We start from the raw sequence: 70313 nt of genomic DNA, 5'->3' as shown, positions 1-70313 counted from the left end.
ATGCTGAGGGTGCAAAGCCCTGGAGAAACTAATGGAGTGTATCAGAAGAAAAACAACCGTATGCATACAAGCGATATGGAGGGCAAAGTGGAAATAATTAACAGAGGTTAAGAATCACACTGCATTTGTGCCAGACTCTGCCTGCCTCCTTAGCAAGAACTCTCTGGTTCCCAGCTTGAAGGTACTGGCTTTTCCAAGCTCATGCTTTCTTGCAGCAAGGAGCTCCTCAGGGTGCGTCTAGGAGCCCAGGGTCTCCAGGAGGCTGGTATTCAGGGCCCTGAGCTCTTATAATCTAGTAGTTGTGTTCACAGCCTGCCTCTGTGTGGCCCTGGACAAGTCATGGTGAGCTCCCTGCCCTGATGAAATCCCTCATCTGGATCAAAAATTTTAAAAAGGAGGAAATGAGATTAGTAGGGAATGAGTTATTCTTGAGGGAGCCAGGCTGGCCTTTTGCAGTCACTACATCCTTTGCCAGAAGTTCACTAATAACCTCTTTAATAGTCTATTCTAGAAGCCCACCTACTCCCCCCCCCCCAACTCAGCTGCTAGAAATGTAGGCCAACTCCTCCCCGTCAAACTGTGTGTGTGGACAAAAAAGAAAATGACAAATGCTGGTGGGGTTGTGGGAAAGCAGGCAGGCTAATGCACTGTTAGTGGAGCTGCGAACTGGTGCAGCCAATATGGGAAAGTCATTTTAACGATGCTCCAAATACAGTGCTTGTCTTTTGTCCCAACAATTCCACTACAAGGCTCACACCCCCAAGGAGAGCAAAGGGAGAAGACAGTGACCTGTATGTATAATGATATTTAGAGGGGCTCTTATCATAGTACCCTCAAACTAGAAATTAAGGGGGTGCTCACCTTTGAGGAATGGCCAAACAAATGGTGGTATATGGATATAATGGAATACTGTTGTGCCATGAGAAATGACAAAACAGATGGTTTCGGGGGAGACTGGGAAGATCTCTGTGAACTGATGCAAAGTTATGTGACCGGCCCTGGGAGAACAATTTATAGAATAACATTATAGACAAAAACAAGTTTCAAAGACTTGAGAACTCTGATCAGAGCAGTGATAAAGCATCATTCCTGAGGACTGACGATGCCACTCACCTTCTGCCAGAGAGGTGATGGGCTTAACATGCAGAAAGAGACGCATTTTGGGACATGGCCAATGTGGGAATTTGTATTGTTTGATTACGTCTGCTTAGGATGAGGGTTTTATTTCAAGGGGTGCTTTTTGTTCAAGGGACGGGGGCAGTAGGAAGAGCAGATTATAAATGCAAGTGATATTTGATTATCACGTGGCCACATGTGGCCCTCTAGGTCCTCAAGTGCGGCCCTTTGACTGAATCCAAACTTCACTGAACAAACCCACATGTGGCCTCGTGGCTGCAGGTTCCCCACCTCTGACCTGACCTCTGTGGCTTTGGGCAAGTCACTTCACTTCCTTCCCCCATCTATAAAATGAGGGGAGTGGATTGGCCACTGAGGCTCCTTCTAACTCTCAGCCCATGATCTTAGGAACCTAGCAACCAAGAGAGCTGTCAAAAAGTGTAATGGGCTGGTTGGAAAGGTAGTGAGCTCTCTGTTGGTCAAGATCTTCAAGAAGAAACTACTGTCGATTATTGGGGGTTGTAAGGGTCATTCGTGATTAGGGAAGGGTTGCCTTGGGTGCCCCTTTCAACTCAAGGTGAACATCTCTAATGGCCTTTATGCAGAATCCCTAGGAAATCTGGGAGAACGTTGAGGGCTACCTGCAGGACTTGGAGTCTCTTCCCCAGGACTCTCAGCATCATGCTGGGGAGGGAAGAAGAGGGAGGGCCTGTGAACTTGCAGCTATGACACCTCGTTCCTCTTTGGTGGGAGCCGACCACCATCCTCTTCCTCAAGAATGAGACAGAGCCTGATTCAAACACCCACCCCAGACAGCCCCACACATGAAGGTGAGAAGCCAGGGTGAGCAGCAGAGAGCCTCCCTCCCCCCACTGCAGGGGACAGGAGGCAGAGAGAGAGCCCTGACCTCTGAACTGACCTTCCTACTCGGAGTCACTTCATCTCTGTGCCTCAGTCTCCTCATCTATGCAACAAGGGAGGTGGACTACACAGTTTCTGAAGCGCCATCCAATTTTTCCTCCATGAGCCTCTGAAGGAGCCCTGGCCTGGGAGGCCAGAGACCCCTTTTGCCATCCAACGCTGCCACTAATGCCCCGTGTGATTGTGGGGAGCTCACGTGGTCCTTCAGCTGTAAAATGAGAGGACCAGCCCAGCTGGGCCCCAAGGTCCCTCTCAGCTCTGAGACGTCCTAGGAGTCGGGCAGAAGCAGAGACGAGAACAGCTGATGGAGAGGGGGAGGGAAGAAGAGGGAGGGGTGCTGGAGGAGCGCAGAGGAGGGCTGGCCGAGGGTGGGGCAGGGGCTCCTTGGGGGAGCCTGGAGAAGAAAGGTCAATGGTGGGAATGGGAGGAGGAGCCTGGGAAGAGACCCGATCTCTTCGGAGATAACCCAGCCCTGCCCCTCTGGCTCCTGGGCCCAGCGGGCGCTCACAGCTGTATAAATATCGGGGTGGGGGAGCTGGGCTGCTGCGGAGGGGTCAGCGACACTGGAGAAGGCTTTGCTGTCATTAGCTAATTGAGCCCCAGATGTTAAGAAAAGGTTACGTACTCCTCCGGAGAGTTTTTCTTTTCAGCTCCTTCCACGGATACTGGTCCGAGTGACCAGAAACCCGCTGCCTCGCTTGCCCGCCTCCCTCAGGCCTCGCCAGAGTCTGCCCGCGGCCCAGACAGAAGAGCGGTCCCTCTCCAGTCCCAGGATCAGGCACCGGCCAGGCCCTTCTGGCTAGCTCCAGGCTGCTGGGGGGAGGGGCGGAGGGGTGCCTAGCAGAGCTGGGACCACCAGCAGCGTGCTCCCAGCCCCAGCCCCCAGCTCAGGCTGGGACAGGGAGGTCAGCTCTGAAGGGGAACCCCAGGGGAACAAGGCTCAGAAGCTTCTTAATCCCCCTGAAGGTTGCAGATCAAAGCCGGCTCTGCAGGCTGGCTCTGGCCTCAGCTTCCCCTCCCTGGGCAGGGCCAGCCCAGCCTGGGCTCCCAGGCGCCAGGGGGACTTGGACGCCCTCCTAGGGAGGGAGGGGGCCTCCACAGCTGCAGCGAGGGGGTCAGCAGGTCTTTTCAAGCTTTGCCTCCCCCCCCCATTCCCTTCCTCTTCTTCCCTCCCACCCCCACCCCCAGCTTGCTCCGACCTCCTCAACTGTCCAGGCAGATGTGGACTGGCAAGGAGCTGGCCAAATTGCTTCCCCCTCCCTAAGAAAAGAGGCTGCCCGCTTCCAAGAGGGGCATAAAAACTGGATTTCAATCCAGAGGATTTCCAGCCCCTCTGCTGCTCACTCACTGGGTGGCCTGGGGAAGTCCCTCAACGTCCCTGGGTCTCAGTTTCTACGTTTGTAAAATGAGAGTAGTCTGACTCAATGAGGTAGCTTCATGCTGTGGAGAAAAAACATACTGATTTTAGAATCAAAGGAGCTGGGTTCAAATCTAGCCTCCCTTGTTCTATGAATGTACAACTGTGGGTAAACTTTATATTCTTTGGGCCTCGGTTTTCTCAGCTGTAAAATTGGGGGTGGCATTAGGTGCCTCTGCCACCTTCTAGCTCTAGACCTATGAAGACCCGTCACCTCTCATGGCCTGAATTTCTTCCTTTGTGAAAATGGTGGGGTTGGAAGAGAGGCCTCGGAAGTCTTATCTTGGTTGGAGCCTGCGATCAGGCTTTACCTCTCCCAATCCCCTGCTTTCAAAGAAGTGAGGAAGGCAAGGCCCAGCGGAGGGAAGGGACTTGTCACACAGTAATAAAGGAATCTGCATTCGAACCCAAGTCCCATTCCAGTATTCTCTCTAAGCCACCACTTTTGAAACCCTGCTTCACAGGAGCATCCTGCTCCTGTCCCCACGTACCCCACCACACAGCCTACACCCATCCACACACAGGCCACCTCTTCTTTACCCAGTCAAGTCTCCCCTCCACTCACATCCCCCCACTCACACAACCCCTCCACTCACATCCCCCCACTCACATGATCCCCCCACTCACATCCCCCCACTTACATCCCTCCACTCACATCCCCCCACTCACATGGCCCCCCCCACTCACACGATCCCCCCACTCACACAATCCCCACTCACACGGCTCCACTCACATTTACCCACTCACATCCCCCCCCACTCACATGGCCCCCCATATCCAGCTTCCTCTGCTCCCCCAGAATCAGACTGAACATCCAGATGACACCTGAGACTCTACCTCCGTCTCTTAGGGTGAGTTTGGAAGAGGACGATACTGAAGCTGGGGCAGCGGTAGCAAGGACCAGATGGGAAGCCCAAACACACCCAGGCTTACACTGAGTCCTTGCATGGCCCCAGAGATGGTGCTAAGACAAAAATCACACTAAAGCCCTGAGCCACATGGAGATACAGGAATTCTTGGAATGCTCAGGGCACCAGCCCTTAGACCTTGAACTGGAAGGAGTCTCAGAGGTCAGCTGGGCCAATGCCCTCATTTCACAGATGAGGAAAACTGAGGCCTCCCCAAGCAGGGGAGCAGCCCAGGAAGATGGAGTCAGTTCTGCCGAGCTGGGAAAGAGCCCCTCTATCCAGGCCAAGCCACTCGTGCTCCCCACGCAGAACCTGAGGACAATGTCACCTGTGCATGTTCACATAGATAATATGGCTCAGAGGCAGGATCTGAACCCTGAGCCTCTGACTGCTACTGCAGCATCCCTTCTCATCTGTCAGCTGAAGACACTAACCCAGGGAACAGGGAGCTGGCCAGAGTCACACAGATGGTCAGTAGCTGCAGCAAACATTGAACCCAGGTCTCCTGACCCCCAGACCTCACTGAGGCTTCCTGAGGCTTCCTGGGGGAGAAGGAGGGGTGCAGGGGGCAATGGTGGGATAGGAGTGCTCAGGCCTTAGGAAATGGCGTGTCCTCCTCCCCTACTCTCCCGGCCCAGCTGGGGTCTGACCTCCCTGGTCACTAGCTGGTCACGGAGCCTGCTGCTTCTCCCTGATGGCTGCTTCGGGGTTTTCTCACTTGGATTCTGGTAACACTACCCTGATTCCCCAGCAAACATCTGATCCCGGAGTCAGACACTGAGAGACAAGGGTTGGCCGAGGCTCAGCCTCCCTGTGACCTCTCCAGTGCCACAGGAGCCCTTGTCCCCAGAGCCGGAAGGCAGCATCTGAGGGGGGGCGCACAGTGGGGTTGGGCCTTGGAGATCCAGTAGGGCCCCCCACAGCTCCCAGCTGCCCAGTGGGGACTCCACGCTCACCAGTGTCTCCACTGAAGCCCTGGCTGCAGACAGGGGGATGGAAGGTGGAACGGGCCTGAGCTGACTGTCCACTTACAGCCAGGGCGAGCTTGGGACGGCATCACTGTACAGAAGAGAGAGCCCTGCCTTGGACATGAGGAGACCTGGGTTCATATCCTGCCTGCCCGCCTGACCTCGGGCAAACCACTTAACCCCGCTGACCTCCAATTTCCTCCTCAGAAAAATGAGGGGGTGGGGCTAGATGACCTCCCTTAGACCTCAGTCTTTCTGGCTCCAAATCTCTGATCCTAAGACCTGGGCTGAGAGCCCCACCTTTGCTATTTGTTACCTTAAACAATTTGCTTCCCCTTTCTGAGGCATGCATGCCTCAGTTTCCTCATTTAGAAAACGACGGGTTGGACTTCACATCTTTGAAGGGTGCTTGCAGCTCAGAATCTATGACCTTATCTGCCTTCCCTCAGCAAGCAACCAGGATCTATGGAGAACATGGTGTTCCTCGCTTGGCAAAAACTGTCTCCCCTCCTCCCTTCCCCCCAGTCCCAAGTCCACACTTCTGGTGGGGAATTCCCATTCTCCATCTTCCCTCTTCCCTGCTTCTTTTTCTCCCTAACCATAAACTGAGCTGGAAGGGAGCTTAGAGGTCACCAGTCCAGCACTGTACTGCCATTTAAAGGATGGACTAGCTGACGTCTAGAAGTGACTTCACCAAAGTCATGAAGCTCATACCAGAGCTAGAATGTCAGTTCACCATCAGCAAATGCTGAGGCTGAGGGAAACCGGGAGCCGTGCCCAGGGCTGCATAGGTAGCTTGTGTCTTAGTCAGATTCCAAACCCTGGGCCCTCGACTCCAGCCAGGTCTGGGCTTTGGTTCACTAGGACTCGCTACCTCAGGTCTATCCAAGCTACAATAGTATCTCCTCAGAAAACTGCACATGGGAGAGAGAGGCAGACAGACAGACAGACAGGCGCACTGAAGCTGGCGCATTCACACACACACACTCACACACACACACACACACACACACACACACACACACACACAGAGTCACACACCCCTTACTCCCAAACCAAAGTGGAGGCTCAAAGGAGTGTTCTGCTTTGACAGGACCTAATTAGGTGGTGTGTGACGATGATGAAGAGGAAGATGAGCTAGCCAGTCACTTCGCCCACGCAGCCCAGGCTGGGTCCAGGCCCAGAGCCAGCTGTGGTGGGGGAGAGGAAGGGAGGGTTGGCACATGCTGACAGATAGCTAACAGAGGTCAAGACTGCTCCCTGAGAAACATGACTTGGTGGGGTGAGGTCGGGTCAGGAGGGTTGGGTGGCTAGAGGCGGGGGGAGCAGACAGGGAGGTAAGGGAGCCGCTGGCTGGAGGTTTGGGCTCCTGGCCTCACTCCAAGGCAGCTGCCTCCAGCCTCTTCCACCCAGTCTTCCCAACCCCTGCTGCAGACCCCTTTTAAGCCTAGATCTGCTTGGGAAGGGCCTGGTCCCCAGTGGATTCAGCAACATTTATTAAGGACCTATTAACCAACCAGTATTTATCAAGCACCTACTCTGTACCAAGGGGCAGCTAGGTGGCACCACAGTGCATAGAGCGCCAAGCCTGGAGTCATCTTGAGTTCAAATCTGGCCTCAGGCACTTACTAGCTGTGTGACCCTGGCCAAGTCACTTCACCCTGTTTGCCTCAATCTCTTCATCTATCAAATGAGCTGGAGAGGGAAACGGCAAACCACTCCAGTACCTTTGCCAAGAAAACCCCGAATGGGGTCACAGAGAGTTGGACACGGCTGAAAAATGACTGAATAACAACTATATCCCAAGTGCCGGAATAAAAAGGCAATGAAGCAGCGCCCGCCCTCAAGGAGGTTCCACTCTCTAGAGCCAGTTACGTACAAGTCTACACTTCAGCGTGTGGGACATCAGGAAGGGCTTCCCAGAGGAGGCGACCTTTGAACTGGGCTTCGAAGGACCCGAGGGAGTCTGAGGGGCACATTGCAGGCATGAGGTGGGGCCACAGCTGGTGTAAAAGCATGAAGGCAAGAGATGAGCGTCTTGTGTGAGTTACCAAGGTCAGTTTGGCTGGAACACGAGGGTGCTAGATACAGAGGGAGGAAAAGTGCCAGTTCCTGCCCTCAGAGAGCTGACAGTCTGTGGCCTTTGGGGAGACACAGGCAGGAGAAATGCTCCTCAGTGAGAACAGGGACATCCCAGGAGCTCTTCACAAAGCACTCTACAGATGGACCCACTGGATCCTCCCACAACCCCAGGATGGGGATGTGACAACGATCACCAGGCGCTTATGGGAGCAAACCGAGACGCTAGGTGACTTGCTTAGGGTCACCCGGTCAGGAAGCCGAGGAAGCCTCCCCAGACTCCAGCCCGGTTCTTATTCCTCCTCTCCTCCCCCCTTGAGCTGCCCAAGCTCACACTCCTTCCTGTGTTGGAGGAGCGGGAAGGGTCTTGGCAAGGCGCCAAGGAGACCCCCATCCAGCCCAGCCCTGCTGAAAGGGAAGTTCTCAGCTGACAGCCCCTCCCAGGACTCCCTGGGGATCCCCTCCCTGAACTGGGGTGGGGCCTGGCTCCAGAGCCAGCCCAGAGGTGCCCTGTGTTGGCTCGGCTTCCCAGCCCAGCCTGGCTGGCCTGCACACCTGGAATGCATTAGGCCCCAGTGAAGGAGCCCCCCTCTTCCCCCCTTGCTGCCTCCAGGCAGCCCGAGTATAAATAGAGGCTGAGGGTTTGTTTTGACTACTTAAAATTGTGCAGGTTTTGTGCCCTGAGAATTGGGAGCTCAGGAGGCCCAGTGGGTGTGCTGGCTCAGGCAGCAGGAGGGCCAGGCACACAGGCGGAGCCCAGCCTCTGCTGGCCGTGGGTCTACTGGGGAAGGGCAGGAACAGAGAGCTGGGGAGGGCAGAGATGGGCGTTGGGGGGCAGACTTCCCGGCCTGGGCCTGGAAAGGACAGGAAGGCACCTCCTCCAGGCCGAGCTCCAGCCCTGTAAACTCATGCTAACAAAGAGGGAAGGGGCACGGCCTCTTCCTCCACCCGCCCCTGGGCCAGAACTTCCAAAGATGTGACCCCATAGGGTGAGCGGACTGCACTGCAGGCCAATGACCCCAGGCCAGAGGCTATTGCCCAGGCACCTCAGGGCTGGAAGAGAGGCAGGGATGGCAGGTTAGAAGGGGCCGCCACCCAGGGGGCAGTGCAGAGCCAAGGAGACCAGGCTCATAACCATCTGATCCAACCCTCCCATTTTACAGAGGAAGAAACTGAGACCCAGAGGGGACGTGACTTGTCCAAGGTCACATAGGCAGAGAGGCAAACTTGAGGTTGAAACCCAGGTCTTCTGATTCCTAGTCCACTCTTCCAGGTACCCTCCACCCACCCACCCACATGGACATATACACACACATACATGCACACACGTAATCAGAGCATCTTAAAGCTGCAGAGACATCAGGAAGCACCTTAGACAACCTCTGGGAGTCCGGGCATTCCTGGCCACAATGTCCCCAGCAAGCGACCACCCGACGTCCATGGGAGGAGGGCAGAAAGAGTGCTGCTTTTGCAGTGAGACAATCCGAGCTCAAAACCCAGTCGTGCCACTTGCCACATCACTGTGGGCCTTTGAACAAATCACTTGACCATCAAAGGCATTTGTTTCCTCATCAGAAAAGTGAGGAGGTCCAACTAGATGGCCCTGAAGGGCCCTTCCAGCTCTAAATGAGAGATACTTCGACCTCCGGTGATGGGTCAGCTCTCAGGTTAGAAGGTTTCTCCTAAGATGAAGCAGTAATCTGCCTGTTCTGCCCTCTGAGGCCAAGCAGAGCAAGCCCAGTCCCTGGTCCACAAGCCAGCCCTTTGAATGGCCAGAGGGAGCTGTGGTGTCTCCCACCCGAATCTCTTTTCCAGGCTAAAACCATCCCCAGTTCCTTCAGCTGAACCTCCCACAGCTTGATCTCCAGAGCCCTTCACAGAGAAGCATTGCAGCCCAGTCAGAGGCTGCTGGGTTTGGAGTTCCAAAAGCTCTGTTCAAATCCGGGCTCCTTCCTTCCTACATGGGCTGTGGGCAAGGCCTTTCTCTTCTCCAGGGTACAGTTTTCTCCCCTGGGGGATGAGTAGTTAGCCTAGACAGCCCCTAAGGTACCATCCAGCTCTAGCTATGACCCTTGATCAGTACATGGGCTGACCAGCCCTCTGTCCTCTCCTGGAAGCCACCCAGTTTAGCACTGTCCTAAAATGTGGCTGAGACTCAAGACTGAGCACAGGGTGATCCAGGCGAGACACAGCACACAGGATTCCCAGCTCTCTAATCCCGGGCGTCCGGCCTCTCTTATTGCCCAGCCGAGGATGGCCTCAGCCTGGCGCACAATGAGTTAATAGGGGCTTGATTCACCAACCTGCTTCAGGGCAGATGTATAGAGGCCATGTCACACTATTGACTCAGCATAGCCTGGAAGCTAGCTGGCGCACCGGGCCTGGAGTCAGGAAGACTCAGATTCGTGAGTTCAGACACTTCCGAGCTGAGTGACCCTGGGCAAGTCACTTAACTCTGCATTCTTCCGTTCCTCCTCTATAAAATGAGCTGGAGAAGGAAATGGCAAACCACTCTAAGATCTTTGCCAAAGGGGGTCACAAAGAATCGGACGTGACTGAAATGAAGCAATAACTAACCACCCTCACTACTCCAGCCCAGCACATTTTCATTCAAACCATTGTCTTCTCCCTCCCCTACTTGTGAAGTTGATTGCTTGAACCCAGAGCAGAACTTTACATTTATTCCCATTATATTCCAGCTTCTTAGAATCCGGTCTATCAAGGTTCCCTAATGCCTATATAGAGACATATTCACTCTCCAACAGACTCGCATGCCTAGCCCTCAGAGACATATGCACCAACACACACTTGGAATTCCACAGAAGCGCCTTTCCTGGCCCCTGGGCTACTGATGCCTCCCCTTCCAGGCGACCTTCCTTCAAGTCTCTCTCTCTCCTCCCCTTTCTCTCAGTCCCTGTATCGCCCTCTCCTTGTGTGTGTCTCTGTCTCTCATTTTCACTCAATCTATGCATATGGATGGTCTTACATCTACCTAACCATTCACGCCTTTAAAATCATTCACTCCCGTTAAAACATGAACTCCTTGAGTGGAGGGGACTGTTTGGGGCCTTTTTCTGGATCCCACGGCACTTAATACAGCGTGTAATAAGTACCCAATAAAAACTTGTTGACTGACTGCTCAAACATAGCCTGAGACCCCTGAGTTTTCATCCTGTCCCTGACTCAGTTTCTCCCTTCTAGAATTACACCACTGATCCCTGGTCCTCCTCCACAGACAAGACTGCAGAGCCTCAAAAGGGGCCCCAGCCTCAGCCTTGAAATCAGACATGTCTGCTAAGAAGCTATGCCAAGAAGGTCTAGTTCTGGAAATGCCAACTCCCCTCAGCAGGGACTGACCCTAGATTAGAGAGGCATGCCTTAGTTGGCAGCCCAACACCTCTCTCCCTTTTTTTTTTTGCTAGGCAATGGGGTTAAGTGACTTGCCCAGGGTCACACAGCTAGTGAGTGTTTTGTGTCTGAGACTGAATTTGAACTCAGGTCCTCCTGAGTCCAGGGCCGGCGCTCTATCCACTGTGCCACCCAGCTGCCCCACTCTCTCCCTTCTCCCTCCATCCCCTCCACATCAGCCCAGTGTCAACAGGTCTCACGTCCAAGAGCTGAGCTGGGGGGCCCTAGAAGCTACAGGCCACTGTCCCTCTCTTAGGCACCCACAGGGCAGTCAGGAGGACCAGGGGTGGTGGAGCAGATGTCAGCAGCAGTGGTAGAAGAGACCTTTGGATCTCCGGCCAAGAAGAAAACAGAGCAGACTTCTTCAAAATCAGGCTGTGAAGGAAGCATTCTAATAACACCTTATGTTTTTATAGAGCTGAACAAATCACAAATCACTTAGAGACATAAATAGCTCTCATTCATGCAAGCCTCTAAGGCACTTTCTGCCCCCACAGGCCTGGGAGGATAGGGCAAGGATTAGTCCCATTTTATGGAGGACAAAACTGAGCCTTGAGAAACTTAAACACCTTGGCCAAGTCCTCCAGTTGATTCCAATTGAGTCAAACTCAATTTTCCTGATTCTGCTGGAAAGAGAAAGCTGGCTTTGGAGAAGGGGAATCTGAGGTCAAATTCTGACTCTGTGTGGCCTTGGGTCAAGTCACTTAATCTGGGCCTCCTCAATTAGACTGGGACAGGAGATCCTGATTCTAGGCTGGACTCACCAGTTAACCAGCTCTCTAACCATGGTGTCAATCACTCAGCCTTTGTGGGCTTCAGTGGCTTCATTTGTAAATGGGATCGATAACCCCTGCCCTGCCCCCTTGCTAGAGGGCCACATGGGATGGTGGAATCAGACCCTGGAATCAACCTCAGAGGCCATATAGTCCATTTTACAGGAGAGGAAACTGAGGCCCAGAGGTGACCTGTCCAAGATCCCAAAGACAGAGATTTGAACCCAAAGTGATTCCAAAATTATTCTTTCTGCTGCTCCACATTTCTGGTCCTTGGCAAGATCTGAAGCTTCTGCTGGGAGGTCACTGGCTCCACTCTAGGAGGCATCTGATAAGAAAGGGATCTCTTTCCTTCCCATTTCCAAAATGTTCCTATTGGCTGAAGCAATCCCATCAGTAAGAGGGCGGAGGGAGGAAGTTTAGCATATTGTGTTTCCTGAATTTTCAGCCCAAAGACCCAGGTTCAAATCCCAGCTTTGCTCCTTGGGATCCATGGGACTATGGACACTCAGAGGCAATCAATCTCTCTGGGACTGAGTTTACCCATTTGTAAACTGAAGGGGTTGGGCTGGAAGACCTCCAAGATCTCTTCCATCTCTGAATCCTTTGATCCTATGGAAAGGGACAGACACTTAAAGACTTAGCAAAGGTGTTATCAAGGTGCAATTGGAAGAGGTTCATTTGGGAGGAGGAGACCTTCCTAGCTTTAAACACCAGCTCTGCCATTTACTAGCCACGTGACCCTGCACAAGTGACTTCACCTCCTGGACTCAGTTTCTCCATTTGTAAAATGAGAGAGTCATCCTAGTTGGCTTTCAATGTCCCTTCCAGCTCTATAATTGTCGACCTTGTCTATTTCTAGTAGCAGAAGGTCTAGAAGAAACCTGGGCAGAAGAGAAAGAGGGAATAGAGGCTGGACACCCTCAGCCCAGTAGTCCTTCTGATCCCCCCCCCACTCCCCCTCATCCCCCAGGGAAATAAGGGCATATGTTCTATCCCATTGGGACCAGAATCCACCCCTGCTCCTGAGGTTCCCAGAGGCCTGTGCTCTTCCAGCCAATGCTGGTGAGCTAGCCCTGGCCACCTGGAGGGGGGCAGGAGTATCTGGGTGAGGTGGAGCCTTGAACCTGAGCAAGGGTGTCCTGGCTCCTACTGTGGAGACAGGACTGCCCTGAGAAAACTCTCTGTACCCATGCCTGTCAGCCCCCACTCAATATCTCTGAGCCTTCAAGAGTGGGCTCAGGCACTGGGAGGGACAGGGACTTGCCCAGGGTCACCCCACCAGGATGGGTTGAGCAGGACTGGGGCCAGGTCTTGCTGGCTTTGAGTTCAGTTCTCTGTCCAGCACACCGGGTAGGGCCTAGTGGGGTAACTGATTATTATTGTATATTATATTATAACAATAGCAATAGTAGTGGTGGTGGTGGTAGCAGCAGCAGCAGTAGCAGCAAAGACAGTACTTGAAGCCAGCTCCTCAGACCCCTAGACCCAGGCTCTGGCTGTCATGTCTCCCTGCCTCACTTTAATAGCTTCAGGACTAGGGCTTTGAAGGGACTTGTCCAAGGTCACACAGTATGTGGCAGTGCCAATCCTGGGACCCCAGGCTCTCACTCATCTCCCCCTCCCCTCTTCCCCCTCCCACTCTCTGAGGTGTCCCCTGGGTCCCCCCCATCCCCCAATCAAGCCTAATCACAGACCTCTGGAGTTCCCTCAGAGAAAGCATCAGATCCCCATACCCGATATATTGAAGTAGATGGGGGAGGAGGGGAGCAATGGGGAGCCGGAGGGAGCAGAGCAGAACCTGACTCCCTGGTCCCTCCCCTCTGCCCGGGTCCTCCCTCCCGCCTTCTTTCCCTGCAGAGGGGTGGAACCGGATGGCAAGGTCCCCTCCCCCACAACCCAACAGATGGCGCCCCCCTCCCCAAGGGACCCAGGGGCTCTGGCTTTTGTCACACCTGAGCTGCTGGTGGGGGTTGATTTATGGGCGGGGCCTAGGTCCCCTCTTTCCCCTCCCCTCCTCCTCCCCTTCTCCTCCCCACTCCTCCCCCTCCTTCCCTTTCTCCTTGCCGGCCGGCCGGCTCGGGTTTTCCACGGAGTCAGGATTTCCCTGGGGCCAGGGGCTGTGGGCCAAGAACAACACCGGACTGGTTCCCCCACCTCTGCCTCTCCCGCCCCTTCCCCCTCCTCCTGGCTCACACGCCCTGGCTGCGCCCCCCCAACCCCCCATGCGTAGGGGGAGGGGTGGGAGCTGCGTTATCTCGCTGGTTCGGCCTCTTGGGGAAAGGAGTGGGGAGTCAGTCACAAGGGCCAGCCCCCGGGCGGGCAGGTCCCGTCTACGCAGGGTCCTGGGGTCCCCCCTTTCCTGTACGTCCCCCTTCAACTGTGAGATGCTGTGAGTAGGTGGAGGAGCCCACCAAGTCGCCGCGCGCCGGGAAGGCAGAGGACCCGAGGCTTTCTCCAGGGTGGCCTGGGGTGCAGGACCAAGGACAGAGGAGAGCTCCGGGGCTCGGCAGTGAAGGTTAAACTGGGGGAAGGGAAATTCCAATCAGGCTCCCCTCTTCCCCTCCTCCCAAAAAAGCTGGGTTCAAGATCTCTAAGGGAGAAAGAGGAGGTGGGGGAGGGTTGAAGGCCTGCCGGGACCCAGGAGTCCGAAGGCCTACGGGGTTCAAGGGCTGCCCCTGCAGCGGACACACCGCAGCTAGCGGGCCTTGACCAAGAGATTAGAACCAGTCATGTGTCCTCCCAACAACCCTTGGAGAAGGAAGATTCTTATCATTTCCGTGCTAGAGAGGGGGAAACTGAGGCCCAGGAAGGTTTGAGACTTGTCCAAGATCACACAAGTAATAAATAACAGTCAGGATTGGGAACCCAGATCCCATTGTTTGACACCATCCCAGGGGCAATAGAGACAAGAGGCCAGTGCCTGGCCCGCAGCAGGTCCTCAGGAAATGTTTCAAACCCAGGTTTCTGCTGACTCCAAGTCCTCAGCTCTTTCCACTAGCTCACTCTGGTTCTTTCTTTGTAGAGTGGGGATGATAAGTCAACAGGCTTATGCATCTACTGAGTGCCAGACCCTATGCTAGAGAAAATAGTACTGGCACCTCGTTGTGAGGGTCACATTGAGGTGTCACGCTTCATGTGCTGTCTTGAAGTGCTTAGAGGCCGTGTGGTTCAATGGAAAGAGAACTGGGTCTGGAGTCAGAGATGGGGCTTCAAATCCTAGTTCTGTAACTGCTAAGTTATGTGACCTTTCATAAGGCCTTCCCTTCCCTAGGCCTCAGCTTTCTCATCTATAAGATGAAGAGCTTGGCCAGAATGGCTCCAATATCCTTTGAGAAAGGATAGCATCCATGGCATACCTGCAGAAGGTCCACTGTGACCCCAAGTTCCCCTTTAAATCAAGGAGGGAAAGGGTAACGCCCCATCTTCCAAGAGAAACTAGCCTTGTCTCACAGACTGTTACAGAGTCTTTACAGGATGGGCTGTCCAGCAGCTCCACTCACCCACCAGCCAGTAGGACAGGAAATCGTGATGTCCAAGGAGAGGAGATCTACCTGTCTAGACAGCTTTCCCTACCTGACTTCCCCTTGTTCAGCCATTTCGTGTCCCTGGCTCCCACCTCCCACCCCCATACCACCCACATTTCCCCACCAAAGGGGATGGGCCCAGTTGCAGTGACCCAAGCATTTCCTCTGACTTTCTGACCATCCCCAGTATATCCTTGTTCTGCTCCTCTCCTCCCTCCCCACAGCAGAGCACCCTGAATTTCCCAGAGGCCTGGACCTCTGAGGAAAGGAGGCCCCCTGAAAGCTGAGACTGACACCTGGGACAAAGCTAGAGGGCTGGTAGAGCTCCCTTGCCCACTAGGGTTGTGGACCAAGGAAGCCCTGAGAAGGATCTGTCAGAGAGCAGACACCTCCCCCAAGGGGATGGGGTGAGTTTAACCGGGATTTCCCTAGTGGGTCTTTGCCCCCTGGCTCCCTCACCTCCCAGCAGGATCTTGGCCCTGTACCAAGGACCCAGGGCAGGAACAGCTGTTTGGGGGGCTGGGGGTGGGAAGGAGGGTGGAGTCAAAAGCAAAGAGAATCTCAAAATCTCTCTCCTCTCCTCTCTCTCTCTCTCTCTCTCTCCCTCTCTCTCTCTCTCTCTCTCTCTCTCTCTCTCTCTCTCTCTCCCTCCCTTCCTCTCTCTCTCTCCAAGCCCAGGCCTTGCTCTCTCCAGCCCATGCTGAGGCTTCCTGGCCAGCCTCCCCCACCAAAGTGGATGGGACTCAGTTTCCTGCTCCCCCTCCCCTCCCTAAGAGAGGGGGCTGACGCTGGCCAATTTGTTCAGAGAAGGGGCTCTGGTTTCACAGGCTCATTTGAATGATTTCCAACACGAATTCCTGCCTCCTCCCTATCAAAGGAGCCCCCAGCCTGGGCCTTCCCCTCCCCCAGCCTCCCAGCCTGGTCGTGGACAGCACAGCCCCCACTGATGGCCCTAGTGGTGGCTGGAGGGGGGTGCAGTGGTAGTGATTCAGGGCTCAGCTGGAGCCTGGGGCCCTGGACAACAGACAGGTGACCTGATCTCCAGGAAATGTGCCCAGATTTCACTTCGGGACTTCCAAATGCTGGGAAGCAGTGGAAAGAATGCTGCTCTGGAAGTCAAAGGTCCCAGTTTCAAATCTCAGCTCTGCTAACTCACTGCCTGGGTGACCTTGGGCAAGTCACTTAATCTCTCTGAGACTCAGTTTCCTTATTCATAAAATTTCAGAGGAAACTTGGAAAGTCCTTTATGGATTGATACAAAGTGAATTGAGATAAACAAGGACAAGAATTTCTACAATGATAACAACATTATGGAGGGGCAAAAACTTTGAAAGACCTAAGAACTCTGATCAATGCAGCGATAAACCACTAATCTGAAAGAATGAAGATGAGACACCCTAGTCACCTTCTGACAGAGAGGTGATGAACTTAAAATGCAGATTTTTGGATATGGCTAAAGCAGGAATTTGTTTTGCTAGACTATGCAGTTTTGAACTGAGAGCTTCATTTTTTCAAGGTTGCTGTTTTTTTTAATTTGATCAATAGGGAAGGGTTAGTGGGAGGGACAGATTAGTTTAAAAAACACTAGTTACTTGAAAAATAAAAATAATAAAAGAAAAAAGCCAAACCAAGCATTTTTATTATTTTTTTTTTAATGAGAAGTTTGGGCTATATGGCCTCTAAGGTCCCTTCTAGGTCTCAAAGGGTTCTCTGATGAGTCTTAGGCACTTTCCCTTCTCTGGGCCTCAGTTTCCCCATCTGCAAAATGAGGGAATTCGCCTCACTGTCTTTAAAGTCCCTTTCAGCTTCTGATACAGGAGACGGTGATCTAGGAAAGGATTGTTCCCAAAGACAAACTCACTCCCAGTTCAGAACCCATTCCCTAATGCCCAGTCCCTTCCCCCTCCCCTTGCCCAACCTCCTCCCGGAGCCTGGGAAAAGCTCTCAGTGTAGGGGATATCTGAAGGGAGATACATCTTAGAGCATCTGGCTTCAAAAGAAACCAGGCATTGAAAGGCAGTGCAGAGAGGAGTGGGGTTTGGGGAAGCCGGGGGAGGGAACCAAGCCCCGCTCTGGTTAACCCCGCTTTGGGGAGGGGCACCTTCCTAGGACGGAAGGCACAGCTGAGCTATCCCCAGGGACCCAAAGGCAGAATCTCCCTGGGCTCTTGTCCCCTTCTCCCCCTCCCCCAGATTGGCCCCAATCTCTCCAGAGCCAGTGTGACCCCAGCGCCCCTCCCCGAAGCCCCCCCGGGGGTCAGCATTGGGGGTGACTCATCTCTCCCAGAGATGAGACTCAAGAGGCCCTTTGTTCTCAGCTGGGGTGGGGGAGGCGTCTGGGCTGCTGAGGAAAATGCTCAGAATGTGCGGGCAGAAGACCTGGAGCCCAAGGCTAGAATCTTTGGCTGACTAGCAGGGTAACCCCGAGCAGGCCACTCTCCCTCTCTGGGCCTCAGTTTGCTTAGCTGTAAAATGCAGATGTGCCCCTTACGCTAGATGATCTCTGTGACCCTCTCCTTGCTCCGAAGGACCAGTGGCTATCACAGTCTGGCCCTGACCTGGCCCCTCTCTAGGCCTCTCTGTGTGAACCCATCTGTCTCTCAACACCCTCTACTTCTCTGGCTCCTCGCCGCCCAGAGTAAGATGGAGGGGGGAGGGGCGGTCAGGGAGGAGCCCAGGGGCAGGGGAGAAGAGGAGATGTCTGCCCTTCCCCTCTAAGGCATCCAGGAAGCCAGCCAGATCGCCACCCCTCCCCCACTGCTTCAGCATGGTACATCCCCCAGTCTGGAGCCCCCCCCTCCCTCCCCACCCCCTCCACCAGGCTTCCTTTGCAAAAGGTTCGAGTGGCCTGTGCTAGATTTCTGGGCTGTCCTTCAGGAATGTCATGGCTCCCCCAGCCCTGGAGTGAGCAGACCGAGTGGCCCTAATTCTGTCACAGCTCTACTCCACCCAAAGAAACAGGGGCTCAATGACTCTAGACAACACTCAGCCGCCGCTTTCCTCATCAGCAAAATTAGTTCGTCTGGGCTTATCCTCTCCTGACCAAAGATGCATATTCCACTTCCTCAGTCTCCCTTCCCCACGCCCACTCTGGGGTCCCCATGAGCCTGACAACAAATGACTAATTCTTATTCCACCACGGTGGCCCTGTTGGCACTGAGCCCAGAGGGGTTGGGGCATGGGAGGCCCTGGACTGGGGAGGGGGCCCCAGCCCCCTCCCATTCTGGAACAGCTCCAGCCAGCTCAGGGAGGCAGTCTCGAGGTTCCCCGGCCTAGGCTTTGGACTTCCTCAGTAGTATCCAGACAGGGACCTCCTGCTCTGGGAAACCCAAGAAAGCAACTGGAGCCCTGGGTGAAGGTAGCAGAAAAGCCAGGCCTCAGGACCTCCGATGAAATGGAGGCTGTGGATCTGCCTGGGCGGGCAGGTCCTAGAACTGACTCCAGAGTCCCCATTGGTTCCACTTCTGCCCCTGAGCTTTCCTGGATGATCTAGATTAAGTTATTTCATTTCCCTGGGCCTCAGTTTCCTGTAAAATGGGGAGGGCAATGGACCAGACAATCTCTAAATTTCCCTCCAGTTCTAAATCTCTGATTCCATTATTTGCCCCCGACACCCCTACACCCAAAGTCACTGAGCAGTTTCCACGAACACCAAGTCCTTGCTCCTCTTTCCCTGCCTACTTGGCTCAGAAATCATACAATGGTCCTATTTGCCCAGGAAGCCTTCTCTGGGTAGCAGAGAGTTGTGCCTCCCTGTATCTGATCTCAAACTGTAACCCAAGGGAAACCAGGGCCCTTAACTGTGAGAAGGTGACATAGGTGGGTGGGAGGGTAGAATGTCTGAGCCAGACCTTAGTCAGTGGACAGAGAGGGGCACCCATGGGACATTCTGTATGGTGTTCTACAGGTGGCACTGAGATTAGCCAGTCCCAAGGCTAGCTTTGCTGAATCATCTCTGGGTGTATATGGTCTTTCTTCTCCAGCTTCCTAATCTCAGCCTGCCCCAGGAGCAGGGTCACTCAGACCCAGCCTGAAGTAAGAAGATGTGGCTGACCCTGAAGACCATTACACAGGATTCACAGGAGGTGCCACAGGAAACCTGTGACAAGGCTCAAAAAGAAGAGACTTTTTGCAGTGACTTCCCATGGAGAGATAAAGGGCAGAAGGGTGGCCTAGGGACCCCTAACACATGCTTTCTGCCCCGAGTACTTATCTAAAACATGATAGGGAGCCTGCCAAGACTTACCGAACATTCTCCTGACCCCCAGACCCTTCTGGTGATTCCTGTGGAACAGGGACAGAGTTTTTTGGTTTTGTTTTTCCTATCAAGTCTTCTCTTGGTATCAGAGATGATAACATTTCAGAAACACATTCTAGTTTATTTGGGGGCCAGCTCTCTTGAGCAGTCACTTCCCTCAAAACCTGAGAAGCTCAACTCAACTCTTTGTTCCTTCTTACCAACCATATATAGAAACTGCTTATTGAGAGGCTGGGAGAACACAAGGCTAGGATTCATCTCCCTTGAATTGTCCCAGAGGGTTTGACCCAAAGAAAGACACTGTGACAACCACAAAAGGTCAGTTGAGGAAGGGATTCCAGACTCTGTAGGAAGAGAATCCCTCACAGTTCAAGGCCCTACAAAAGCAACTCATCAACAAATTACAGAGTTCTTTCTCGGCAATAAATGATCTCCAAAAGATGTTAGACAATCAGATCACCAGCATGAGAGGAGTCGTGGATGCTAACAGACATAGCACTGGGTTAACTTCCTCCAGCAAGAAAGCAACTCGTGAGAACATGGGTTATGCCTGTTCTCTCCCTCCCTCTTGACCTCTTGCTGTGATGGCTGGCTCCAGTAACCATAATTTGTATGGGGCATGGCTTTAGCTGACAAAGTGTGAGTTTGTTTACTTCCTGCAGGGTGTCTGCCCTCTGGAGCACCAGAATATTTCCCTTTTGTCAGGTGCAAAGAATTCCACCTGCTCCTACTTATGGGAACAAGTTATATCACCAGAAGAAGCACGCAAACTATTTCTAGTGACTCTAAAGGTTGCTATGGTAGCCCCCACTCCCCACCCCCACAAAGGACTCCTTGAGAGCAGAGATTGTTTCATTTTGTTTGCATTTGCATTCCCATCACCTAGCACATAGTAGGTGCTTGATAAATGCTTGTTGATTGATTGATTAATTTTTCCAACTAAAGATCAGGACTTTGGCAGAAAAGGGAGGATATGGAAATTAAAGATAGGGCCATTTTTTTATCCTTTTTTTTTTGGCAATTGGGGTTAAGTAACTTGCCCAGGGTCACACAGCTAGTAAGTGTCAAATGTTTGGTCTGAGGCTGGATTTGAACTCAGGTCCTCCTGACTTCAGGGCCACCTAGCAGTCACAAGATAGGGCCATGTAGATAATGTTATTGAACAGTATTTAGTTTTCTTGACTATGACTTAAGGTACCAAAATAATGGGCTTCTGGCAAGGCACAGTGTGAATCTCATGAGGACTGGGAAGAAAGTGTTTGAGAGGAAATACTGACCAAGAAGACTTTAGCTGAAATTTGAGAGAAAAGGAGAAATGCCTAGTTGTACTTGTAAAATCAGATCCAATGGAGGATAGAGGGTATGACCTAGAAAGAAGAGTAAAGGTGGTGCCCAGTAATTTGCAGGAGGAAATGACCAGGCAGAGGGCTGGGAATAGCATTTAGGGCCTCAGATATCCATGCAACAACGCAAGGGTAGTAAACAGAGTGAACTTGGATTCATTACATCCAGAAGCAAATACAATCTCTTCTACATTATCGAGACTTGGTGGGATAGGACTCAGGAGAATAAGACTAGGAGAATTGAAAGGCATACATTCTTCAAAAGAAACACATCTGAAATAAGATACATGTCTAGATAAAAGCTCAGAAGCTTGAGGGTGGAAGCACAGCAGAGAGAATTTGGATTAGAATTAGGAAAGACCAAGAAACAGAGAATGTGATATAAGCCACCCAGGCAGATAGAGGATATGGATGATGTTTTCCTAGTACAGGTCACGAAATTGACAGAGGGACAAAACATGGCAGAATCTATTCCAACTGTCAATTTACTAGAAAGAGTAGATCATAGCTAAGGGAGAAGGGATAGCCAACAAAGTAAGAAGAAAGTGAGAGAACCCTGAGCTGCTATAAACGATGTTGTCTCCAGGTACTGAAAGAAGCCATAGATGTCAGCGACTGATTGACCCTAGAGTAAAGGAATAGGATCAATGCATGAAAGTTGCTCTCTAAAAGTGAAATGGGCTGCCTTGGGAAATCATGGCTTCCCCCTCCCAAATAGAGACTATTTGGGAAAACCACTTTAGGGGGATGTTGTCAAGGGGATCTTTATCTAGGTGTTTGTTGGACTAGACGCCTCTGAGAATTTTTCCAGCTCTGACATTCAACTTATCAAGATTTGGTTGAATGTCTATGGTGCATTAAGCCCTATACTAGCTATCCAAAGACAAAAACAAAAAACTCTTGCCCTCAAGGAATTTACATTGTATTGGTAGCAAATAACATGTATGCAGATGAGTAAATAGGTAAATATGTGTACTTATTAAGTGCAAAACAATTTTGGGAGAAAGGAAGGATCAAGAAGACCTCCTCTTAGAGGTGATGCCTTAGCTGTGCCTTGAATGAAGCTAGGGATTCTACAAGGTGGAGGTGAGGAAGACATGGGGCACAGCCTGAGCAAAAGCTTGGAGGTGGGACATGATTTGTGCATTATATAACTGAGTATATCATGACACATTTTGCATGATTCTATCATTCTGAGTCTTGGTGTCCAATGTAATGTGATTAAATGGTACCATACAACAATATTGAGGCTCATGATATTTTCCCTTCTAAAATACCAACTGTGAATTCATGTTTGTAACAAGAGAAGATGGAGGATTGGAATCATTCTCCTTGAGGTTTGTGTGGGTCTGGGCCAGGACTGGTTTGGCAGGGGAAAGGAGGAGAAAGAAGGCATTCGGGGAGTCCCTGAGTGAGCCAGCGCCTGAGAGCCACAGGACTTTGAGGGGAAAGGAAGGTAATTGTTGGAAGAGGGCAGATGAGCTTGCCAAAGCCAGCCAGACATATGTGGGTGTGTACTTGCTGGCAGGAGTTGGATGGGGGAAGGTTGGAGTAGAATGGGAGGAGGGAGGAAGGAGAAGCTACCCTTCCCTCCTTCCTGGAGAACTGCGCCCTTCTCATTAATAACAATAACAACTAACATGTATGTAGCACCTGTGCTAGGTACTTTACAAATATTTCATTTTATCCTCACAGCAATCCATGAGATAGGTGCCACTTCCATTTTACAGCTGAGGAAACTGAGACAAACAGAAGTTAAGTGACTTGCTCAAAGTCACACAACTAATAAGTGTTTGAGGTGGGATTTGAACTCATTGTCTTTTGGAGTCCCATTGCATGGGGGAGCTGAACCTCCCATCTCAACTCGAGTGACTAAAATTGTGGTCTAGTGGGAAAGATCGCTGGCCTGGTGTGGGAGCAAGTATATTAGACCTGCAGGCAGGAAAACCTGAGTTCAAATCCCACCTCAGATACTCACTAGCCTGGTGACCCTCATCAAGTCAACTAACCTCTCTATTCCTCAGTTTCCTCATCTGTAAGATGGCTGGAGAAGGGGTGGACTCCATGACCTCAAAGGTTGTTTCTAGGAGCCTATGATCAGCTTCCCTTCAGCTTTCTCTACCTATCCTGGGCCCCACCCCGATCTCCGTCTCTGTCTCTCCGTTTGGCTGTTTCTGTCTCTCTGGCTCTGCCTGTCTTTGTCTGTCTCTCTGTCTCTGTCTCTGATCTCCCTACCTCCTCCTGTCCCGGCCAAAGCCAGGCCTGGCAAATGAAAGTGACCCGGCTAGCTCCAGAGAGAAGTACAGGAAGCTGGTGGCAGCTGCCTGTGCTCCCCCCAACAAGCACAGAGCAGGTCACCTCGGGGTACATCCCCTCTCCCTGAGACAAAGCAGACTCTCAGGCCACTCTGCCACTGTAGTGGAATTCTCATAAAAGCTCCTGACACATCTTAAGGTTTGCAGAGTTCTTTACAGACATTATCTCATTGACTCACAACAGCCCTTTGGGGGCAGGAACTAGAAAGATGAAAAAACTGACATCAAGAAAAGTCACGTCCCCTCGGTCACCCAGCTAACGGGTCCAATCTAGGCTTTGAACCCGCGCCTTCCTGACTCCCAGTCCGTCACCCACTCCACTATGACACTAAACTGTGGGGCTTTTTTTTAGACAAAAGATAATTTTGCCCTAAAATACTTTATTTCTCTAAACCCATAAGGAATAGACTAATTATTGATAACCCCTGACCTCCTGCCTAACATTTATGAATTCTGTCAATATGTTTTCAAGACAAAAATCTTGTGTGGCTTAAGTAATTTGAGAAATGTCAACTTGGGGGTTTGTACAATGCCAGTCAAGAGCACGAAGCATCACTCACTGCAGATGTCAGAGATCCAGGGGCAATCTTGAGTGGCCCTGATCCAAGCAGTGGCATCCAGGGCTGGGAAGGTGATAGCCTCCTGGTCCGTAGCCTGGCCAGACCAGCTCTGGAGTTTTGCGTTCCATAGTCTGGGGACCAGGATGTGGGAAGATTAACAAGAGTTTTTCAGAAGAGGGAGATCAGGATGGTGAGGGGACCAAAAACTACACCATATGAGGGCTTCTAATGGCCCTGTGGGTTTTTATGCTGGAGAAGGGAACACTTAGCCAGAGATATTAAGTCTCCAAGTGTCTGGAGGGCTGTTACCTTATAGAAGGATTAAGTTTGTTTTCTTTGACTCTAGTGAGTAATGGGTGAATGTTGCAGGCAAAGGGATTTAGGTTCAAACTATAGAAAAGTATCCTCATAATTAGATCTGCACAAAAGTGAACTGGGCTCCTTCCTAAGCGGTGAGTTCCCCATCATTGTAGGTATGGAAGTGGAGGCTATATGATAACTTGTTCAAAAGTGCAGGCATTAGTTGCAATAGATGAATTCTGAACCTGTCACAGAGGCTCATAGAAGCCAGCAGAAATCTCTGAGACTGTCTAGTCCAACCACTCATTGTACAGATGAGGAAACTGAGGCACCTCATTCAAGGTCACAGAGTAAGTGGAAGAGTCAGGAATTGAACCCTAGAACTCTGGTACCAAGCTCGGTGCCCTTCTCTCCTCTTTCTTTCTTTCTTTCTTTCTTTCTTTCTTTCTTTCTTTCTTTCTTTCTTTCTTTCTTCTTTCTGAACCATGACTCAGAAGGGGGGGTGCTTCGGCAAGAAGGAAGAAGCTGAGAAAGCTTCCTAAAAGTCTACAGACTAAGGTCATGCTAATGCCAGTGCTAGGAGGGCACTCAGAAAGCCAGGCAGATGTTAATGGTGGTCTCCTGATACAGGCAGCCAGTTTTAGATATTAAGAACTGGACAAGCTGGGAGGGAAGACACCAACTGAGGGTGGCTATCTCCCAGATGCCAATGCTGAGCAGCTGGGCATCACCAACCTCTCAAAGATGGCATGGGGATGAACAGTTCAGTCAGGTGCCTGTCCCCTCCCAGCACCACTCCTGACCTCCCTTCTCTCAGTCTCCCAGCCACTCTCTTTCCCATGGTATTATTGACTTGGACGGACATCAGCCCCAGGGCTCCCTCTTCTCTCCTAGCTCCCAGAGGCCACCCACCCAGAGGCCACAGCTCTTAGATTCCAGAAAACACTCCCACTGGATTCCAGAGGCCACACCCCTGAGGTGAAAAGGAGGAGGCAAAAGAAAGCTAGCTTGGTCAGGTATCAGGGTCCAAAGAATGTGTTTTCAATTATCCTCCTAAAAGGAGGAAAACTTGTCTTGGGCAGAAAGAGCTAAAGTCAATGGGGGAAGGGAGGAGAGACAGAGAGACAGAGAGACAGAGAAAGATGGGAAAGGGGGGAGAGAAAGAAGAGAGAGAGAGAGAGAGAGAGAGAGAGAGAGAGAGAGAGAGAGAGAGAGAGAGAGAGATTGGAGCTACTAGAGAACCAACAAATAAGCATTCATTAAGTGCCTACTGGGTACCAGGCAATGTGCTAAATATTGGGGATATAAAGTCAAAGAATGAAAAAGAAAAGGGGTTTTAATCGATGGAGTGAGCTGGAAGGAAACTCAGAGACCATGGAATCCAACCCCTCATTTTTACCAGTGTAGAAGCTGAGGGTCAAATTGGATGGATACTTCTGCTGGTGTGTGGCAAGACCTTGTCCTAGACCAGTTGTGCTCAACGCTCCATCAACATTCTCACCATGCTCATCAAACAGGTGGAGGGAGAACTCATGTGGAAGAGCCAGGAGAACGGAAGCAGTCATTGTGTGGAATCAAGAACATTAGAACATCTGTAGGCCAGAGAAGAATCATAGAATCTCAAGGCTAGGTCCTCAGGGGCCATCCAGCCTAATGGCTTCATTTCAAAAAGGAGAAACTGAGGCCTTGAAAGATAAAGTGATTTGCCCAATACCTCACAGATGGTGGGATTTGAACCCAGGTCCCCTGACTTCAGAGCACACAGACATACTCTTATGGGTTCAAAATATAATGACAGAACTCTCTAAGTGCTCGACCTATGAATATTCTTTGAGTAGTGAAGAATTATTATAGAGAAATCATGTTTGTATTCAAGAACCACAACTCACTGTACAGGGAAGAGGGAAACCTTGTGGCTTTCGGCCTGCCAGATATCTGTAAATAACCCAGACCTGTTTATTGTTGCCTGGCATAGCATTGGCTTAATCCCAGGTGGAGTTCTCTCTCTTTCTCACAGAATTCTGCCCCCATATTCCTGGCTCCTGGACTAAGTCCATATGCTCTCAGGGCCCAGTCAGAAAGACTGGGAAAAACCTCCGCTCCTCCGATTCTCTCACAACTGTGAGAACCTGTTCTGGCTCTATTATATTTGTTAGAGGACTGAGAGCCGAGGCTCAGCATCGATACTGCTGTTTAGAGAATTTGGTGAGCCTTCCTCTCAGCAGAGAGATGGAGAACCATATATAGGTGTGTAATGAAACATGGATCACCAAGCACAGCCAACATATTGGTTGGCTTTGCTTAACTGTTCTTTGGAGTGTTCTGTTGAAGGCATGGGGGTGGGGTGGGGAAGAGTACTGATGAATCACAGGGATTTGAAACAAACCCCCAATAAGAGCATTGTAACATTTTCATTTTTAAAAGAATCTTGCAGGACAACATTAACAGGGTTTTCTCTTTCTTCTCCACAGTGAATTGTGGTCCTTGAATAGAAACACGGCTCCTCTGTCCTAATCCCCTGAATAAACAGCTGCCCTGGACACAGAGGAAAGCACCAAAGACAGCCTGCTGTCTGCCACCCAGTTAAGGACAGATTTTCCAAACAAACTGGGACCTCGTCACTTGAGAGCTTGGCATACATTAAGATAAGCCATGAATGTTCGTCTGGGCTTGGGGGAAGATCCTAGGGTCATAGAACACCCCCAGGATAAAGAGGAGCCAGAAACATTTAGGAGCAAAGAAGATGCCTCATACCTGGCACACAGTAGGCCCTTTATAATGAAGGCTTGCTGAATGAATGGAAGAAGGCAAATCTATTTTCACACTGTCAAGTTGCCAGATGTAAATAAGTGTCCTTGCGCCCTACAAGTTTCAGATTTAACATTTCAGAGGGGAAAATATCAGCCACACTGATATTTTCCTCACCCAAACTCTCAGAATCCCAGAACCTGGAATCGGCCTCACAAACCCAGCCCCCCCCTCCGAAAACTGAATGAAGAGCCTTGTGAGAGACAGAGCATAGGGATGTTTTTGCAAAACCGGGCAGGGATGGCTTAGAGAAACCAATGTATACAAGGTCAGGAGGATGGGGAAGGCAGAGGCCGCAGAACAAAGAAGGCTTACACATCCCTGCCAGCAGAAGCGGGGGGGGGGGGGGGGGGGGGGGGCGGCTTGGGATGGGGCGGTGGGGTATGTAAGCCTTTGGAAAAGGGATCTGAGCTGCTGTATGTAGCCTTGGGCATCTGCTCCCTGGTCTGCCTGGGCCTGAGCTGCTGAACAGAGGGCTGCGCTCATGAAGAGGCCTGCTCGGCACCCCCGCAGAAGGAGGGAGGCTGCTGCATGCAGCATCCCTGGCATCCCATCAGTGGAGGGGAGCATTTTCTAGTCCTTTGGCCAACTCACTCAGGTCACCCTCAGTCATAAAGCATGGAATCTCAGAGCCCGAAGGGAGCCCAAAGGCCGTCTAGCCCAATTTGTGATCTGGCTGGGAAAGCTCACTGGAACAGTCCCAACTTTGCTCTGAGGGAGATCCCACTAGCTCCTGAGACAGGCCGGTCCCCTTGCAGAGAATTCTGGGTGGGGAGGAACTCTAGAGACCTCAATTCAGGACCTTCCCCCAGGCTTGTGCCATGCCCCCTTCTCCACCAGCCTGGTGAGGTCTATGGACCTCTCCTAGGGATCGTGTTGTTAAATTTGTAAAGTAAGATGTAGGGGATCACCAAAAAAAAAATTCAATCATCAAAATGCACGTTAAAAAAAGGATTCTGGGGCCCCAGTTCAGAACCCTCAGGGTGACGGGCTTAGTGCTCTGAGGGATGAGAAGTGTATGCAGAGCCCCAGAAGGGACCTGAGAGGTGTCTAACTCAACCTTCTTCTTTTACAGAGGAGAAAATTGGGGAAGTAATGGGCCTTGCTCAGGGTCACCCAGGTGGTAAGGGTCAGAGAAGAGCTCTGACCCCAGGGATGAGGTAGCTGGCACTTTCTGAGGCACCGGGGGGCCTCTTCATTGGGTCTGACCAAAACCCTCTATCACTTCCCCCAATCGCTATTCCTTCTGCCTTCTGAGACTCTGAGAACATGCAAAAGCAGCCTGTCCTCTCCTTACAAGGGAGCTCTTCAAATACTTAGGACTGCCTTTCTTTCATTCATTTATCTTAACTTGCTTATTCATTCATTCAGATCCTCCCAAGGCTTCTCTTCTCAATCAATCAACGCATCAATGGTTCCCATTCCTTTATCTTGCCCTGGAGATGACAAAAGCAGAACCCAGGTCTTCTAGAGGGCTGGGCCCATAACTGTGATTTACCAGAGGGCAGAGAACCCTGTGCCCTGCTGTGTACCTCAGTGACATGGGGCAGGATCCAAGCTCTAGAGCTAGAAGTGACCTCAGAAACCAGCTGGTCAGACCCCCTCATGTGAGAGTAGGGGAGACAGACTCGGAGGGGTTTGCTCAGGGTTGCAGAGAACAAGGAGCCATGGTAGACCCAGGTCCTTCTGATTCCAAGCCCAGAACTACATCACACTGCCTCAGTTTATTCCCCAGGATTATCCCTTGGAGGGGGACAGCTTTGGACATCCAGGACAGGACTTCCCAGAGAGCCATGTCCCATGTGGGAGAGGGCCGAGACTCATGTGTCTATAAGTAGACGGGGTCCTTCATAGTGGAGAAATGAGCAGTGCTGGGCTGAAGCCACGAAGACCTAAGTTTGAATGTTACAGCTGTAAGTCTATAATCCTATGAATCCCCCACCCTGATCACAGAGTGAGCCCAGGGGCCCACCCCTCAGGACCACTCTTTCCCCCTGCCTCACTAGCCCAAGAAGGTTGTGGACAGAGAGAGTGGGCTCCCAGGGCTCCCAGCTGCAGAAGGTGATGCATTACCAGGTTCAAGCTCCGGCCTTGTCATCAGTCTCGTGGAGATGAAAGTCATCTGATGGCAAGCTGAGGGACCCCAGAATCAGGGCTTTTTGGACAGCTCAGGGCTGCTGTTGAAGTCACCAAGGCCCATGGTAGGGAATGGGGTGGAGGAAAGGACCCCCAAGGCAGGTGCTGAGGTCATGGAGAAAGGCGAGAGAGAGTATGGGGATCTGTAAATGGTAGGCTGCGGAGGAGACAGAATGAGCAGATGGGCCCAGAGAGAAGGCTTGTGGAGTGACGGTGGTCCAACAAATGTCTAAAAGCAGCAAAGAGGATCTAGACAATCCCTCCTCCTCCTCTTCCAGCAAACTGAGTGTGTGGGGGGTGGGGTGGGGAATTGGGGGAGTGGGAGAGGGAACAGCTGGCTAGAGAGGGAATAGTCAGGTTTCAGGGCCCTGAGATTCCAGAGGCGCCACCCTTCAGCCCATTCTAACCTCTCTCACCGTCTTTCAAAAGGCTATGAAGCCAAGCCCCTCATCTTTCCTATGAAAAATGAGGGGGGAGCATTCAAAGAAAGTTACTCCCAGAATCCTTGGCTTCTATCGTTCTCCCCTTTCAGTTTCCCCTCACTCTCAGCTCATTGTCAAGCAGGGAGCCCCTCTATCCACCCACCCACTCTTTTCCCCAGCCCCCAGCAGTCAGGGTCAGGGCAGGAACCTCTGGGCTGATGTCAGCAGCAGGCCTCTCGCCAGCTCCTGAGTCTGTTTTCATTCCTGTTCCATGAGACGGAATAATTAATGAGAAACAGAGAGGGGGCAGGAGGAGGGAGGGTCCTGCTTGCCTCTTACTGCCCCCCCCCAACAACCCTCATTGGGGTTAGGCTAACCTTCTGACTGGGCACCAGCCAGGTTCATGTTTCTTTCCCTAGCTCGTGCTCTGCTGAAATGACAGCGCCCTCTGTCCCTGGAACAGCCAGACCCTGGCCCTGTGGGTGCCAGCCAGCTCAGGGTGCAGTCAGGGTGCAGGCCACCTTTACATAAGCCAGAGGCCTCCTTCCTCCCTCCTGACTCTGCTCCCCACTATAAACAGTCCCCAGATCCCCACAGAACAAGGGAGGTGGAGATGGGGGCTCAGATGCCCTAAGCGTATTGTCAGTGACCATGGTAAGCATTTTTCTACTTGCAGACTTGGAATAGCTGGGGATGTGAACGTGGAAGTCTGATGACCACACTCCCTAGATGTGGACACTAGTGACTATTCACTGTCCCTGTCCCCAGCCACTCTGGTAGAGTGTAGAAGGTCAGAGAGCAGATCCTGCTAGGAATTCCCTCCCCTCCAAGCTAGGGAGCCTTGTTCTCTGACTGAGCCATTGGCTGGAAGGTTGCTGGGTCCTAAGGAAGCAGGCAGCTGGGGGAGGGGGCACCTACCCCCTCTTCTGGGTATCAGCCCTGTTGGGGAGGGGCTGCAGGAGGAGGGGGGTCCATTGTGGCTTAGGAGGGGAAGCTCAAGTCCATCCTCCCATGAGCTTCTTCCCCAGCATCCCAAAGGGAAGGGGCCTCAGAAGGTTAGACTGTACCTAACAGCCCCCTACATCCCCCTCAACAATGATTAGTTGGCCATTTCCTGAAGGCTCCAGGGAGACAGAGGGAGGCAGGGGTCGATACCTCCCAAGACAGTCCCTGCCCCTTTTGGATGACTCCAACTGTTAGCTAGTTTTTCTTCACATTGCCCTTAGGATTGCCCTCCCATTGCTAACTATCCCCTGGCGCTAAGCAGAAAAGCCTAATCCTTCTATGCGACAAGTCTCCCAAAATTTGAAGACTCTCCCCTATACGTTTTCTGCAGGCTAAACTTCCTCACTTGTAAGGTCACAGATTCAGAGCTGGAGGGAACCTCAGAGGCCATGTAATCTATTAACCCTTCCATTTTTGCAGCTGGGGAACAGAGGCCCAGAAAGATTCATTGACTTGCCCAAGGTTAGAAGGGTACTAAGTGGCAGAGGAGGGATCTGAACCCAGACCCTCTGGTTCTAAATCTATCTCTTACTTCAACACTCTCTAATTGTATCTGTCCTCAGTCTTCCTGCAGCTGATCTCAAGGCCCTTCACCATTCTGGTCACCCTCTCCAGGGTGGTTGCTAACTTGATGAATTTCAGCGCCAACCCCTAGCTCATAGCAAATACTTGATAAAAAGCTCTTCCATCTTTTCATTCAAATGAGATGCCCATGATACTTCAGATGTAGTACCACCAGAACAAAAGACAGTGGGGGGTCTCATTGCCAGGACTACCTTTGCCAACATGGTGTGTCCAGGTGCCCTCTAGGGAGGTACCTTTCAAATCTTCCTTTGGCCCTTCTACCCACTGGAGTACTTCCTGTGGCCCCACTCAAATAGTATAACCCCCACACTAGAGCTCTGATATCCTTGTGGAGCCAAAGAGGGGAGACCCTGGGCTGGAAGAGAAACCTATTTATCTTTTCCCCCCAGGCTTTCCCTCCAAAATTTCATAGTTTGGTAGGGGATCCCTCCCATGCCCACATCAGAGTAGGGTCTCCTGCCTCTCACAATGTCAATGCATCCAGCTTAATGTCAGGAACACAGAAGGTGATTGTCCATCGAGTGATTGATCCCCTGGTATTGAGCCAGCATTTTGACAATACAAGGTCAAAAGTGACTCTGTGCCCTCAAGTAGATTACATTCTAACAAGAGAAGCAAGGAGAAAAGTTGTAAGTACATGCCAAATACACACAAAGCCGATACAAAGTAATGTTGAAGAGGAAGATGGAGCAGCTGGGGTTTAGAGGGTGGGGAGGGGTAGCTGAAGCCTCCTGCAGAGCCAAGTTAGACGGGGTCCCAGTCTAACTTTCCCCATATGCTAGCTTGTCCCTCTTTTGGCTGAGGAAGTTAGGTCTGGAGGTAACTAGGTCTAGCATGCCCCAAGCTTGACCTGAGCCCACCTCCTTTGACCTGTGACCTCTAAAGGGGGTGAATGGGGATCTCATGATCAGAGGCGGAGGGGAGGAGAAGGAGCAGGAGCAGGACGAGGAGGGGGGAGGGAGAAATGACCATGAGGAGCCAGGCCTGCCCCTCCCCACCTGCTACCCCACTCACCAAGCAGATAGATAGAGCCTGGGTCCGGTACAGGAAAGGCCTCCCAGCCTTTCCCATTCCCATCGATGCTGAGAGCTCCCATTACTTTCTGTCTGTCCCATCCCCCCCCCCCCCCGTTCTGAGTACCCAGATAGACTAATTTTCTTCACCTAGACAGAGAGGGGGCAGATGGCTGTGGAATGGGGGTAGGGGGTGTAGGGTACACCTTCCAAGGCATCTGAGGATAGATTCCATAACTTCAGGGGCAGAGGAGGGAGGACTCGGTGTCATGGGGAGCCCCGGGGCGGCGGGGGGGGGTGTCAAAGGAAGGGAGAGCCAGCCCCATTATTCCTCAGGTTCCTACAGGGGGCCCTGGGGACCAGCAGTGAGAGCCTCCAGCACAGGTCAAAGCCCGCCTGTGACCTTGTCAGGGTCTCTCGGGACCATTTCTTCATCCTGCCCCGCCCCCTCTCCTGACTCAAGCTAGTCCTTGAGGGGAGGGGAGGGTGTCCTGGACTCTATTTCCCCAACTCGTCCCCTGCGGGCAGGCCAGCTGAGCTCAGTGGTGCTCCCTGCCTCGGTCCCCACGCCTCTTGGTCTCTCACATCAAGGAGGAAGACAAAGAGTTTCCCAGGGAGCCTGGCTTTATTCACATCCTCTATCACTGATTTGAGAGGTGGTATCTAATTTGGAAGAGGAAGGGGTTGGCGCCGGGAAAAGACTAGGGCTGGAAAATCTAGTGGTTTCCTTCACCCCTGCCCTAGGGCAAAGAACGAGGTGCAAACTTTTGGGGGTGGGGCAGACTCGGCTCTGGGCGGGCCCGCTCCCCTCCCCCCACCCCCAATCCTAAGTGCTGGAGGTGGATGAAAGTTCCCTGAAGGCTCTAAGGACTGGGGGCGGAGTGGCCGAATCTGGAGGAAAGGGGTCCCATCCCGGGGACTCCGGAGAAGGGTTGGGAGGGCACCCACACCCCTCGCTCCCATCCCTCTGCCCTGCAACATCTCTCCGGTGACTGGGCCCTGCAGCATCTGAGGCCAGCGGGGGGTGGGGTTAGGAAGGCTTCCCCGCACGCCCACATCTCCCCACCCTGAAGCTGGAGGCTGGAGTGGGGTTAGGGGGTGACGGGCCTGGCTTCTCATCCCGTACTCTTTCAGACCCCAGGGTTCCCACATCTGCACACACTCACCCTGACTTCTACCTTGGGCCTCATCGCGCGCGCGCATTTAGAGTTTTACACACACACACACACACACACACACACACACACACACACACACACACACACACCCGCGCCTCGGGGCTCAGGCAAGGGGCAGGAACCAGGAAGAAGAGAGAGCCGAGACGAGGCAACTGACCCTCACTATCAACCTTCCCTAGGCAGACAGCCCGGACAATGTTGGGGGGTGGGGCGAGAGTGGAAGGTGGGGAGGCCGAGAAGGGGCCAGGACCAGCCGGGGCTCCTCAGTCTCTCCTCCCCGTCCCTCCCTTCTTCCCCTCCTCCTCCTCCTCCTCCTCCTGTTCCTCGGCTGCTCGGCGTGGGCACCGCGGAGGCCTCACTCCGTGGGGGGAATATTAAGGAGCCTGGCTCGCCAGCGCCAGGAGTGAGTGTGTGTGTGTGTGTGTGTTTCCTCGTGCGTGTGTGAGATTCCTTGTGCCTGTGTGAATACAGACATGTTGGATGCATGTATGTGCATGCTTGTACACATATGTGCACAAGGAATCAGGGCAGGAGCGGCAGACCCTTCTCTTCACACCCCGAGGTCCCACCGATCCATTTGGATCTTTAGGGCCTACCCATACACATCAGCTCTGGATCCTTGGAGATGACCAGGGGATAATGAAAAAGAGACTTCAGTCTTAGAGAAGAGCTGGGTCCGAGATGAGGAAGGCCTTCTGGGGCCCTGCCCCATCTGCCTCCCTACCCCCACCCCTTCAGTTGGCTGTCAAGAAGGGATTCAGGCTCCTACCTGCCCTTCTGGGCTGGGCCCCTGCGTGACCTGTAGGTGACCCTCACACCTGGGCAGTCTCTCTGGCTCTCTGCCTTTGTGTGCCCCCCTACCTGGAGAATCAGGAAAGTGGAGGTGGAGGGGGGGGTCCTTTGGGGTCTCGAAAGCTAGAGAAAGCCTGCTCCTTCCTACCTAACCTTTCTGGGCACAGTCTATAAGGCAAGTAGGCCTGTGGGGAGGGAGCAGGATTCTGAAAGGGGTTGGGGGAGGGGGCTGTGTCTGGGTTCTGGTTTGGGTCTGAGAGAGGGTCAGGCCTGAGCTGCATCAGGAAACTCCCAGGCCTGGGTGGTGACATGGGCCCTGAGGCAGGTGGGAACCGGCCACCCACAGCCCATTAATGTGTCCTCACCCCATATATCTGCATTTCCTCTTGAGAAAGCCTCTCCTGGTTCCCAGCAGGTTCAAATTCCTTCCACTGGGTCTTGACTTTTCTTCCCCCCTCCCCCCTCTCCTCAGGCTCCTTCACCTGCCTTCTAGTCTATGCTTCCATGGGATTTGGAGGCAGACAACCTATGTCTGACTGTGACCTTGGACAAGTCACTTCTGGCCTCAGTTTCCTCATCTGTAAAATGAGGTGGTCAGAACAGATGTTCTCTGAAGTCCCTTCCAAATCTAGACCTGTGATTCCCATGACCTTAAGTCCCACCCTGTTAAGTCCCACCCTTCTGGTTCACACACACACACACACACACACACACACACACACACACACACACACCCAGGAAGCCTTCTCAGGTTAGCTTCAGGGGCAGGCAGACAGCTTCATTCTTCCCAAGCCTCTAACAGCCCAACTATTCCCAGAGCTCTACTCCCAGGGATCGCCAGGGGCTATCAGCTCCTTCCCACTCTCCAGAAACTGGGCTGGTACTAAGAGAGAGACCTGAGCCAGAGCTATTTTGGGATCTCCAGGTAATGGTACAAGCTCCAAAAAGCCATCCCAGTGTGCCTCCATCCCACTTCCCAGGTCTCGCTAAAACTCTGTTGCTGCAAATTGAGTTTTCCTTTCCTTCTCTTGTTCTATTCCTTTTTTTTTTTTAGGCAATTGGGATTAAGTGACTTGCCCAGGGTCACACAGCTAGTAAGTGTCAAGTGTTTGGTCTGAGGCCACATTTGAACTCAGGTCCTCCTGACATCAGAGCCGGTGCTCTATGCACTGTGTCACCTAGCTGCCCCTCCTTCCCATGTTCTAGAGGGAGAGAGAGCAGCTTCATCCAAATCCATCAGATGTCATGCTGGAAAGGATCTCAGAGGCTATCTAGTCTAACCCTCTCATTTTACAGAAGAGGAAACTGAGGCTTAGGGAGGTGAAGGTGACTTGTCTAAGACCACAAGAAACATGTGAAAGACCTAAGCTTTGAACCCAAATAATCGGTAGCACGCACATCCCTGCCTCGGGGTGGCCAAGGTCGTGCCATTTCAGATGTCACAAAATGTCACAAAACAAATCCCCTTACTTAATAAAAGGATTTGTTCTGTTAAGGGGATTTGTTTTGTGAAGTTTGGATTCAAAGGACTGAACCTGAGGACCTAGAGGGCCACATGTGGCCTCGAGGCAAAGGTTCCCCACTCCTGAAGTCTAATCCTTGCCTACCCCATCCTGAAGGGGCAGCCTGCCCAGCAGCAACCCTTATGCCAGTGTCCCAAGGTCTGTTTCTTCCCATGAGCTAGAGTCTTGCCTAGATGCCCTCCATCACAGGAATGTTTGCCCTGGGCACAGTTTGGGGACTTACTCTGAGTATAAACAAATCCCTGGTTCCACCTCTGCCCAGAACAGAGCTGAGCCCCAGGAGTGCCCCAGCAGTGAGCTTTTGAGGTTCGATCTGGGTGGATTGGTGGGTGGATGAAAGAATTTCTCATTATTCATGAAGAGTATTAGGGGCTTTAATTCCCTGGCACTTCCCTCCCCACTTCCCCAGGGGAATCACTTATAGGATCATAGAACCAAAGAATGGCCCAGCTGGAGAGGAGCTTAGAGATCGTCTGTTGTCCAAATCCTTCATTTTACAGATGTGAGAACAGAGTCCTAGAGAGAGGAATAGACTTTCCCAAGGACTCGCAGGCTGTGGAAGAGCTAGGGCTAGATCTTTCACTCTACATACTGCATCAAGAGACAGGGAAAAACTCTTCAGCCCTGGGGCGGGGGGAGCTCTGGCCCCCCAAACCCTGAGAAACAGAGAGCTAGAGCTGGCAGGAACCTTGCCCCCACCTCACTTTACAGATGAGCAAACCAAGGCTCAGAAAGGGACAAAATAACTTGCCAAGATCACACAGGTATAAGTGGCGAATTCGAATTCGGATCTTGAGACTTGAAGTATCAATGAAGCCCTTCAGCCACCCCATCGCTGTGTGGCTCTGGCTCAGTCTGTCTCACTCCTTCCTTTGTTCTCCTTTCTCTTCCCCATCTTCTTTTCTCTTTCTCTTCCCCTCTCCCCTCCCTTTCTCTCTCCCTCTTTCTTTCCCCCTTTCTCTTCCTCCTCTCCTTCCTCCCTCTCTCTCCCCCTTCCTGTCTCCCTCTTTCTTTCTCCCTCTCTTTCTCTCTCCTTTCCCTTCTGACTCTTTATCTTTCCTTCCTTTCCTCTTTCTCTCCCCATCCCCCACTTTCCAGCACAAAGACTCCAATCCCATTAGTTCCCTCTCCAACTCCAAGGCCTGGGATAACACAGACAGGGGGACCCAAGAGTCTCTGTTGTGGGGAAGAGAAATGTCCAAGGCGGCTAACGTGAGTGGGGGAAGGGAGAAGACAGATGAGCCATGAGGCTAGTTGAGACAAGGAAAATGTGGGGGTGGGCACTGCCCCCACGCTCCCCTCACTGTGGGGGCTGGGGACAGCAGGAATATGCCCTACCCCACTGCATTGTTGGTCTGGTAGATTGCCCAGGCACTAGTGCACCCCTTCACATGAATCCAGCCTCCAAGATACCCCCGGCCCAGACAGATAACCTGTTACCATTTGTGTGGGCTACTGCCCTCACAGAGGAGAGTTCAGTTTGGTTTTGGGTTGGATTAAATAGCTCATTTGACCTAGGGCTGGGGGTCCAACTCCTTAATGTATAGACAAGGAAACAGGCCTGGAAAAATGAATGCCTTACCCAAGGGGCAACAGGCAAATTCATCTATTTAAAGTGGGAAAGAATGTTGAAGGTCAGCCAGTCCAAGCCCCTTATTTTATATTTGGGAAATCTGTGGCCCAAGGAGATGGGCTGAGTGATGAGCAAGAGTACACCTCCCCCCTCTCCCGTGCACAGAAGTGGCAGAAGCTGGATTTGAACCTCGGTCCTGGCTCCAGGCCTAGACTTGTCCCCAGTCCCACCCCCTTCCCACAAAAAGGCTTTGAAGACATTCAGTTGCTATGTAAGTGTGTTATCATTATTACTGACCGGGCCTGGGATTCTTTGGTATAGGGAAATTGCAGTGACGGAAATATCTTTACCACCTGACCTGCAGTCTGCAGTCCCAGAGGGTTATCTGGGGCACTGAGTAGTTAAAGGACTCACCCAGGGTCACACAACCAGTCTGGGTCAGAAGCAGGACTTGAATCCTGTTTGCCTCAGTTTCCTTATCTGTAAAATGAGTTGGAGAAGGAAATGGCAAACTCCTCTAGTATCCTTGCCAAGAAAAGCCCAGATGGGGTCACAGACAGCTGAGTACGGCGGAACCATGACCTGAACTCCCTGACTCTGAGGCTAGCTTTCTAACCTCCATCTCACATGCTGTCTCTATATCCCCAGTACCCAGGATGGGGGGTGGGAAGTCGCGGGGGCAGCAAGCATCCCCATTTCCTATGCCTTTGCCCTGGCTGTGAGCCGGGCTGCTCTCTCTCTGCTCCTTTCTGAATCCCTGAAGCTCCCATCAGATCAGAGGTCTTATCTAAATCCTCCCCTGGCTGATCTGTTGCCCCTTTGCATCCATGCAGTTCGCTGTCTACATGCTGCATGCCCCACCCAGCCCCAGTCAAACATAAGCCCTTTGAGGACAGGTGCCTGGTACAGAGTGGGGTTTCTTGGCTGCTTTCCGATAGAATGTAAGCACCCTGGGGGTAGCCTATCCCCAGCATTCTGCATAGTGCCTAGCTCACCCGAGGCACTTAGTAAACTTTGTGGATTGATGGTTCTAGGAGGGTGTAAAGTGCCTGAGGGCAGGGGGCGATTTCGTTTTCTTCTTCCCTTTGTATCCCAAATGCCAAGCACACAGTGAGACCCAGATAATTGTTTCTGGGTTGTAGATGTCCCTCCGTGAAATTCTGAGAGATTAGGGGCCGGATCTCAGGGTGGATGCAGAGCAGAGCAGTGTGTGCTCCCCTCACCTGGGAGAAGGGGATCAAGCAGAGGTGGATTGGAGGTGATAAAGAGTGGGAGGCATCACAGCAATGACTTACTGCCTTTATTCTGCTGACACCCTAAAGGGCGCCCCCCAGCTGGCCCAAGCTCTGCCATGCTGACACACGCACCGGGCAGGCGGGCTGGCACACACAGCAGACATCGAGACATCCATTTTCTGGCTCTGTGAGTCTCTAAGGGGCAGGGGGGCTGCTCCTTGGCTGGCCCCCTACCCATTTTGGAAGCCAGCCTCAGCACCAAGCAGGCTGAAGGAGGGGGGCTGGGAGGTATCAGGAAGGAATCAGGTCCTACCCCTCCCCGGAGAGTCCCTGTGCAAACTTGAAGTGATGGCAGCTGGCTCTGGAGCAGGGGTGGGGTGTCACACACATCCCCTCACTCCCTGAAGCTTTCCCCCCTGCAGTTTCTGAGGGAGGGGCTGCTTTTTTGTCTACCTGGGGGGGCCCTGATCCAGGCTAGAGCACTGCAGTCACTCCAGCGTGGAGAACACCCAAGTCTGAGGTTATGGGGGCACCCCCCTGTTCGAGAACAGGGAGGCCTGGGCCCCATGGGGGATGGGCAGTGGCATGACCCCCATCCCCTAATCCGTCTTCAATATGAAGAGGTGGCATCCGTCCTAAGCGTCCTGGCCCTGCTGTTGCCCAGGAGGAACACAGGCCACTGCGGGGGGGCTTCCAGTGGTCCCCCGACAGCCCTTGACCAAGCATCCAAACGTCCGAATGACTGGCCACTCTGAGTCCCTGTGGCACCCCGGGGCCGTCCGGGGCTGCTCGAGCGGGTCAGACCTGCACAGGCAGCGTTTGGTTCATCTGCAGCCGCATGTCCTGGATGCTACTTAGAATCTTCTTCTGGTGTCCGGCCAAAGTCACACCAATCCGGAGCAGGTCCCTGGGGGGAGGAGGAAGGACAGTTGGTCAGCTTCCCAGGGCATCTGAGCACCTCCTTTTTTCTACTCTGTCCTTTGTACCCAGGGCTCCTCCCCTTGGGAGAGAAGAACCCACCCTCCCCTTCTGCCCTGGAATGTTGGGCATTCTAGGGATTCTCCCAGAATCCCAAGGCTCCAGTGTTCAAGGCTCACACCAAATCCCACCTCCCCCAAGAGGCCTTTCCCAGTTCCACCAGTTGTTAGCCCCACCCCCCTCTCCACAATCCAAAATGACTCTACACATTTTGCCTTGACTTATCCTAACCCCTATTCTTTCCCTCTAAGTAGGAGGTAAGTCTCTTGAGGGCAGGGTCCATCTCAAGATATTCTTTTAATCCCTAGCACCTTTCACAGCATCAGGCACATAGTAGGCACTTAAATTACTGATTGACTGATACTCTGATACACACACAGACAATGCATGTGTGTGTGCGCGCGCACACACACACATACACACACACACACACACACACACATGCTATCTCCCTCAACTGAATATACACTCTTTGATGGCTGGCACCAATTCATTTTTGTCTTTGATCACCAGTGCCTTATACACAGGAGAAGCTCAATAGATACTTCTTGAATTGAGTCTCAGATTTAGAGGATCTGAGATTTCAAATCAGAAGGGACCTTGGAGACCAAGAAGTCCGATCCCTTCATCTTTTAGTTGAGAAAACTGAGGCCCAGAAGAATGAAGTGATTTGTCCAGGGTCATACAGGTAGGAAGAGACAGGGTCTTCTAAAAATGGTGCTTTTCCCACTGGAAAAGGCTCATTACCTAGGACCATAAGGTCATTGGACTGAACTGAAAAATCCAAAAGGTCACCTGGTCCCCATTTTACAAACGAGGAATGCTTTTCAGAGGAGTTAAGGGATACTGGACCAATGAAAGGGTCATGGAGGATGACCCCCAGTGATTTGCCCCAGGTCACTTCTCCAGTGAGTGGCAGAGCCAGGACTCAGGCCCCTTCCCACTGCCAACTGAACAGACACTCACTCTGCGGTCATCTGGGCAACGAGGTCGAAGGAGGCAAAGCCGGCGCTGACGAAGCTTTCCTTGTACCTTCCCATCTTGATGGCATCCAGCCAGTCCCCCACCGTGGTGAAGGTGGTGTAGTCAGGGACGGTTCGGTCTAACAGTGGCTGGGACACCTGCAGGCAGAGAAGAGAGGGGGACGTGAAGCCCTGGGAGGGAGCAAGGAGAGGGTGAGAGCACCAGGCAGGATGGGAGGCGGGAAGGCGCATACCCAGACTGGACGCTGGCAATGACCTTCAGGCTGGCGGCATTTCGAATAAGCTTGTCCAAGGTGTTGACGATCTGGGCAAACTTGGGCCGCAGATTCCGGTCCCGCACCCAGCAGTCCAGCATGAGCTGATGCAGGGCAGTGGGGCAGTCCATGGGGGGTGGCAAGCGGTAATCCTGCTCCACAGCATTGATCACCTGGAGCCAGGGGTGGAGAGAGAGAGGTGCCAGGAAGCATGAGCTTCTGTGGGTACCGCTGGCCCTCCGAGGGGGCTCCCAAAGTCCTAGACCTGAGCAGATCGTCTGGCTTTTCCTTGACCCATCCCCCCCCCTCATTTCAGAACTGCCCCCTCCCATCGAGGCTTAGCTTTCCCCGACTCCCTCCAGCTGACAACGTTCCCACTCTCCTCCACTCTTCCCAGAGCCGTGGCTCAGACCTCCTGGCAGGCACTTAATAAGCAGCTTCTGTCCAGTCAAAGGTAAGCTTCTGGAGGGCAGGGACCAGCTCACTTTGGTCTGGCAGGATGCTTGGCATATAGTAATGCCTTCAGATCATAGGCTTCAGAGATAGACAGGAGCTCAGAGCTCCAACTCTTCATTTTACAGATGAGGAAATTGAGGCCCAGAAAGGGGGAGGCACGTGCCCAAAGTCACACATTTAGAGCTGGAAGGGATCTTTAGAGGCAGCCCACCAAGAGAAGTCAGGTGACTTGTCCAAGGTCAGACAGGAAGTGAGGACCCTGGAACCTAGGTCCTGGGGCTCCAAATTCAGGCCACTTTTTGCTGCCCTACTTAATAAGAAGCTGTGGAACTGAATGAAATGAATCAATGCTGGCCTGAGTGTAGCGGCCCCCTCCCCCTCCCTGATCCCCCAGTCCCCACTTACATCTTGATTACTCATGTCCCAGTAGGGCCGCTCTCCATAACTCATCACCTCCCACATGACGATCCCGTAGCTCCAGACGTCACTGGCCGATGTGAACTTTCGGTAAGCGATGGCTTCAGGCGCTGTCCATCGGATGGGGATCTTCCCACCCTGGTGGAGAGGGGGACACAGGCCCTTCACCCTGTGATTCAGGGCTCGCTCCTGCCCACATGGGGTCCTCACCCAGTTGGCGCCACCTCCCCCGCCCCATTATTGTATGACCCTTTGGACCCGTACCAGTGAACTAGTATAGGTGGGGTCAGCAGGGTCATCCTCCAGAAACCGGGAGAGGCCAAAGTCGGAGACTTTGCAGACCAGGTTGCTGTTCACCAGGATGTTCCGGGCAGCTAGGTCCCGGTGGACGTAATTCATCTCGGACAGGTACTTCATGCCCGCTGCAATGCCCCGTAACATGCCCACCAGCTGGATCACGGTGAACTGCCCATCGTTCAGCTGGAGAATGGGGACACACAGACTTAGGCTCCAGCCTGTGCCCTCCCTTCTGCTAAAGCTTCCTTTTCCGTCAGGAGTGATGTGAGCTGGATCCCCTCTATTTGTGTGTGTGTGTGTGTGTGTGTGTGTGTGTGTGTGTGTGTGTGTGTGTGTGTGGCAGGGTGCCGTCTCTCCCTTTGAAATTAAAATTAAAATTAATTGATATCCATTATTTTAACATCACCCATATTCCCTAAGGTGCCCATCCTCTTCCCTTGCCAGAGAGCTATTCCTTATAACAAAGAAAATAAAGGGGAGGGGGGGAGGGTGACAAAACAATTCGGTAGCATTAACCAACATATTGGGGGAACGTAGCCTTGTATGCAGTGTTCCATGCCCACAGTCCCCCACCTCTTCAAAGAAGGGGGGAAAGGGAGCCTTGACCTTTGGGGACAGGGAGGATGACAATCTGTCCGTGACCCATATCTCGGTGCTGAGGACTCCATGGGGAGGGGTCAGGGCATGGTTCTTTAAGGTTTCTAACACATTTTCTATTCCTGAGCTCATCCAACCCTCACCACCAGCTGGGGAGAGGGGATGCTGCTGTGCTTTGGGGCCAGCTATGATCCAGCCCTGTGATTGGATCAAGGTAGGGCACTCTCCCCATGCAGCTTAGCCACTTCTCTGAAACTTAGGATCTTAGAGAGAGGTGGAGGTGCCTGCCCAGGATCGAGCTTGAATTTTCCATGCTTAGCGGTGGGCTCTCTATCCACTCTGATTTGGGGCATAGTTAATTCCCTCTGCCAGTGCAGGCAGGTCCCTGCTTTGCCATGTGGAACATTAGAGATGCCTCGGGGTGCCGAGAGGTGCCGCACTTATTATCCCCATTTTATGGAGGAAGAAACTGAGGCTTGGCATTCTCTCTGCTTCACTGTCTCAGCTTTCTCTGGCCATTGTCAGCTAGAGGCTAGATGACCACTTGTCAGGCATGTTAGCGTGGGGATTTCTTTTCAGGTGTGGGTTAGACTGGCCAGGCCCTGGAATAACTTTGATTCTTTGATTCTAGGCAAGAAGACTGGGGTAGATGAAAGAACATTGGATTAGGCAGCTGAAGACCCAGATTTGAGTTCCAATCAGCTCTAGGACCTTGGATAAGTCACTTAACTTCTCTGAAATTCAGTTTGCTCATCTGTAAAATAGGGCTAAGAGTATTTGCCTTGCTTGCCCTCCCAGGACTATGAGAACCAAATGAGATAAGAGATGTGAATACACCTGGGGAACACAGACAGCACCAGGCAGCAGTTTCAAGAATGGGGAAGGACTTACTCGGAGGAAGGAGTCAAGGGCACAGTTCTCCATGAACTCCGTGAGGATCATGACAGGCCGGCTCTTGGTGACCACACCTTCCAGGCGGATGATATTGGGATGGTCAAACTGGCCCATGATGGAGGCCTCGCTCAGGAAATCTCGCCGCTGCCTTTCTGTGTAGCCAGCCTTCAGGGTCTTTATGGCCACAAACAGTTCCCGGCGGCCTGGCTGCTTCAGTCGGCCCCTACACACCTCGCCAAACTCCCCTGCAGGTCACAGGCCAGGGTCACACACTATCCCTTGTGGATACACTCCCCTCTCCCAGCAGAAAGTAAGACGCTAACAGGCCAGGATGGCTTGGGATTTGCGAACAGAGCCCCAGACACAATGCTTGGCACACAGGAGGCTGAATACACGCTCACTAAATTACTAGGCTTCAGGCTCTAATGCCCACCCATCTCAGGGACTCTCCCCACCCTCTGCTTCTCTAGAATAAGGATTCTTAATCTGGGGGCTGTGAACTTTATATATATATATATATACATACATACATACATACATACATACATACATATGATACATAGATAGATAGATAGATAGATAGATAGATAGATAGATAGATAGATAGATAGATAGATAGATATAGATATGACTGTATGTCAATAGAATTGTTTTCCTTTGGAATCCAATGGATTTTATTTTCTGTACCTGAGAACATCATTTGGAGAAGGCACCAGCCCATGCCAAAGGGATCCATGATAAAACAAAGGTCACGAGCCCTTGCCTAGAGGGACGACATGGCCAACCAGCCATCTTCTTCCTCCCTTCCACCCTCCCCGGTGACTCACCAGCTCCGATCACCTCCTCAATCTTGACACAAGAGACATCAATCTCTTTGGCAAACTCCCTCACAGCCTCGTTGGGGTCTTCATAAGTGAAGGGATCGATGTAAACCTTCATGCCAGGGGCAACTGGGGGCAGAAGAGAGGGATCAGGGAGGGGCAGGGTTCCTGGAGGGGGGAGGGAAGAGGTGGCACTCAGGTTGGTCATCCCTAAGGGGAAGGGCTTGGAAGAGAACTAGTGACATTTGGGGCTCTCCTTTTCCACCTATTTTGGGGGGGCTGAGAAGTATTACAGAGCTCAAAGGTGGAGCCAGAAGGAGATCAGAGGCAGACCAGAAATAACTTTTCTTCATCCTTTGCCCCTAGACAGGATCCCTGGTGAGCACCACATGCAGGGAAAGGCCCTTCCCATCCTGCCTGCTGGCGAAAGCAGCAGCCAAAGACAGGGCGTCCTCTGTGGCCCCTTCTTGCCCAGTCCCTGGCAGTCCCCAAGAACTCCTGTGTCTTCCTTGGCCATCTCTCTCAGCTTTGCCCATGGCCACCAGTCAGTCCAGGACCTCAAAATCTCCTGCCTGGTTTAGCAGCTGGCCTAACCACTCAGCCACCTGCCCGCCTGCTCGCTGAAGTCACTCCCCCCCCTTCCAATCAAACCTTGGTCATAGGAATTTCCCTCAAACTCCATTTTCAGCAAGTCACCCCCGTTGTCTACCAGAGCCAGCCAGATGCACTGGGCAGCCAGCTCACTTTGGCCTAAATTCTCCTACCTGGTTTGCAAAGCCCCCCAGCCACCATCCCCCACCCACTCCTTCACCGTTGACTTCAGCTGGATCAGTTTCCTCATTCTCCTCCACTCTCCCACTTGGGCTGTGTCCTCACCTCTCTGCACCCTCCAAATAACCACTCATCTCTAGGGCTCCATCTTCCCCCTCTTCACCTGGCCAAAATAGCTTCATCCTTTAATACTCAGCTCAAACCCCCTCCTTCCTGCCCTCAGCACCGCCTCATTCTGGCCACAGACTGACAATCACAGAATCACATGGTACGTCACACTCCTCCCTTTCCCTTCTCCCTTCCTGGAATGCACTCACTCCTCACCTTCACCTCTTAGAATGCGTCAATAGCACAAAGGACCTCCCACATGAGGACCTTGTCACTTGCCCTCATCTCCAGCTACCAGTGATACTGGAAAGGACAGTGAGGAGAGCACCAGACCAGGTGTGAATCTCAGCTTTTTGGCTTTCTGCCTGTGAAAGCTTCAGCAAGCCCCTTCCCCCTCAGCCTTAGTTTCCTCATCCATGAAATGAGCCCATCAGGCTGTGCTGGGGTCCTCTGGCTGATTTCACATGGCCTCTGAATCCCCTTCTGGCTCTAAGCCTGCAGGCTTGTGACCTGCGAGTTATCCTACAAATATTTCTCAATGTGCACTCCTGATCTTTCCTGCTAGAATCCGGACTCCTTATATGCAAGCAAGTCATATCTCAAGAATAATCCTTTTCTGCCATTCTTTGCATATTGACATGTGCATATTCATTGAGGATTTTCTAGTTCACAATCTTTTAAAAAAAGAAGGGAAGCTTCTTGAGGGCAGGGAGTCTTGTGCCCCCAGCAGCCAGCACAGTGCCTGGCCCAGAGCAGGTGTCTAATAATAGTTTGCTAATCAGTGGATGATCCGGCACCAGACTGTCCCCAGTCCGCACATCTGGTCTCCCCCAGCTGGACTCGGCCCTCCTTGAGGTCACGGACCATATCTCAGGCCTCTGAGAATCTTAGCCCAGTGCTAGGCCCCAGGAGGGGAGCAGGATGAGCCTCCAGCTGTGTTCCCATGGGTGGGTCTCCCAAACCCAAGCAGGGCTTGAGGAAAGCAAAGATGGGACAGGAAGCTGGAGGAAAGGGGAGTGAAGCCCTGGGGGGGGGGGGGGCTCTTCTCATCACTTACTGTACTGCTGCAGCTTCTCCGTGTACTCTGAGTCAGAACCGTGGCGCTGCTTCCTGGAGGAGGGGAGAAACACAGGGACAGTTGGAAGGGTCAGTCACGGAGACATCTCCACACACACACACCTCCTTGTTCAGCTCCAAGAGGGTGGACATGGGCAAACCCCAGCCAGCAGAGAGAATTTATCATCTAGTGGAAAGAGTGGGACGCTGGAGGACCTGGGTTCAAATTTTCCAAATCCAGAGCCCTTGTCACTCCCCCCTCTCAGACTCAGTTTCCTCAACTGTAAAATGAGGGAGTTAAACTCCAGCTGAAGCTCTAGGATCCTATGTGTCCAAGCTATTGGTGCTGGGGCCTAATGGGAGACATGGGCACTGTGGGGAGCTCTCAGAGGGGCACCCCCTATTCCAGGGGGTCCCCAGAATGGCTGCCAGAGGGAGGGGGAGCGGACCTGAGGCAGACGATGGCAATGACAACGACGACCACAAGGAAGACCAGGCCGGCGGTCGCTGAGCCCACGATGAGGGGAAGCTGCTCCTGGAGTTGTTGGGCCCCTGAACCTAAAGACAGGAAAAGGGGGCTTGAGAGCACCTCTGGGAGAGACCCTGGGGGTATGGGAGGGGTCCCCTCCGCCAATCATCCACAGCCCCGCACAGAGCGAGGAAGGGAGAGCGTGAGGAGCCCAGAGGAGCACAGGAAGACCCACATGAATGGATGCAGAAAGCAGCATCCGGAGAACCGCAGCCAGCTGTGAGCAAGACCTGAATGAAAAGCTCCAGTAATGCCCCGGGGCCGGATAATGACGAGTCACCTGGGGGGGGGTGGGAAATGACGATCATGGCATGGGAGATCTTCCTTAAGTTTCACTGTTACAAGGGAGGATTCGATTTGCAGAGAGGGAGGGAAGAGACATTTCCAGTAGTGACCCGCTGTATAACAATTTAAGAACAAGTAAAGCTGAGGGAGGTAGGAGGTAGGAGGTAGGAAAGGGCTGTCCAGGGGCTGCTCACCTCTCTCCCCCGTGGTCTCAAACTCAGCGGGGTGGCTGTACTGGCCATAGCCAGCCACAGTCCGAGCTCGGACCTGGACCACATAACAGGCGTCTGGCCGCAGCCCGTCCAGCTGCACAGAGTTCCTCTGGCTGGTCACCGTGGAAGCAATGCCCTCACTCTGCAGGGGTCACAGAGGGCCGTGAGGGCTCTGAAAGTCACCCCTTCCACCCCTCCTCCTGAGGCTCCCTACCCCACAGGGTCCCCTTCCTTTTGGGCTTGGGATCTTCATGTCCTTTGGGGAAGTAGAGGCAGCTCTCCCAGAACCCTCCATGCCTGCCCTAAGCAGCTCCAAGGAAGGCACTTGAGCCCCACCTAGTCCCTTCTTTACTTGCCCTTTCCCATGGACAAATCCACGTCCATAGTCACACTTTAAGCCCCTCCCACATCGCCTCTCACTTATTGTTCAGTCTTTTTCAGTTGTGTCTGACTCCACAATCCCATGTGGGGTTTTCTTGGCAAAGATACTGGAGGTGTCTGCCATTTCCTTCTTCCACTCATTTTACAGATGAGGAAACTGAAGCAAACAGGGTTAGGTGACTTGCCCAGGGTCACACAGTCAGGAAGCGTCTGAGGCCTAATTTGAACTCAGTTCTTCCTGACTCTCTCATTTAGACTATGGCAATAGCCTCCCAATCGGTGTCCCTGCCTCAAATGTCTCCCTACTCCAATCCATCCTCCTGGAAGCTTCCAAAATAATCTTCCTCAAGTGCAGTCTCACCAGGCCACTCCCCTGCTCGAGAGCCTTTAGTGGCTAGCTCCCTATTGCCTCCAGGATACAATGCTACTGTCTCTGTTTAGTGTTGAAAACCTCCCCAATCTGGCCCCAGTAACCTTTCTCCCACTCAGTGTAGAAGACTCCCCTTCCTGTTCCAGGCAAACTCATCTAGTTGAGGCCGCCTTGGGATGACATTTCTAGTCCCCACGTCCGTGTCTCTGCCCAGGCTGACTGTCCCGCCTGGAATGGCCTCCCTCCTCATGCAAGCACAGGAGGCGCCTTGGGATCCCCCAGGTAGTTAGTAAGTCCCTCCAGGCCTTGCTTCATCACAGGATGATGTCCTGAACCCCCCTCCCAGCAGAATGTGAGACCCTGCTCTTGCCTTTGCCTTGGGGGGAGGTGCTTACTGGATATTTCCTGAATGAATGAGCGCTCAATCAACCTCCCTCCTTAGCCCCCCCCATCACCCCCTGCAGGGTCTGACACACAGGACTGCAACCCCAACTTTGGTTCTCCAAGGACCTTTCTGAGCCCCAGCTCTGCCCCCACATGTGCATAGACATGCATGCACACGCGCACACACACACGTGCAAACATACCCACACACAATCATATGCAAACACATACCTGCACACTCATGTGCATACACACAGGGCAAACCCATGAGCATACCTGCATGCACACGCATGTGCAAACTCACACCTATCCATACACTCATGTTCAGAAACTCACACACATTACATACATGTGTACACCTGCCTCCACACACATAAACACACCCATGCACCCTCATGTACAAATTCACAGGTGCACACCTGCTTGAACACACGTACAAGCCCACTCATGCACAATCCTGCGCAAACACACAGAATACAAACGCATATAGCATACCTGCTGACACACACACTGCACTAACCTTTTCAAAGTACTTCATCTCATAGTCTAAGATGATGCCATTGGGCTGCTCAGGGGGAGCCCAGGACAGGGTCAGGCTGCTTCCAGAGCTGCTGTGTAGACGCATGGTGGGAACCTCTGATGGAGCTGGGGGCAAAGGGGAGAAGTTATATCCAGCTTCCCTGGTGCTCCACTTCCCACCATGAACAAGGCCCATTCCCCAACCCCACCTAGAAACATCACAACCCAGGGGAAAGAACTCTGACTCTGGGGCTTTGGGATCTGGGTTCAGATCTTGCCTGTGACACTGGTGATTTGCCACTCACTTCCCCTCCCTGGGCCTCAGTTTCCACCTCTGCAAATGGGGGAGTTGGTCACAATGGCCTCTTAGATACTTTCCAGGTCTAGATTTATGATCTTGGACCCACAGCCTAAGGCTCAAGGGCCTGCTTTGGAAGTGGGAGTGTTCACCTGCCAGGCAGGATTCCACCTGAAGAGAAGAGCCTGGCCCTGGCCAGGAGGCTCTCTATGGCATCCCACTACAGGCCTGACAGCCCTTTGAAGGCCCCTGAAGATAGGAATGGCTATTCTCATCCCTTACCTCTAGAAAGTCCCAGTAGAATGTAAACTCCCTGAAGGCAGGAAATGCTTGTCATTCTACCTTCCTAGCCTCATTCCCTAACACACATAGCTAGTGCTTGCTGGGTTGGGTAGGATTAGAGAAAGCAGTTCTTGAATCCAGGCCCCATTTCAGACTATGGTCTAGAGACAACATGGGGCACGCCATAGTGCCCTGCTTGGATGGTGTGCCCCACCACACCGCTGGCAGACCACTTGGTCTCACCAGGAAGCATGAGCTTTGCTCCAGTCCCCAGAGCCCTTCCTCACCAGCTTGGTTGGTGGTGATGTTCACAGCAGCATAGCGCGGAGGCAGAGGGCTCTTGCCAGAGACCCCATTAACAGCCTGCACCTCAAAGCTGTAGCGTGTGTGGGCCAGCAGCCGGCTCACGTGTACCCGCCGTTCTGTCAGCCCCAGCTGCCGGGGCACAAACTCCACATTGTCGTCACAGCGGGAGCAGGTAGCTGGGCCTGACGTCCCAGGGCCCCCCTGGCACTTCTTGCAGATGACATTATAGAGGAGATCATCTCGGCCCCCCAGGTCCCGAGGTTCACTCCACTCTAGCACCAGCGAGGTCTCATTCACATTGGAAATCACACTGTGGGGTGGGGATGGCACAGCTGGTGGAGAGTGGAGAAGGAAGCGTCAGGGGGAGGGTGATGAGGTAGGGGAGGGCAAGGACAGGGAAGCTTCCCCTCCCCCCGAGGACCTCCCCCCACCTCTACCCTAATGAAAGTACAGACAGACAGACAGACAGCAAACAGGAGACAAACCATCCCTGCTGGGGCAGGGCAGGAAGAAGCCCCAGGAAAATTTGACCTTCTCTCTCAATTTGCCCTGTGGCAAAACCCCAGCTGGCTGCCCTCCATAAGGCCCTTTGGACAGAAAGCTTGAGAAAATAAGGGGGACTGATGGAAGAAGAAATACCAGACCCCCCCCTCCCCATCTTGGGTCAAAGTCAGGGCCAGAGGTCAGAGCTCAAGGGTCACTCACTAGTGCAGGCACTGTCGGGAGGGTCAGAATCAGCACGATAAAAGTTGTTATGGCAAATACAGATGGTGGCGGCGGCAGACGTCGTTCGGCTGTTGGGGGGACAAGGGAGGCAGGGTCCCTCTCCCTGTTTCGCCTTGAAGCTCCCAGGGGGGCAGGCTAGCAGACCACGGAACAGAAAATCTGGTCATTCCTCTCTCAGGCCAAAGGGAAAACAGACCCCTTTCCCCATGAAAAAACCCTTCCCACGATTCAGCAAGGTCTTTGAGACCCTCCCTAGTATGGGTCTTGGCTCCCCTCCCCTCCCAGACCCCAGGGTAATGCCAAGATTGCCCAATCCCAGCCACAATAACAAAGGGCCCCTCTGGCCCCATGGAAACCCCGTGTCGGCAGATTTTCCCACTCCCCTCCCCCCCCCAGCCTGGGGGCCTCAGGGACTACGTCAGCCTTGCCACCTGGCCAGCTTGGGCTTGTTGGACTTGGAACAAGACAGAGGAGGAAGAGACCACCATGGGGCTGGTACGAGAACCCCTTTCCACTCAATCATCTTAACAAAGGCCTGACACCTGGGGGAGCCCCAGACCCCCCAGGTCACCCCATGGACCCAGCAGGAACCAGCTCCCCAGAACACCCAGGAAGGACTAGGATCTCAGGACCCTCAGAACCATCCCCCCCCCAATCAATTCTTTCACTGAGAACAGTGGCCCTATTATTCTTGATGGCCCCTGGGGGCATCGGGGTAAGGAATGGAGAGGTCTCCAGGCCCAGCCGGGGTTGTGGGTGGGTGGGTGGGTGGAAGAGGCAGGTTATGGCCAAGACCCTCAGGCTTCTCCCTATTAGCCTCTGGAGCAGTCCCAAAGAGAGGACCAGCAGAGCGCTCGGCACCCACCAGGGGACCATGCACAGAGAAGACTCGGCTGAGGATCTCCCAGCACATGTTAATAACAGCAAGGAGGCCAGGAGAGAAGCTGCTGGTCTTGTTGTGGGGTATCAGAGCTGCCCGGGACCCCAGAGGTGGTCTGGGACAGTCCTCAAGCATCTATGCATCCCCACCGGGTCCTTTAAGGAATACTTATTTGTTGAGTTTGAATTTGAGTTGATAAGGTCCCCGAGTGAAGTGACTCGCCCAAGGCCACATGATATGTGTAACCTAGGATTAGAACCCAAGACCTGACTCAAATTCTGGATTCCAATGCAACAAAACTAGCCTCAGGATTCTAGGAGAATGCTTCCTTGTACCCCAGCACCAGCTTTAACCCAGCCGAATAGCAAAGATGATCTTTTTCTAAAAAACCTGACCTCTGATTTCATCTATGGAGGGAGTTTCCACTGAGGATTTAGCACTGCTTCTGCAGCTTTTGGTCTTAAGGTGTTGCCCAGGGAACTGAGAGGTTAAGTAACTTGGCCAGGGTCACACAGCCAGGAGGTGAGAGGAGGCAGCTAGCGCCATAAAATGCAAACTCCAGGGAGAATTCCAGCGGCTCAAGCTGCTATTTCAGGTGCTTTAAGGTTTCAAAGGACCTTGCACTCCTTCTATCTCATTTGAGCTTCGCTTTTTCTTTTTCTTTTTTTTTTTTTGGCTAGGCAGTGAGGTTAAGTGACTTGCCCAGGGTCACACAGCTAGTAAGTGTTATGTGTCTGAGACTGGGTTTGAACTTGGGTCCTCCTGATTCCAGGGCTGGTGTTCCATCCACTGCGCCACCCAGCTGTCCCCTCATTTGAGCTTCTCAACAGTGCTGGGAAGAGGTGCTGTGGGTTCCTATTGTCAGCCCCATTTTGTACATTAAGAAACCGAGGCTGCCAGGCTAAGGGACTGGTCTAAGGCCATGTGGCTGGGAAGTGTCAGAAGGAAGATTTGAACCCACATCCTCCAGAGTTCAGGCACAGTACAGCTTTGGTGCTTGCTACCTGTGTCGCTCAGCCTCAGTTTCCTCCTCTAGGAGGTGATGGCCTCAGAAGTCCTCTCGACCTCTTGACCTCTAGTCCTATTCTCCCTGGGCCTCAGTTTCCTCATCTGTAAAATGAAGGGGTTGGCCTACATGGCTTCTGAGATCCCTTCCAACTCCACATCTGTGAGCCTGTCATTCTTAATCTCCCCGTGCCTCAGTTTCCCCTGATAGCACTCACTCATGTCTCCACATGCTAATCTGTACCTTCACTCTTCATTTGCCACCCACGTCTGCCCCGTCTCCAACTGTCTACCCGGCACACTGCCAGAGTGAAATGGCTCCATCATCCACCCCTCTCCTGTCCTCTAGTATCCACCCTTATTCTCCTTCAGTGGGGCTGGCTGGTGCTGGGGGATTCCAAAGCAGGGATGTGCCCATCCTCAGGTCTCAGCCACACTCGTGTACCCTCTCCAAAGCTCAAACCCAGGGTGGATGGGAGTCACACCCCCCAGAGCTGCCCCCTGGCTCTTTTCTCTGGGCCTCTCCCTCTCTCCCTTGTTTCTTCTCCCTTCCCCCTCCCCACTGCTCCATTTCTCACTAAAAGCAGCTCAGCCAGTTGCTAAGGGAACCCAAGAGCATTTCCTGCCTGGGCCCTGCAGAGGGCCCTTCCCTGCCCGCCCTCCCTCTCTCCTCGATGAGACCTCCAGAGAGCATCCTAGCCCTCAGGATCCCCCAGCTCCAAGCCCAAGCCCAAGCCCAGGGAGCTAGGTCTGGTAGGACTCTCAGCCTCTCCTGCCTGGTCCCCGGAGTCTGTCCACATTCAGGGGCCAAGAAATTAGCCTAGAGGGAAGAAGGAGATTCCTCCATCAGGCAGCTAGGTATCATGGGAAGAACACTGACTACCCAATCAAGAGAATGGGGCAGGAGCCCTAGCTGCCATGTAGCCTGAGGCAAGTTCCAACCTCTCTGGGCCTCAGTCTCTTCCTGTGGAAAATGGGGATAATAATAGCCATCCCACTGATCTGACAAGCTTATTATCAGGATCAAAAGAAATAATGGAAGTAAAAGTGTCTTAGAAAGAATGGGTCACATGACCTTAAGAGCTCTGAAGGGGCCCCATTCCCCTCCCTGTTAGCCTGACCAGCCATCAGTCTGACCCCCCCAAAAGGCATTGACAAAACAATCCTGGTCTTGGGAGAACAGTGAAGGAAACACACCACTCTCACCAAGGCAAAAGGCAGGGGACCACGAGGGCAGAACGCTGTATGCATTGTCAGACACTGTTTCTGTTTCAGGTGGCTTCCTTATGAGGGAGAGGTCAATTTGGGGAAGGAGGGTTGGATAGTGGCAGACATGATTGTGATATGAAAAGAAAAGGACTCAATTAAACTTATATTTAAAAAAATCTTTTTTAAAAAGTTGTTCAGTCAGTGATGGAATGGCACAGTGCTCTTTTGTCTCGGCCTTACCAACCAGGCCGAGCAGATGCTCTGACGAAAGGGATCCAGTGATCTCAAGCAGTCTCTGTCTGACAGGGCTCCCCTCTTCTCAATCCCCCTCTAACTCCCCCTCAACAAACATTCCTTTCCAGCCCAGCCCTCGGGGCCCAATCCACCCTGAGTGGGCACTGGGGACCAACTAGAACTGGGGAGACTGGGCAGGTAGCCATGCATCTGGGCCACTCAGCGGCCCTTCCCTCTTCTCTCCCCTCCCCCCTCACCTGCCGAGGCCAGAGCCGTGCCAGGCGTGCCCGTGCCAGCCCGCCTTCACTCACCCTGACACTGAGTGTCCCTGGCACTGGGTTCATAGCCAGCAGCACAGGTGCAGGCCCCCACGGGCACCATCCACTCGCCGTCGCCGTTGCAGTACAGCTTGAGGGGCACCGAGACCTCCACAGCATTGGGGATACATGTGCCAGGAGCGATGACCAGGGAGGTGGGCTCGGCCCCTGTGAGGGTCTCTGGAAACAGGGCAAAGCTGGCGATGGTTCGGGCGCACTTCTTATAGAAGACGCGGACAGAGATGAGGGACATGCAGGCCCCCTGGTCCTGGAAGGCCAGGTAGAAGCCCGCCTTGGAGAGCGGGCCGAAGCTGCGCACCTTGGTGTTGACGCGGCCTGCGTCGAGGCGGGAGAAGCTCTCGTCTGGGGCGATTGTGTCCACCTTGATGTAGGGATTTTCCATCCAGAAGGGGCTGGAGGCAGAGGCCACGTCACTGTCTGCCTCGTAATAAAAGAGGTTGAATGTCTCCTTGCAGGAGCCGGGGATGTTGGGGATGCTGTTGCAGTCGCGGACGGTAAACTTGATTTCTACATACACCCGCTGAACCTCTCGCCGGCGGATGAAGCCCGTCCGCAGCCAGTTATTCTGGCTGCTCTCTCGCACGTTGCATACCTGGTACGTCCGGATGGGGTTCATGGCTGCGTCGTAGCCACTGACCTCTTCCCACTGCGGAGCAGAGAGAGGAGCTCAGAGCCAGTCAGGGAGGCCAGTGGGAGGGAATCCCAAAGTGCCGGGGCCAGATTCAGCCTTGGCCATCACCCACTCAGACCCCAGGCATTTGACAGAAGAGGAAAATGGAGGCCGGAGAGGGCAAGAGACTCATCCTCCCCGTCACCCAGCCAAGTGAGGGGACAAGTTGGGATCAGATTTCACAGACAGGGCTGGGTTGACTGAGGGACATAGAGGCAGAGGATGAGGATGAGGCCCAGACAGAGTAGACAGGAGTGAGGTAGATGAGACACTTGGCAGCAGAGGTGAATGCCACAGAGATGGCCAGTGGAAGGAAATGGATATCTCAGGAAAGCAAAGAAAGAGAGGCAGCCTGTGAGCTGGGCAGATGGGGAAAGATGACAGTGACATGGCCCTTCAGGGGCTTGGCCCTACGGATCAACACCCAACAGACAGACAAAGGTCCGGGGCAGGTGCAGAAATGAGGTAGCCATGCTTCCTAGGCGCTAGAGAAATTCTGGCTGACTGGGATCATGCCAGCCCTAGGGTAGGAGAGCTTGGGGGGGGTGCGGGGAGGGAGCTGACTTCACTCCAAAGAGATGAGGTGGGGGGAGAGGGTAGTCTTACCCCAGTTTCTGGATGGGGTGTCCACGCCAGCTCAGATGTCACCCACTTTGTGTCCATGAGAGTCTCTGAAAGGTGGGGAGATAACAGGAAGAGAAAGTTCAGACACTCAGCTAGTGCAGGAGGCAGAGGGAATAAGGGAGAAGAAGTGGCCCAAAGTAGGGGGCCAGTAAAAGGTGAAGCATCTCCAGACTTGGACCTGGACTGGAGGAATGAAAGTTCAGGTAACACACCTCCAAGGAGCCCTTCGCTGATCCTGACACGGGTTCAGAGGCAAAAGGAACCTTAAGCAGCCCAACCGCCTTATTTTGCAGAGCAGGAAACTGAGAACCAAAGCTTAGTTATACTGGGAGCAAGGGCCAAAGCCAGTATCTGAACCCAAGAGCTTGGGCTCCCAGTCCGCAAGACCATGCTGCCTTCCCTCTGCTCCTCAGCTGAAGGCCCAGTGGGAGGACCACATTGGAAGATCCCTCGCCCTTCTCCTCATCCCCAGGGCCTCACTCCCGCTCTTGCCTCAGGGATCTAAGCCTTGAGGAGGCCCTGAGAACTGGCAGAGGTCCTGAAGGTCAGAGCCCTGGGGATGAGGCGTGGGTATCTGCTGCTGACCCTGAAGGCCTGGGTTAATGAGGCTGGAGCTCCAGGCCGGTTCACACACCTACAGGTCTTACTAATCCCCACACAAAGAGCCTGCCTGCTCCTTTATCCCTATACAAAAGGCTGTGTGTGCCCAGACTCCTGCTGCCCCACTTACTCCCCTGACTCCAAGCCTGACACAAAGCGCCAACCACACACGCAGCCCAGCAGAGCAAAGGGGCTGCTAAGGGGAGGGGCATGAGCTCAAGGGACCCTTGGCCCTTCCTCCCCAGCACTGGTCAGGGCCAATGGGCCATTCCTGCCCTCCCTTTACCAGCCAGAGAAAAGGTAGCAGCCCTTTGGATCCCAAACAACAGCTTGCACACTGACTCAAGGGGCAAAAGAGTAGATTTTAGCCCTGCCAAGGCCCAGGCCCCCTGGAGGCCAGGACTGGTCCCAACACCCTGGGACAGGACTCAGGTACAGGGGAAGGATAAGGGATTGGTGCAAACACAGCTACCTCAGGAAAAGATGGGGGCCCCTGGTCTTTCCTCCACTTTGTATGAGGAAAGGTGAGGTAGCCAAGAATCTAAGGGAGGGAAGGGCCTTGGGCCATGCAAGCCAACTTCTCACCCCTCACCATCCCAGCCAGGAGTCCCCAGCAAAGCAGCCCACCCAGGCTCTTCTTGAATCTTCCTCAGCAGCAGGGAGCTCACTAGCTTACAAGAAAGCCAAGCCATCAATTAGTTCAAGTTCTCCCAGGACTTCCCCCAGACCAAGGAGAGGGAGATTTCCCCAGACTCTGCCCCATCCTGTCTCTGAAGAGAGTCGGGCTAGCTCGAGGGTCCTAGCACCAGTGGTCTCGGGTGCTTGGATGAGAACCCAGGGATATAGCTGTAATAAGTCAGGGTGCAGGGGGAAGGGAAGCCTAGCACAGAGCGTCAGCAGAGGCAGGTGGGAGGAGAAGCCACTTCCTTTTCCTGACCCCTGGGGGCTACCTGCCAAGGGTAAATGAGAACTTCTCAGGCAATGCCTGGCAAGCTCAACTCAGAGACTGAAAGCTTCATACAGGCCAGACTCTGAGCAGAAGACAGGGGCAGAGACGTGAACAGAGATGAGCAGGCAAGAGTAAGGCCCACATGACACTGTGCAGGGGAAAGTCCCTGGCCTTGGGACACAGCAGACCTGGGCCAACCAAGCCTCTGTTGCTAGTTACCCATGGGACTCACCTCCGATGGAGGCAGCCTTGAAAAACGGCCTCTGGGCACCGGACGCAGACTCACAAAGGTCTGCCTTCAAATGTGCTCTCTGAGACACTTACTAATAGGAATGACGATGATAACAATAGCTAACATTTATGTAGTGTTTTCTATGTGCCAGGTCCTGTGCTGAATGCTTTAGAAATATTATCTCGTTTGATCTTCACAACAACCCTGGCAGTCAGGTGCTGTCATGATCATCATTTTACAGATGAGGGAACTGAGGCAAACAGAGGTTAAATGACTTGCCCAAAGTCACACAGCTAAGTGTCAGAGGCTGGATTTGAACTCAGGTCTTCCTGACTCCAGTCCCAGTGTTCATGCACTGTGGCGCCACCTAGCTGCCTCTAGTTACGTGATCGTGGGCAATCATTTCTCTGATGCTATAGAAATGTTAGCAACCGATACATAGTCTCTGAAGGCCCTTCCAGCTCCTGACCAATCAGGTCCAATCACATTGTTTACAGAGGAAGGAAAGGGCAGAGGAAGGGAAGCAACCTGCCTAAGGTCGCACAGGTAGTAGGTGGCCAGCACTCAAATTCCAGGCCTTCTTTCCTCATAGAAACATCCACAGACATCGATGATCAGAACAAAAATGTGGAAACGGTTACAAAGCCCCACGGCTGATCAGAGATGCAGAGACACAGGGGTGGGGGTTCAGAGATGCAATGCTGAAACCCTCTCCTTGCACAGACCAGGGAACTGTCTGAGGAGCCCTCCTGTCGCCAAGTCCGGGGCCCCAACCGCTGAACTACTCTGTCTGTCATAGAGACTGGGAATCCGGGCTGGCCCAACAGCGATACACAATCTAACCGAAACAGAGAGCAAGATGGAGAGAGCAGCAGTCAGTAAGACAGAGACAGAGCGAGAAGCTGCCAAGTGGTCGCCCCTGCAGCCAGAAGCCCCAAGAATTCTTGTCCCTGGGACTGATCGGAGCCAAGATGCTCCCCTCCTTCTCTCTGTCCCAGCCCCAGAACAGCCAGGCAGGCAGGCAGCTCGAGCTCCCGCCCTCGCTGGCTCCCTCTCCCTTCCCTGACTCCATCCCTCTTCTCCCTCCCCTCCTTGCTCGCTCGCTCGCTCACTTCCTCCTGCTCTGCCCGTGCCAAACCCATCTGGAACTGTTTAAACCCAAATATTCAGCCCCCTCCCCCCCTCCAGCCAGATTCCTCCACAGTTTCAAACAAGCCCAGAGACGGGAGGAGGGAGAATGAGAGGGAGGGAAGGGGAGAGAAGGAGAAGAGAGGAGAGGAGAAGAGAGCAGAGCAGAGCAGAGAGAGAGGAGAGGAGGGAGGGGAGGAGAGGAGGGAGAGGAGGGAGAGGAAGAGAGGCCAGGGCTCAGAGGGGGAAACAGGGAGGCTGCCTTGCTGCTCTTCATCTCAGTATCATTTCTAGAGAGCTCGGGAGGGGAAAGGCTCCTGGCCACCGCTCAATCGCGGCACATTTTTCTCATTAATAGAGAGGACTTGGATTTTTTGTCATATGTGCAGGAGGAAGGGCCCCGGTCACCCTGAGGGGCGGGCCTGGCTCTCCTACCCCTGCCCCCCTTCCTCCTGGAGGGAGGCAAGGAGAAGGGGGCCTCCTCATCCCCACCACAGGGATGACTGGGTGGGACTCAGCCCCTTCAGCAAAGCCAACACAGCCCCATCCTCCCACCTCCTCCCTGGGGCCCAAGGAGGGTATACCTCTCTATCTGGGGGACCAGCAGGACAAAACAGGCAAGAAAATCAGACTAGCACCCAATTCCCCAAGGTCCTGGGCAACCCCATTTTGTAGCTCTGTGCACATGTGTGTATGGGGTGAGGGTGGGAATTGGGGTAGAAGTCTTAAGCAGATGCAGACTCAGTAGTGTCTGATAGTCCTAACATGCCATCTGATACCCGTTCCTGCTTTCAGAATAATCCCCCACCCCAGCTCTGTAGGCTGCCAAGGATGGCTGGAAGGCCCATGCACACAGTAGGGCCAGGGCAACCAAAGGCAGAGTACACAGCCCAGCCCAGTAGACATGGCTGGCCAGGGCTAGGGGCCACATTCAGCTTGAGAACCCACTTGCTCAGAAGAGAGGGAGCTCCCAAGTTCAGGTTTCCACAGAGACACAGAGCCGCCACGTGGCAACAGATGTGCGGCTCCCTGGTGTGTTCCAAGAATACAGATGCACTCGGGGTTTGCCCTCTGGCTTAGTTATCAGGCTCCTCAAATCAACACAGACACACAGACACACAGACACACAACACACACACACACACAACACCACACCAAACCATATCAACTCTGTTACCATTTTTGTTACAGTGTTTTTCATTAGTTACAAGCTCACTATTACTGAGTTTCATCTTTAGATACATAGTTACAATCTTGGTTTGCTACCTGTTCCATGTTCTCTCTCTCTCTCTCTCTCTCACACACACACACACACACACACACACCACACACACACACACACAGAGTCTTACTGTTTTTATTCATTACACAGTTTTCCATTAGTTACAAACTCACTCTTGCTGCATCCTGTCCTTAGATACATAGTTACACCCTTAGTTAGATACACGCTCACTGGTATACATACATACACACTGAGAGCCTACATTAAGAACCACACACTATGATTAGAGACAAATAGTTACAGTCTTTGAGACAAATGCAGTCACTGTTTTGGTCACAAAGGCGCACGCATGCACGCGGACACTTTTCCGTCTCTCTCTCTCTCTCTCTCTCTCTCTCTCTCTCTCTCTCTCTTTCTCTCACCGAGGCTTGGGCAGAATATTCTTATACACAGAATTTGTCTTCTAAAGTCATGCATGCACAAAGTATTTCACATGCCCAAAGCTAGTTTTAGTAAGACCCACTTATTGTTATACATATACAGCCTTTGTTGGACATACACTATGTCACATTCCCAGAAAGTTGGTCTTCATTAAACACATACACACTGTTCTAAGGTTCACAGTCAGCCTGTCTCAGTACTTGGTCTGACACACACACACACACACACACAGAGTTGAAGACACCTGGTCCAAGTTGCATAAAGACACAGTTGTATACAATCCCAGCAAAGGTCCCACAGATGTCTTTGGCTGGGCTTTCACACTTTTATAAACACACACCACACTATAACAAACATGCGCTCTGGTGCACACAGGCCTTACTACAGGCATAGTCATGGTCAGACAGTCATACATGCTCCGAGTCTCCTCAGAACTTACACAGACACAGACTGGTGCCCACACTCCTGGAGGTGCCTGCATAGACAAATTCCCAGAGGCACACACAGGTCATAAGCAGATGCCCCCCCACCCCCACATCTCCCCTCCACCCAACTTCTCTCCTGTGTTACTAGAGGTAATCACCTTCCTTCCACCTAACTCCACTGCCCACCCTGTCAACTCTGGGCTAAGTCCCCAGGCATGGGGGAAACTTGAAGGAAGAAGCCAGCTCTGGTCTAGAAAGGGAGCCACAGCTCTTTGGTGTCCCTTCCCCCACCCTGCCCACCAGGCTGCCTGCCTGCCAGCCTGCCCGCCAGTCTCAGGTCCCCCAGGTGTGGCACCTCCTCTAGATAAGACAAAACAGAAGCACAGACAACATGGAGCCGGCTGGGGCAGCCCAGGATTGGAGGGAGGGAGGGAAGGCTGGGCATAAAGGGCCGGGGAAGAAAGGGGTGGCAGGGAGTGGAGCTGCCAACCAACCGACCGGTCGTGCCTCCTGTTGCCAGTGTACAGGCAGGGTTGGGGAAGCTGGTCATGGGGCTGGTGCAGGAGGAGTTGCTCAGGATAGGGCTGAGCCTGGGGTGGGGCAGTGCCCTCCCCAGCGCTGCTGACACTGAGCCCAATCTGACCACCATTAAGGAGCTGCAGCTTTTCGCCCAGCACTTGCCTCTCAGAAAGGACCCCAAGGAGGACCAAGATTCCTTGTTCCCTGACTCTTTTCCCCATCTGTGCATCCAAGCCGCGGACAGAGGGGCTTGGCCTAAGCTACCATTGGCCAGAGACTACAAATGCCTGTCATGATCCCCAGAACCCACCATGCCCTAGCCAAGCCCAGAGTGTAGAACACAGCCCTCTTCCATGTCAGCCCCAGGCCCCTGCTCCTAGCCCGAGCAGCAGGTCAGCCAGGTGAGCCTCGCCCTGAGAACAGGCGTGTCTCCCAAATCCACAGAGCCTGAAAAACGAGGGAAAGAAACTGAACGGCTAAACCTTGAACCTCAACCCAAAGCCAGGAAGAGCTCCTGGGAAGCCTTCTCAGCCCAGGAGAGACCAACATCCCAAAGTCAGGCAAAGAAGAGGCTGCAGGCATAACACAGCCTCTGAAGGGAGGCAGGAGTGGCCTGATCTGTTCCCCCGACATTGTCAGAACCCCGGTCTATCAGGAAGCAATCCACTAGGGCCTGCTCCATTCTACCTTGGGTTTTGCAGCCCCCTCCTCACCCTGACTCCTCACCCACCCATTACCTCACTCGAGATGGACTTGGCTTACCATGTGTCTCCACAGTACCTTGTCTAAACACAGCCCTACACACACACACACACACACTCCCTACCCTCAGGATTCTTTGCCCCATAGGAGGAGAGGAAAGGGCAGCCTGATCTGTCCAGAACTGCACCCTCCTCTCCCCTTATTCTGTAGATATAAACCCTCAAGGGGGGGTGGTGGCAAGATTCCCCTTAAGAATCTTAGTGGAGATGGCCCCATGGACATTTGGGTTTCAGGAGTAATCCTGCACCTCAGTGAAATCGTCACCCTCTCCATTCTGGAGGTATGGCTATGTGTTGTTCCTCACTCTGGCCTGCTCCCCAGCCTCTCAGGTCGGCCCCTTAGCCCCTAGGTCCAGAAAGGCAGGGAACAGAAGGCCTAGAGCATCCCAGATTGGAGAACATATTATGTTTTTCATTCTTCCCCCTCAGATCTCTGGGATGTATAATTAAATAAACATGAGAGGGAAGAAGCTAGGAAGGAGCAAAGCAGGGGGCCAGGAGCCTGAAACAGCAGGTCTCTAACCCCAGAGCAGCCCCTCTTGGAGGGTGGGGAGCCTCAAATGGAGAGGCCCTCTCCTCACCAGGGAACAAGGCTTGGCTCAGGCCTTTCCTTGGAGCCCTAGCCCATAGGTCTCCCCACTGGGTCCTGGGGGGATGAGGGGGACAGGAATAGGGACAGCGGAAGGCCTGCCAAGTGAGCCCCATCCCACTGCCACCACACATTTACCCACCAGCTCAGGTGCCCAACTGTGCTCAAGGCTGCCCCTCCCCCGGCCTCGGCGGCTCCATCCTGACAAACCAGTTTGACTCAGCCCAGCAGGCCCAGGTACAATTTTCAAACTATTCAGGGCTGGTGATTCAGCCTCCTCAGCCTGTTTAATTAGCGCACCGCCAGGGTGGTAGAGGCCTTTCCCAGGACAGTGGAGTGGCCTTAGTGATGGCAGCGATGGTGGTGGTGGCCAATGGCGACAACAGCTAATGAGAAGAAAATGCAGCAACAAACTGGTTCCCCCAAATACCTGCTGCCATCAGTCATCGGCCCCACAGAAATGCCAGCTCATGACAAAACGAGAGGGGAGGGGGAAAGCACAGCAGCTCCCCAAACAGGTGAATAAGTCACAGAAACCATCAGGGCCCATTGTCCCTTGGGTAGCAGCAGCAGCAAAGGCAGCAGCTGCCTACACACACACACACACACACACATACACACACACACACATACACACACACACACACACACACACACACACACACACACACACACCCCACCTCCCATGACTGGGTCTTAGAGTTCCAGGAGAGTGTAACCCACTAAGAGCCAATCCTACCCCCTCCCTCATCACCTGCCAGGCCCTGAACAAAGATGGGGAGAGACCTTGGGATTTATTTTTCTTTCCCTAAGTGGTCCCACAGTGACTCCTTCTGAGACGGGTGAGGAATTCTCAAATACGTCCAATGATAGGATCTGGCATCCATCCGTAGGCCCTTTGCTCTCCTGATTCCCATCCCCAATCTGTTCTATCCTACTCAACTGGGACTCAGATTCCTTCCCAAGTACCCATTCTCCAAAAGGCATGGGGCAAGAAAATGACGAGGATCAATCGGATCTCCTGTAGTCTCTCTGTCCCCAGACGTCCAAAGTAACTTGAAAGTCAGGGATCAGTCAACGAGCATTCATTAAACGTCTACCGTGTGCCAGACAGTGTCCAGGAAGGACTGTTCCTTCAATGGTGAGATTCGTATGGCTGTGGCCCCAGAGAGGTTCAAAGCAGGGACACTCTTGGGGAATGCAAGGAGATGAGCAGAGTTTGGCACGTAGTAACCGAGCAACAAATGCTTTTCATTCATTCTTTCCTCAATTGGGAGCCTTTTCTTGGTGGGTCTTAAGCTATGGGAAACTAGAGTGGCACAGTTTGAAAGGAGTTGAGTCCTAAGTTTTGGGTTTAAATCCTGACACTGCACTTACTACCTGTGTGACCCTGGGCATGTCACCTGACTCTGGGTCTCAGTTTCCTCATTTGTAAAATGTGGAGATTGGATTCTAAGGTATCTTCTAGCTATGATCGCTCAGCTGGCAGAAATTGGGAGGGGATTCAAGGCCAGCCACTGTCTAACTGCAGGGAGTTGAATAATAACCCATATTTATATAGTGCATTAAGGATTGCAAAGTACCAGGCTCATTATCTCATGAGCCTCATAACAACCCTGGGAGGTAAGCAGTGCAAGTGTTATTATCTCTATTTAACAGGTGCAGAAACTGAGGCAAGGTGCATTTGAGTGAGTTACCCAAGGTTAGATGGCTCGTGTTGGAACCAGAATTCCCACTACCTCTCATTGAGGCATGGGCAGGGGGGAAATAGTGAGGTCTGGAACCAGAGGACACATGCGTTGCAACCATAAAAGTTCTCCCCAAGCTCATGTTCTCAGGAGGTACTCACTGCCATTGCACCAATGTGACCCTGGCAGAAGTCTGGGGAATGACAAGAATCCAGAGGAATCGCTCCTCCTTCTTAGCATGGCACAGATGGGGGACAGATTCTCATTTCCGTCCCCACAGAACATCACCCTCTATAGCCTGGAATGACTCAAACACATCCCCCAAGGCTGCTTCCTGAGCCCTTCCAATGTCATCTTAGGACCCAGGCATTCCAACTGCCCTGGAGACTCTTTGTCTACACAACGTAGCCAATGTACATTCAGAGCTCAGTGCAAGAGGCAAGAAGGGGGCTACCCTACTTCTTATAAGACAATCCCTCACTCACTCCCTGAATCTGCAGGAGAGGAGAGTGGGGGGCCATATACTTGAATATGCCTGTGGGCTGAGCATCAGGACAAGGTGGGGCTCCTGCCTGCCCTGGGTCTGCTCTGGAGGAGCAAAGCCCAAGCTTTCCTACAAGGAGGTAGGAGATAGCAAATCATAGAAATTAGCTTAGCCCAGGGTTGATCAGATTTCTAGGGCAAGCAATCCTTCCCCCACCCCTCTCCCTCCTGCCTCACACACACCCTGAAACAGACATAAAGAGACCAGGCTGCAGGTGCTGGGGTCTGGAATACAGGAAGACCCCCAGGCTAGAGAGCAAGGAGGAGGTTTGGGACCAGTCCAGGCTCTCATCAGAAAGCGTCCCAACACAGTAGCTGGTCAGGACAGGTAAAGTCCAAACCCAGCTTCAGTTGATTACTAACTGTGTGACCCAGGCAAGTTACCTCCTTGGAGACTTAGTTTCTTCATCAGGGAAATGGGGATAACAGGAGCAACCACATGACTGAAGTGTTGTGAGAGCTATTGAGATAAGGCATGGCAAGGGCTTTGAAAACGCTATATAATGGGAGCTATTATTACCATCACCACCATTTGCACTCATGTTTCTGGTGCCCAGAAATCAGGTGCAAGATGGGGATGGGGGGAGGGGAAGGACTGATCTAACCCTGAATGTCCAGTACCTACTTTACAGCCAGGGAGCACGAGGCAGGGAAGGCAAGCACACAGGCTTCCTGACTTTTCTTCCCTGCCCTCATATGGTCAGAAGATCACCTGACCCAGAGACTTGTTCTCCATTGTTCAGAACTACCTATCTGCCTCACTTATTCAGTTCACAGGAATCTGGAGCTGGAAGAGACCTTAGTGGTCTCAGTGTCCAATGCCCTTATTTGCAAACTGAGGCCCAGAAGATAGAAAGTGACTTGCCTAAGGTCACACAGGTAGAAACAGGATTCGAATCTAGGTCTTTTGACTCCTCTCTGTTGATCAAGCTTATCTGACATGAGGTCTCTAACTGCTCCCCTCCTGAACCAGCTCCCCTAACTTAAGCTAGGCACTGGGGCAGAGTCCATTAAGAAGGCCATCTACTCTGATGAGGCTCAGGCTGAGCTGAACAGAGCAATGGGCTCTGTTCAAAAAGTAGGAAATGGTGCCCACCTGCAACACACTCCCCTAATCCAAGCCAAATCCCCGCCCCCAGTTATATGTATGTATATATATATATATATATATATATACATACATATATATGTATATATATATATATATAGAGAGAGAGAGAGAGAGAGAAAGAAAGAGAGAGAGACAGAGACAGAGAGACAGAGAGACAGAGAGACAGAGACAGAGAGAGAGAGCTGGGAACTCCTCACATTCACACCCTGAAGGCACCCAACAACAAAGACAGCTTCACTGGTTTCTCCAGCCTGTGAGCCTATCACAGGCCCACATCTTTGTGAGTGCACGAATGTGGGCCCTGCCCCTGTGGACATCTCCGTGTGTGTCTGTATCTGTGTCTGTGTCTGGCCGGCTCCTTGTCCTGGTGTGAGAGAGCAGTGATCTTTATGAAGAGGGATGAGAAAAACTGAAGGGGGGAGGGGAGAGAAAATCCCAGAGCAAGCCCCCCCCAAAAAAAATTGGAAAGAAACAGGGAGAAAAATCTTTTCCTCTAAAATCCACACACACACGCCCCTGCTCTCACCCATCAAACCCCTATATCTATGTATATACTCCTACCCAAATATGATACTTTTATGGTCAAACCAAGTTAATAGGATCATTTTAAGCTCCTAAACTTTAGGGGTGTGTGTGTGTGTGTGTGTGTGTGTGTGTGCTTGAGCAAGTATGTGTGTGTATGTGTGTGTAGGGGGAGAAGGACTCGTTTCTATTTTTTAATATCCCCTCCTGAAAAAGTAATGCCCCCCCCCCGGTTTCCTGATTTATGGACATTTTAAAATATGCATGTGGGGTGTGTGTGTGTGTGTGTGTGTGTGTGTGTGCGCGCGCGCGCTCACCGCGCGTGTGTGTGAGCTCCCACTTGCTGATGAGTCTGTGTAAGTCTCTATTGTTTGTGTCTGGGTCCCAGTGTGTCTCTCCCAGCATCCCTGTGTCACAGGGCATGTGTGCAAGCAGCTCTTGGTCCAGAGGGGACGAGAACACTTGTGCCCCTGCTCCCCTGGGATTTGGGAGTGCCCCCCCATCCCCCGCAACTGCAAAAGGAGGAGGAGGAGGAGGAGGGGGGGAGGAGGAGGAGGAGGAGGAGGAGGAGGAGGAGGAGGAGGAGGAGGGTGAGCACAAGCCATTGTGTTGCTGGCCGGTTTTCCACACTTGGCACTGTCGGGAGGACTAGCATCAAACCAGAAACTTCGGGGGCCCGGTTAGGGGCGCTTTGGCCTCCAGTAGACCCCGCCTGCCCGAAGGCCTGCCTGGATTTCCTAGTGAAATCCACACGGAGGTGAGCCCCCGGTCTGGGCGGGGCGGCCCCCCCTCGTGCGGCGTTGGCACTTGCTAATAGATAAACAATAACAGTGCCCCAGCCCCTGCCACCCCCGCAAGCCAGCAGTAGCCGTCTCGGCAGATGCCAGGCTCATCCCCTCCACCCGACAAAGCGGGCTAGCTGGGGCCCGGTTTGCACAGCCTCCGGGAGCCCGCGGGTACCCCCACATAAGCACGCAAGCACTCACACAGACAAGGCACACACACGGTCGCCCCCACTTACACTCACATTCGGCCCCCAATTCGATTTCCCCAGCTGCTCACATGGGGACCCAGTGGGTTTCTTGGGTTGCCCCCCCCACCCCTCACCCCCTCTCCGGGGATCCCCAGGGGCAGATGGCAGCCCGCAGCTATCTCCCAGCGGAACCTGTCTCCGAGTGGGTGCCGTGCACTCCTGGGTCCCCCTTGTCCCGGCGGACCCCATGCCCCTCTGAGAGGTGCCCAGGAGAATGCCCCCCTCCCCTCAGCTTGCCTCTTATGATCCCTTCCCCCCCCCCCGCGTAGCGGATCCCTCCTTCCTCCCCTCCCTGGCTGACAGTGGCAGGGCCCCCGTGCCAGCCGAGGGATCCCTCCCGCGTTCCTCGAGCGCAGCCGATCGATTTCCCCCCCCGCCCCCGCCCCCAACCTCCCCATCCTCCCGGCTGGCGGCCCTCGGAGGCCCAGGGCCCTTCTCCGGGCGCGGGCCCCGGACTGCGGGATCGCCCCGGGCTGCGGGCAGCCTGAGAGATGGCCCCTCCGGAGAAGCCCGGGCCGGCTGTGGAGGGCGCCCTGGCCCGATGCCCGCCCGCCTCCTTCCTGCCCGGCACCCCCGGGGGCTCGCTCACCTTCCAGAGCCCGGCTGCCGGCGGGCAGCAGCAGCAGCTGTAGCAGCAGCGGCAGCAGCAGCGGCGGCGGCGAGAGCCGGAGGAGCGGCCCCCGCAGCCCCGGGAGCTCCGGCGCCGCCGGCGGCCAGCAGCCCGGGCTAGCTCGGGCCATGGCCGGGCGGCCACTGGTCAGGGCCGGGGCCTCCCTAGGGGCGCGCTGCGCGGGGAGGCTCGGGGGCCGGCCCGAGCCCAGGCTGGAGACGGTGCGGGCGGGACGCGGCCGGCGGGCTGCCAGGTAGGAGCGCAAGCAGGTCCTCGGAGGAAAGGGGCCCGGGCCCGGCGGGAATTGGCCGGACCCTCCGCGGACTGGCTTCTGGGAGGCGGCGGTGCTCCGAGGCGCAAGGTAATCCAGGGGCTGGCAGGCCTGCCCGGGATACAGCAGGGGTCCGGATCCGAGATCCGAGCGCTGGGCTCTGGGATCCGCAGTTCGGGCTCCGAGGTTTGTGATGCCTCCCGGCCGCCCGCCCGCCCTCCTTCACTTCTGCTCAAGCCTGCACTGCCGCGGCCGCTCAGGGCGAGAGGGGCCGGGGCAGCCTCCTGCCCATCACCCGCCTCGCCACGCCCCAACCCTTCCGACGGCCAATGGGCAGGGGCTGGGCTCAGGGGGCACGCCCCACCGCGGAACGCCCCCTGCGTCCCTAGTTGGCAGTGGCTCCTCCTCAGCCCCACCCCCAAAGCCTAGTGACCGGGAGGTGGGAGGAACTCAAGAAAAGATGAATTAGATTGGGCGGGGCGACGCCGTCCATCAGGGAAGGAAGCCACACCCCTAGTCACCGTTGGCATTGGGAACTGGAACCGGGCGGAGGAAGTGCCTGCGGGTGGGCTAGAGCGAGCGTGGAGCGCCCCCCAGCGTCCACACCGTCCGCAGCGGGCGGCCGGCGTCGGGCTGTCTTCTCTTTCGTTCCTGGAATGTCTCCCGCCTCTCTAAAAGTCTTCTGGGATGGAGCCTAGAGCTAGAAGGTCATCTGGCACAACTCCCTCATTTTGCAGATGGGGGAACTGAGGCCCAGACACGTTGAATAAAGGTAACACAGGTAAAGAGCCAGGAATAAACTCAGGTCCCATAACTCCAAATTCAGCACTTTTTCCACTACAGATGAGGAAACTAAGGCCCAGTGACTTACCCAAGGTCGCGAAGGCGGGAAGTGGCAGGTCAGATAAAGAAGAACTGCGTGATGGTGGGCAACACCGAAAGCAGCCCTCTAAATTGCAGAGAGGTCAAATGCAAGTCAGCTGCTCACGTGAGCCGAGAAGAGGCAGTCATCCAAGAGCTTGAAATCACTGGTCGGGTTCCTATCCTTATGGAGACAAAGAAATACAAAGCGCTTTAAGATGTTAGGAGTGGAGAGTGAACAGCCGCAGGGATGGAGAAAGGCCTCTTGAAGAAGGTGGCCCTTGAGGTAAGCCTTGAAGGGAGCTGGGGAGGAAGGGCAGAATTCCAGGAACCGAGAGGGAGATGAAGAATCAAGCTGGGTGCCGAACTGGAGTCAGGAGGATGGGTTCGGATTCTGCCTCTGCCACTAGCTGAATGACCCTCGGTGGGCGAGTCACTCTCTGCCTTGGTTTCTTCACCTGAAAAATGGGGTTAATAATAACACTCACCTCAACGTTGTTTTGATGATTAAACACATCTAAAGTGCTTTGCAAACATTAACGTCCTGTGTAAATGCTAGCTACTGTTACTCTTATTAAAAATGTGGGATCCAACTGGAAAGGTAGGCTTGGGCCAGATTATGAAGGGGAGTTTTTTATCCTGAAGGACACGAGTGAAGCTTCTTCCAGTCAAGCAGGACTTTTACCTGCATTAGAGAAGATTTGGGGCCATAAGGAGGGAGAGCTGTTGTCAAGAAACTGAAGGCTGTCATTGAAGGAGTCTTCAGAAGGTAAGCACTGGGAGCAATGGGTGAAAGCTGGAAAGAGTTTGTAAATGTGGAATGCATCTAAGGAGAACCTTCCTGGTGATGCCGAGGGCTGCTTCAAAGTGGCTTGGGCTTCTGCCACTCTGAGGAAGAGAAGGGGGCAGCAGGGCAGCAGATCCCCCTCATTGAGCCGGATAACCTCTACGTTCCTTCCAGTTCTAGATCTGTGATCCTGTGGCCTCCCTGGGACTCAGTTTCCTCCTCTGTAAAATCAGGTACCTAGGTGGCCCTCGAGGTCCCTTCCTAGACCTAGGATCCTAAGACATTTGCAGCGACTCAGCAGCATAGAAACAACCGAGTTTAGCACAGAGCCAAACTCGATAGTTAAAATGCCACTCAGCCCTGTCCACAGCTATGACTCTCTCTCTCACCTACCCTCCTCCCAGGAAATTGCAGATGCCTGCCTTCCCCCTCAAAGTCTGGGGTCCCAGAGGGAACATTTTATATCACTTGCTTCGGTCATGCTTTGTGCTACTTTCCCCAAGCACAAATGAATACATGAGAAAGCACTGATGTCTAATGTGGTCCAAAAGCAAGCTAGCCGATCCCTGCCCTTGGGGAACTTCCATTCTAATTTGGAAGGGGAAACTTAAAGAGCTGGGGGGAGAGGGAGGATTTGAGCCAAGGTTTGGGAATGACTGGTGACTCAGAGACCTCAGAGAATAGTGGCCAGGCTCTGGTGGGCTCCATGCTCCCAGAGTCGGACTGGCTCCAAAGAAAAGCATTCTTGTCCTGGGAAATGCTGACTACTCGCTGGCTGGGTGACCTCAGACAATTCCTGGGGCTTTGTTACATCCGCTGTAGAAATGAGGGAGGTAGACCAGATGGCCCAAGAGGTCCTTGCCAGTTTTTCTAAGATTCTGTGTTAATAATGTTATTCTGGACCAAGGTCAAACTGAGGGTGCCAGGGGAGAGACCCCAGAGGGGAGAAGCCACACCTGCTCAGTGTGAGTCCAC

General features: G+C 53.2%; 1 protein-coding gene across 1 annotated transcript; it reads right to left on the bottom strand.

Annotated features, from left to right (window-relative positions):
- Window positions 1-38210: 38210 nt before the first annotated feature.
- On the bottom strand, window positions 38211-67941 carry EPHB3 (EPH receptor B3). Its single transcript, XM_021005755.2, has 16 exons — window positions 67399-67941; window positions 55029-55093; window positions 53726-54398; window positions 50066-50221; window positions 49342-49692; window positions 48476-48600; window positions 46803-46962; window positions 46244-46352; window positions 45796-45848; window positions 43866-43988; window positions 43036-43283; window positions 41515-41730; window positions 41239-41388; window positions 40357-40550; window positions 40107-40262; window positions 38211-39069 (listed from the first exon to the last, which is right to left on the bottom strand). Exons 1-16 carry the CDS (start codon window positions 67547-67549, stop codon window positions 38961-38963), a joined length of 3039 nt encoding a protein of 1012 aa, XP_020861414.1. The 5' UTR covers window positions 67550-67941; the 3' UTR covers window positions 38211-38960.
- Between the last annotated feature and the right edge of the window lie 2372 nt (window positions 67942-70313).

This window comes from Phascolarctos cinereus, unplaced genomic scaffold (assembly GCF_003287225.1).
Source record: "Phascolarctos cinereus isolate Bilbo 61053 unplaced genomic scaffold, phaCin_HiC Scaffold_5;HRSCAF=322, whole genome shotgun sequence".
NCBI classification, from domain to species: Eukaryota; Metazoa; Chordata; class Mammalia; order Diprotodontia; family Phascolarctidae; genus Phascolarctos; species Phascolarctos cinereus.
Note: the sequence above shows the minus strand (reverse complement) of the source record. Positions and strands in the feature narration are given on the sequence as shown.

What these genes read in the sequence shown, in the direction of transcription:
- EPHB3 (XM_021005755.2), bottom strand. Translation starts at nt 67,549, where the DNA reads ATGGCCCGAGCTAGCCCGGGCTGCTGGCCGCCGGCGGCGCCGGAGCTC. An exon ending in CGGCAGCCGGGCTCTGGAAG is followed by an intron (nt 55,094 to 67,398) that starts GTGAGCGAGCCC and finishes CCCACCTTTCAG; the next exon opens with AGACTCTCATGGACACAAAG. An exon ending in CATCACCACCAACCAAGCTG is followed by an intron (nt 48,601 to 49,341) that starts GTGAGGAAGGGC and finishes CTTTGCCCCCAG; the next exon opens with CTCCATCAGAGGTTCCCACC.